Source organism: Lutra lutra, chromosome 7 (genome assembly GCF_902655055.1).
Source record: "Lutra lutra chromosome 7, mLutLut1.2, whole genome shotgun sequence".
Taxonomy (NCBI): Eukaryota; Metazoa; Chordata; class Mammalia; order Carnivora; family Mustelidae; genus Lutra; species Lutra lutra.
Window position 1 is genome coordinate 31,277,098 of NC_062284.1, and position 59,644 is coordinate 31,336,741.

The 59,644-nt window shown below is 53.3% G+C and overlaps 1 protein-coding gene across 3 annotated transcripts; it reads left to right on the plus strand.

Moving 5' to 3' along the window:
• The first annotated feature begins 35,219 nt into the window (after window positions 1-35,219).
• Window positions 35,220-47,207, plus strand: INSYN1 (inhibitory synaptic factor 1). 3 transcript variants are annotated; one of them, XM_047738815.1, is made up of 3 exons: window positions 35,220-35,953; window positions 36,381-37,108; window positions 46,378-47,207. In XM_047738815.1, exons 2-3 carry the CDS (start codon window positions 36,953-36,955, stop codon window positions 47,098-47,100), a joined length of 879 nt encoding a protein of 292 aa, XP_047594771.1. In that variant the 5' UTR covers window positions 35,220-35,953; window positions 36,381-36,952; the 3' UTR covers window positions 47,101-47,207. The 3 variants fall into 3 exon arrangements, with proteins under 3 accessions (XP_047594771.1, XP_047594773.1, XP_047594772.1); XM_047738817.1 differs by lacking the exon at window positions 35,220-35,953 and adding an exon at window positions 43,358-43,430 and having other exon boundaries at window positions 36,997-37,108; XM_047738816.1 differs by lacking the exons at window positions 35,220-35,953; window positions 36,381-37,108 and adding an exon at window positions 45,647-45,707.
• Window positions 47,208-59,644: the final 12,437 nt, after the last annotated feature.

Consider the following 59,644-nt stretch of genomic DNA (forward strand, 5'->3'; position numbering starts at 1 on the left):
TTCAACTTACATTTGGCTTTCTAACAGATCCTCTTAAAATTACGGTTTTGTATGTTTTATAATATACAGAGTATATTAGCACAGAAACATATGCATGTAATTTACAAGTGAATTAATATAGCTATATATTAGAGGGGTCCTTACATTTTTTTTACTGATAAGAGTGAGCTGTCAAAAATGTTTAGGGCTGGGGCGCCTGGGTGGTTCAGTTGGTGAAGCATCTGCCTTTGTCTCAGGTCATGATCTTGGGGTCCTAGGATCGAGCCCCCAAGTCTCAGGCTCTGGGCTGGGCTCAGCGGGGAGCCTGCTTCTTCCTCTCCCTCTGCCCCCCCCCCACTCCATCTCATGTGTGGGCTCTCTCTCTCTCTCAAATAAAGAAATAAAAATCTTCTTAAAAAATTGTCTAGGGTCTACTAGTGTGGATAGTAATAGCTTACAATAATGCAGAATCTGCCATCTTCTACGTCCTGCACCCAGCGCTCATTTATTCCTGGCAACAGCCCACTTTATAGATCAGGCAACTAGAGCACAGGGAAGTTAAGTAACTTGCTGAAGGCCACTCAGCCTGGAAGGTAGAGCACCAGCTAAAATTGCTCCCCAGGAGTCTGGATTGGAATCCATGATGCCTCCCTGATAAGAGAGGGGTCCTGGGGCTGAAAGTGGGGGGATCCAATGTTCCTGAGTTTATCCTTTGTTTCTGGCAGGATGGCTCCTTTCTGACCACGGTCCCAAAGGAATGCCCCAGCCCCAGCCCATTCCTGCCTCTCACAGCCCTCCGTTGCCATCTGTCTCATCCTTACCACCCCCATTGCCATTCGGCGCACTTGTCTCCTTTTCCCCTCTTGGAAAATGGAGAACAGATAATCAGGTTTGTTGGACGGGGCAGGGAAGGCTGGCTGGTGATTGGAATTTTGTCCTCTTCGAAGACATCCAAATGGAGGAGAGGGGAGGAAAGAGGAAGCCAAAGGGAATGAAAGACTCCTGGAGCATTGTACGGAGGGGCTGGGAAGTGGGGCACGGAGCTTCAGTGAGAGAGAAGGAAGGAGGCAGAATAGGACAGGTGGGAGCAAGCTCAGCAAACCGCCATCTGGAGGACTGGGGTCCTCACCTCAACGCTGGGACTGAAGGGCCAGGACGGCAGGGTTGATTTGTCCTGTAGAGAGCACAGGCAGCGGCCACGTAGAGTGTCAGAGACCTCTGAGAAAAGTCGCGGGTTGTCAAAGGGTTTAGACTCCTGTCCCCAAACCTTTTCTACCCCATGCCCTCCTACCTCCTGCTAAATCCCCGGGACCCAGGGGCTCTCTTGGCCATGAAGGAGCAGGGAAGCTGGTCCCTTTGTCCCTCTGAGCCTCCTCTGAATCAGGAGGGCATTGCTGGGGCCAGCTATAAAGCGGCGAGCCCCAGAGCCTGCAGAAACCTGAGGATGCGCAGGTGCAGGCGTGTGTGTAATGGAGGCTAATGTCTCCTGACACTCATAGTGTGTCAGCCTCAGAGCCCGCCGCTTGTCATCTCATTCAGCCTTCCCAGCCCACGAGGCACAGACGTCAAACTCGCTGAAACAGTCAGTGCAGATTTAGGGGTTCAGGACATTCCCCAGGGTGAGAGTTGGCAGGTGGGGAGTGGGATCTGCTTCCAGCACGGGACTGGGCTGTTCTCAGGATCTGGACTCTGCAGGCCCTTCTTTTTTTTTTTTTTTTTTTTTTTTTTTGAATATATTTTTTTTAAATTTTATTTTTTATAAACATATAATATATTTTTATCCCCAGGGGTACAGGTCTGTGAATCACCAGGTTTACACACTTCACAGCACTCACCATAGCACATACCCTCCCCAGTGTCCATAATCCCACCCCCCTCCCAACCCCCCTCCCCCCATCAACCCTCAGTTTGTTTTGTGAGATTAAGAGTCACTTATGGTTTGTCTCCCTCCCAATTCCATCTTGTTTCATTTACTCTTCTCCTACCCCCTTAACCCCCCATGTTGCATCTCCTCTCCCTCATATCAGGGAGATCCTATGATAGTTGTCTTTCTCCAATTGACTTATTTCGATAAGCATGATACCCTCTAGTTCCATCCACATCGTCGCAAATGGCAAGATTTCATTTCTTTTGATGGCTGCATAGTATTCCATTGTGTATATATACCACATCTTCTTTATCCATTCGTCTGTTGATGGACATCTAGGTTCTTTCCATAGTTTGGCTATTGTAGACATTGCTGCTATAAACATTCGGGTGCACGTGCCCCTTCGGATCACTACGTTTGTATCTTTAGGGTAAATACCCAGCAGTGCAATTGCTGGGTCATAGGGTAGTTCTATTTTCAACATTTTGAGGAACCTCCATGCTGTTTTCCAGAGTGGTTGCACCAGCTTGCATTCCCACCAACAGTGTAGGAGGGTTCCCCTTTCTCCGCGTCCTCGCCAGCATCTGTCATTTCCTGACTTGTTAATTTTAGCCATTCTGACTGGTGTGAGGTGATATCTCATTGTGGTTTTGATTTGTATTTCCCTGATGCCGAGTGATGTGGAGCACTTTTTCATGTGTCTGTTGGCCATCTGGATGTCTTCTTTGTAGAAATGTCTGTTCATGTCCTCTGCCCATTTCTTGATTGGATTATTTGTTCTTTGGGTGTTGAGTTTGCTAAGTTCTTTATAGATTTTGGACACTAGCCCTTTATCTGATATGTCATTTGCAAATATCTTCTCCCATTCTGTCAGTTGTCTTTTGGTTTTGTTAACTGTTTCCTTTGCTGTGCAAAAGCTTTTGATCTTGATAAAATCCCAATAGTTCATTTTTGCCCTTACTTCCCTTGCTTTTGGCGATGTTCCTAGGAAGATGTTGCTGCGGCTGAGGTCGAAGAGGTTGTTCTGCAGGCCCTTCTTAAGGATGACCTTCCACTGCTCCCAGCAGGCTGTCCCCGAGTCCCTGGAACCTTGCTTCAAGGAAAGTTCCTGGACACATGCACTTTTGACAGCAGCCCCAGGCTGAACTCTGAACACGGTCATGCAATGAGCCCTGACCCTGGTCACAGACTCACCGCAGACCGAGTTGTGCATGAGGGCCCAGATGGAGGTTTCATTCACTGCCATTTGTCAAGCAGATCGTCGACGCTGGACTCCTGGGAGCTGTGCTCGGATCACGGCCTCCTCAGTAAGGATCTGGGACCCGTAGGTCATGGGGGATGCTGATGAGGGGATGTTGGGGGTTTGGTTGGAGGCTTGGGATCCAGAAGAGGCTCTTCCAATGGTCAAGTGGACCTTGGAAGACAGGCCCCAGTGGGCACAGCATGTAGACATCCAGCCAGTAGCATGGCTGGGTTGGGTCAGAGCTGCCCAGAGTCTGAGGTTTCAGTGAGGGCAGTGGCAGGTCCCCCGATGCCTCAGATCCCCTTAGAGCTCTCTGGCCTCTGCTCGTTGGCATCAAGGACCCAGAGCTTCTTCAAAATGCCTTCCCTATCCCTCACCACGGGTCTGGCCTCCATTCCCCTCCCCTTCATTGTAGATAGAGATCAGGCTCCATCCCCAGCTGGAGGGGATGGGGTTGTGTGACCTTGAGCAAGTGGCTTGCCTGTCTGTGCAGTTGTCTCATGGGAAATTAGAACAGCATTAATGCTCACCTCACAGGCTTGCCACGAAAGGTACATCTGGCAGTGCATAGAAAGCAGCTTATATGGGAGTGGCAGCCGGCAAGGATCCTGGTACAGTGCCTGGCCTTACTAGAAGGTCAATTCAGCACACTTCCAGCCCCTACCCTCCGCCTACTGCCTTCTCTACACTCCAGTTGGTAAGAGGTGGGGTGGGGTGTCCTTGCCTGGCCAAGGGATCTCTAAACCCCAATCCCTTATGCCCCCTGAATCCTCAGGAACCCCCGCCCACCCCGCCAGCTCATTCCAACCATGTTTCCACTCTGCCTCCTCCCACCTCCCCACCCCCCGCCTTGGCTCCCATAGTTGTTAGTTTAATGTGCACAATACAATTAAGGCAAAATGGCTTTCCCATCAAATCCCCAACAACCCCCCCCCCACCCCAGCATCCCTGGGCCCCATTCCCTCCTTCCCTCAGGGACCGTGGAGTTTAATTTCAGGAAATAATTCCCTGAATAACTCTCCTCTACGGAGCTTCTCACACACCCCAGAGATCCTTCAGAAGCTAAGACGGGGTTTTGTTGGACAGGAAGCCTCAGGAATCAGGGTCAGAGCCAGTGAAAGAAGGAGTCTTCCGTCAAGAAATTTCTTCTGTGTAGCTCACTGTCTTCATAAAGGTTTTCTCCAAACCGAACCTAAGACCAGGACTTGAGAGCAGAAGAGCAAGCTGGGAAAGGGGGCCAGCTACCTACGGGGTAGCCTCAAGGTCCCTGTGCCTTGACCTCTGAGAAGCACACAGGATCCAGTTACTTGCAGGCTCCTGTTCCCCATTGGCTGAGGGGTATTATGAGGTGTTATCCCCTTGTGCTTTTAGCGTACAATTGTTCATGGGCAGAGCAGGCTTCCCTGGCCTTGGACAAGGCCCTGAGCCAGGAAGTACACTGTCTCAGGGATGGGCTTGAAGAAGGACACTGCCAGGACAAGCGTACCCAGAACCATGCATCGTAGCTCTGGTGGAAACCAGAAACAAGCAGAGAAGAGGTTGGGCTGGTTGTGGACAGACTCCCCGATACCGGGTATTGCCTGTTTGTTTAGGTTTAAGTGACTTCATTTTGTTAGAGATGCTCCAAGAATAGAGATCACAGGTTTTCTCAATCGGAACCATCCCACACAATCACTCATTCATTCTATAAACATTTCTGAAGACATACTGAGTGCCAGGCCCTGTGAGGGCTGCTGGAGTCATGGATGCGAATCAGGCACTGATCCTTCCTGCAGAGGCTTCCCAGGCTAGGGGAGGAGGTGGAACTACATCTAAGCAATGCCACAGAGGCTTGGGAAGTGGGAGCGCAAGTGAGGGAATTAGCTTGGAGGAGTCAGGGAGGGCTTCCCAGGGGAGGTGGTATTTGAATTGGGCCTTGAAGGATGAGTAGGAGTTTAGCAAGCTGAGAGGTAGGCAAAGGTTGTCTAAGTCTGGGGCCTGCCCACAGCTCCTCTTAAGCAGTCAGCTGATGACCTGACAAAAATCCATGTCAGCTCCTTTAAGAGCTCCTGCCTGATCCTGTCTGCTCCTCTACCCCAGTGTGGCCTGGGCTGGGAACTCAGATTCAGCCCTGGAGGAGGCCACTTGGACCCAAGCCACATCCCTGGGTCCCTCTCAGACACCTGGGTCCCGCCTATGCCTGGACCTCCCAGGACCTCCATCTCGGCCTATGTCAAACCCCACCCCCCTCACCTACCAGGCCTCCCTGGTGCCACCCTGCGTCTCACCGGGTCTGTAATGCCACCAGCTCCATGAACTTAGGACGGAGCCAAAAGGCCTAGGAGCTGGAGACCTGGGGTGCACACACCTGGACTTGGATCCTCATGGCAAGACTGCAGGGTCTGGGGCAAAATGTCACCCTCTGTGAGCCTCATTTCCACGGGTAGCGTGCTGAGGCTTACAGGAGTACCTTTGGCCCAGGAGGAGTGAGGCAGGTGTTACCATCAAGCAGATGTTACTTTCGGGGGGAGACTGGGAAGGGGCAGCTATCCAGCTCAACGGACCCTTGGGGCTGTGGGCCTACTCAGCCTGCCAGGAGACTTACCAGGACTGCTGGGTGTGGGACTGGAACCCAGCACTGGGTCCTAGGAGGTCAGCCTGGTAAGGACCCCAGATACCCTGTCCCTGTCACCAGGGCCCAGTCTGGGGGTAGATTTCTTACCATGGCAAATTCTTCTCCCAAACTCCCTGTGTGAGCACAAGAACAGACCTAGGATCAGGAGGGTCCAAAGGTATTTGTATTCTAAAGACCCCTCTCTATACACTTAAAGTCATTGCTATAGGAACTGGGAGGCTGGCCTGGGATCCAGAGGCCACTGAGGGGAAGGGTAAAGAGGTGACAGTCCTCTGTCCCCAGGCCCCTGCCAGGCTGGCCTCTCTCTCTGCTTGGCCAGAGGGCCCCACAAAATGCAGCCCAAACCATTCTTCTCTCCAGCCCCCCACAGTGAGCCTCAGTTGTGTGTACACGGGGTGGGGTGGGGGGTGCTCTTTGGTTTGGAAAAAGCATATTCCATATAATAAGCATTTGGATTTGTTTTTGGCCTTGACTTTGATTTCTTTTACATTTTAATCCTGTACCATTAAAGGGCTTTGTTTGAGGTCTATATTTTTATATTTTGTTTGAGGTCTATATTTTTATAGGTCTATATTTTTATATTGAGGTCTATATTTTTATCACAAGGGAGCCTGGAATTCTTTAAAGCTGAGAAACACCGCCCAAGGGGATTAATAATAATCTCCATAATAATGGCTGACAGTTGGGAGTGTTATGCTAAGCTGCTTACTGTACATTATTTTTTTAAACCTCATAACAACACTTTACTGTTACAACCCCCATTTCACAGATGAGACAACTAAAGGCAGAGAACAGGAAGGTGACTTGCCAAGGATCATAAAACTAGTCAGTGGCAGAAGGGACCACAGAACCCAAGCAGCCCCAACTCTCTGGAAAGGAGTAGCACTAAGAGGACACTGGGTGGTCGGGCACCAGAAGGCGGGTGAGCACTAGGTCAGGGGACCCATCAGGCTCCTCTCTGCTGATCCCAGCGCAGACGTGCCTGCTGCCAGAGAGGACTGTCTGGCATCAGGCTAATAGCACTCTCGGAGCCTGGTGGCTGGCGCTGGGGCTCAGAGCCTGTGGTTCGGGTCTCCACGCTGGGCTGAGCTTGATGACACTTCCTGGCAGAGGGCAGAGGAGTGCCCCCAACTCAAGGTACAACAAGGAAGAATCTTGGGTGCCAGGTCTGCCCTGGGAGGATGTTCTCTATCCATCTGCCCGGCTTCTTCTCCCTCTCCCCTGTGTTCCTGCTCAGACACTCTCGGTGCCTCCTCCTCTTCCTCCTCCCCTGCCCTCCTCCCTGCTGGATGAGAACCAAGAACACATGAGTGCCGGCTGGGGCCAACAGACAGTGGGGCCAACAGACAGACAGTGGGACAGTGGAAAGTGGCAGGCCCCTGCCAGGCACCCTGGGAGGCAGGGCCAGGACCCCCAGCTTCTCTGCGAAAGCTGTGCTTTGCTTCCCTCCCATTGGGGTTCGATCGTGCAAACTGGAAGTCTGCATGTCTGGCTTCGTCACTTCCTCATCCGAGGTGTCCCAGGATCCCAGTGTGGTCTAGGAGATCCTGACCACTCCTTCCATATCAGAGAGGAGCACCCGGGTGATCCCAACAGGAAGTGCTCACGGGGTCTATGCTCCCTACGAGGGTCATGGCTGCCAGAGTCCCACAGGGTACAAAGTCTTCACCTGAGCCCAGAAAGGCTGAGCTGGGGGGTGGGGGCAGGCTGGGTACTGGCAGGGAGGCGGTCTGGGGCAGGAGCAGACTTGCCAGGCTTTTCCTCTGCCAGAAAAGGTAATTAAGTCTTCCTCCCTTCCAAGGCTAAGGGCTGGGTTCATCCCAAGGTGAATCTCACATGGAAGGGTGATAATGAGTGCTCTCAGAAGCCCAGGGAGGGGGTAGGCTCCCGGCATAGTCTGTGTCCTCCCCACCATTACACACATTCAGGAGGCCAGTTTGAAGGTCCCCCATTAGTGCTCAGGGAACTGCCAGGGAAAGCCCAGCTCTTCTGATGGCCGAAAGTGGGAGCTGCCTTGTCTTGGGCAAAGGGGAGGTAACAGCAGGTCCTAGGAGTGATGGGGAGCCACTGAACATTAAGGAGCAGAAAGTGATGGGAATCCTGTCATGGGGTGGCGGGGGGCAGTGTCTGACAATGTCGGGACCTCCAAAGTCCACATTCCTGGTGGTTTCCTGGAGCCCAGCCTGTGGGCACTTCACCAGAGATGAGGCCTGTGTGCCACACTTTTGGCCATGCCACTGTCTACACTACCTGACCTCCGGCAGTAAGCTGCCTGACGCTCAGCATGGTACCATAGGAATCAGCCGCACCTCTCTGAGCTTGGGCTCCCCATCTGTGAAATGGAGTAAAGATCGTGCCCACCTCACAGGCTGCAGAGGGGTAAGGGACATCATGTGGGTGTCAGGACAGACCTGTTCAAGGATGCCATAGGCTTCTGCCAGCAATAGAAAGTCCAGAGGGGCTCCCTGCCTTTTGAGGGGCTCTCCAATCCTGGGGATGAGCATACTGAATGGGAAAGCATCGGGACAACCTTCAGCTTCCAAGTAGTAAATGCCTTGCCCAGAGCAGTCATTCAATTACCTTCAGTCTTCTCGATGATATGGAGTTGGGCCAGACATCGCAGAGCTCCAGACCAAGCCCCTGAGCCCCATCTCCTGGCTGTCCAACCCCAGGCCCCCTTCCTACACTCCCCAGGATTGGGCGGGGGCGTGGCTAGCGCAGGACAGCTTTTCCCTCTTGCCCCAAACTGCCTCCTTGAGCCAGTGGGTCAGCCTGGCGGGCTGCAAGAGAAAATCTTTTGGGTCGCAGAAACCTGGTTTGAAATTCCGCCATTAGCACTTGGCTCTGGGCCTGGAAGGCCCTTCTCAACCTGTCAGTCCCCTCTGGGCTCCCTTATTAGCCAAGAGCAGCTGCCTCTAGGAGCGGTTTTGTTCAATCCCTTCTAACCGGCACATCTCTGGATTGGAACAGGTTTGGAAGGCGGGGATCGCAGCCGAGGGGGTCGGTTTCATGGAGCGGGAAGGGAAGCTGAGAACCTGGAGCGCTGCCCCACCTGGGACAGGCCTCATCTCAAAAGCCAGACACCAGGGTCCTGCCTCACAGGGATCTGGGTTGAATCTGTGCCATTGCAAGTGCTCCAGGAGGAAATTCCTTAGGTGTGTGGCAACACACATGTGCATGCACGCATGTGCACACACATACACACCAAGCAGGGAACCCTGCCTGGCTACTTCTGGGCAAGATCCTGTGCGCATCAGAAAAGAGACAGAGAGTGGGAGCTGAGGCTGGTCACCCAAGCGGTAACCTCACTCGGCTATGGACTCACTTGCTCTTTCTGGAAAATGGGGAGATGTGCTGACTTCATGTGATCAGCCCATGGCCCTCACATCCTCCTCCCAGGTCTGATGCAAGTACCACACGGGAGAGCACTGAGACCTGCAACTCCAGACTTAGAGGACCGAGCTGGGACTGCTACCCTGGGGAAGTCAGCTCACTTCAGTGGGGCTAAGTCACATGACTGGCAGGATGGGAGACCGGGAAGGGCTGCGTCAGAGGCAAACAGAAGTCTGCCCTTCTGTTCTGAGGTGAGACAGGCCTAGAGGTGCCAGAAGGGACACAGGGGCAGGAAATACAGGGTTTTTTGGTGTTTTTATTTTTTCATCCAAGCACCGTGGTTTCAAGCAGATGCTGCCACAAGGTGTCACTAAAGGCCCAGAGAGGTTGACTGACTTGTCCAAGGTCACACAGGCCTTCTGATGCCCAGTCCTGGGCACTTCTCAGCATCCCCAAAATGGATCTGCTCTCCATCTGGAGGTCAGGAGGGGAGGCCAAGAGGATCTGCAGGCTTTAGCTGCTATAATGTCAGAAGGTAGCTTCTTGGGCTCAGGGCTACGAAGGGTTAGGGGTTGTCATCAAGGGGAAGAGGAAACCCTAGTGGGGGTGGTAGGGACAGGCCTGGGCTCTCTGGTGCTGTGAGAGGCTGACATGACTGGGAGATCAGTGACCTCCCTCATGTCACATTCCATTCATGGGTAACTCCGCTACCCTCACTTGTCTGCCAGCCTTCTCCCACCTCCAACAGAAACCACTTCGTAAGTGGTCAGATGAAGAGGCCAGATCCCCTCTACTGGGATTTTGAGGGTAGTCTCGTATAAATGCCTTTTAGGGGGCGCCTGGGTGGCTCAGTGAGTTAAGCTGCTGCCTTCGGCTCAGGTCATGATCTCAGGGTCCTGGGATCGAGCCCCGCATCGGGCTCTCTGCTCGGCAGGGAGCCTGCTTCCTCCTCTCTCTCTGCCTGCCTCTCTGCCTGCTTGTGATCTCTGTCTGTCAAATAAATAAATAAAATCTTTAAAAAAAAAATAAATAAATAAACGCCTTTTAGTCAAAGGCAAGACAGGGTTTTTACAGGCATACAACCTACTGATGTCCAGGGAGCAGGACCTCCCCGCTTCTCCTCCAGCACTTCCTTCCCTCCAGGAAGGGCTCTCTTCCATCTCTTGCCCTCCTTTCTGCCTGGCCTTGGATTGACGCTTATTCCCCACTGGGCTCCAGGGCTCAGCTGGGCACAGCTGGGGAATCATTAATGTCAGTTGAATGACTGCTCGAAGGAGGCCATTTCTAGCTTGGCTGTGCCCATGTCTGGGGGCTGAGGGCTATGTGTTCGGGTGTGAATGCCCACCTGTAGCAGACATTGCTGGCTGGTTGACCCAAGCCCCTTCATCACTGCTTTCTCCCCACACACCTTCAGTGACTGTGGTGGGGATAGCCTTGTGACCCATCTCTGGTCAAGGAGACACAAGTGAAGTACTGGGTGGGGCCTCAGGGTGCTCTTTTTAAAAGGCACAGAACTGGCATTCCTTTCCATCTTCTTTCTGCCTGGAATGTAGACAGACGTCTGGAGTTGCTGCAGCCATCTTGCTATCATGAGGCAAGAAACATGAAGACATAGGATTTCACACTAAGATGGCAGAGGAGAACTGGGGCCTGGAGCTTGCACACTAGCCATGGACTGCCTACTCCTGAACTGTTTGCTGTATGAAACAGATACCCACCTGCCCCCTTTTTGTGTTAGGACACTGTTTTGTAGATTGTCTCTTATAGCCATATGCATCCTTAATTGTTATACCACACACTCCCAGTTAGAAATGCTGAGCCTAGGTAGAAAAGGATTTCCTTCCCCTGACCTTGGTATTTGCAGGTGTCCAGACACCAAACTTCCAATGCGCTGTGAGTTGGGGTCCTCTTGGAGCAGCATATGCCCTGGAAATAAGGCCGAGTATTGAACATCGATAACTTCACTAACAGACTGAGATCAGAATGCTCACTCCCCTTTGGAGGCAGGTGTGTTTCTTATTCCGTCATCTTTCCCTGCTCTACCAGCCTCCCAGCAGACTCCTAGTTATCCTTCAAGACTCAGTCTATGCCACCTCTTCCAAGAAATCATTGCTTCCCCCTTCCCTGCAATCCTCCAGTGTGATTAGACCTTCCTCCTCTGTGTCCCCACTTCGAGCACAGTGTTTATAACCCAAAGGTATAATGCTGTGTGTGCGTGTCAGCCTCCCTCACCAGACTAGGCATTTTACCTTAATGTGCTCATATGTGTGGTACACGTGCATTGAATCGATTGATCACTTGCTCATTCATTCGTTGCAAGGATATTGAGCTCTCTGAAAGATCCCAGCGCTACGCGGAGCAGCTCTGCCATGTCTAGGTGTCATGGGGCCTAGAACATCCTTGCATAAAGGGTCCCTGGGAATAGTCCCCAAAGGCTGGACTCAGGGACGTGTACTCCCAGCCCAGGCCTAGCTCCTTCTAGCCTCACAGGATAGGGAGGGGATATAAGCATGGAGCCAACATAACAAAGTAGAATCTCCTTCTGGCCATTCAGCCCTGCTATTCAGGGAGAAAGGAGAGTCAAGGCCAAGTGTTGAGGTGAGTCAGATGCAGACCTCACATTGCCTAGGCGCTAGAGCTAGAGGACTGGCCATGGGGTTATCTTGGAGGGCTTGTGATTATAATCACCCCCTCCAGGACTCAGATTTGGAAGGTATGGGCAAAGGCATGGGCAAAGGACATCTCCTCTGACTGCACCCATCTAGTCCCGAAGCCTTACTGGAGAGGGAAGACCTTAAAGACCCATTGATGGGTTCCCCCCCCCCGCCATCAGTAGGCATTTTCTCCACTTCCTCCTCTCAACCAAGAAACATTTCCTCTGCACTGCCCCTGCTCCTGTTCCCTGGTTCCCTTTCTCTCTCTCTCTCCATAAGCAAGACCTGAGTACCAGCTGGGCACTCAGCATTTCAAAACCAGAGCTGCTGGGCCCATCGATGTGCAGGTCCCGTGTGCCCTGCTTTCACTGACCCTCCAAGTTGTCTTAGCCTTGGACAGCCCCTCTGGTCTCATGTGCCAACCTTTCAGGGACTTTCTTCCCTGGCCCAAGTCTTACCAGCATTTGAGAAAAAGCTCAGGCCCCATACCCAGAGATGGAGGCTTGGGTCCCATCTTGGCCCTCCTGCTCTGACAGAGGGTAGGGGGGACATCAGGATGCCCAAATGCAATGTCGGGAGACCTAGTGTGCTCCAGGTCTGGAGTAGGTCTGCCACTCTCTTACAACACACACATAAGTAAGCTCTGTCAATCTGCCAAATAACTCTGCCTGGCAGGAATTCCTACTACCCTCATACAGTTACAGCTGCAAAGTTGCCAAAACTGACACAGGAAGAAATAGAAACTCTCAAAAGATTTGAATGCTAAAACTCTCAAAGGACTTGAATGTATAATCAAAACTCTTTTCATAAAACTCCAGGCCCAGATGATTTTCCTGGTGAATTCTACCTAATATTTAATAAAAATAAATATACCTTATTACATGAAGTCTTCCCCAAAACAGGAAAAGTTGAATTTCTTTCTAAGTCATTTTTACCAGGTCATTTTACCATGTCAATTTCCACAACTGTCAAGTGGGGACAGGTAGCACCTATCTCAGACATAGGGAGCAGAATTAGGATTAAGGGACTTACACATATAGCCTTTGGCACAACCACTGGTACCTAGCACGTGCTCAATGTATGATAATTATTTCTATAAGGCCAAGCCAAGACTGAAGCCACGGCCTATATCTTACTTGTCCCATGATGAGTCCAGAACAACATCCCTTATACAAAGAAAGGAGATCACTTCACAACGACCATGAACAGGGCCACCATTAAACTTGACCTCATTCAACCCTCACAAAAATGCTTCAAGATAGGTGTATCAATCACATTTTATAGGCAGGACAGCTGAGGCTCAGAGAATCTACAGCACTGTGTGAAGTCAAAGCCAGGCCTGTCTGAAGATAAAGCTCAAGATTCTTTGAGCCTTGCAAGTTAGGCAGGTGTACTAACCAACCAAACCACAGCACTGGGGCGCTCTGACCTTGGGCTAAGCTGTCTATGGACTTAAGGGTACTCATCCAAAAAAATGGGTGAATGAGCTGCTTTCTTGTTTGTTTGAAAGACAGACAAAGCACATGAATTCTCCTGGCAAACTCCTTCCATGTCCAACTAAAAATTTCCCATGGACCAGTGCACCAGAGCCGTCAGACTTACCCTCGCCAAACTAGGTCCTTCCTCTGCCCCAAGTCCCTGCCTGTCCCAGCCCTCACATGGCACCACTCATGACGGGGGAGATAGGTCACTGTCTGGGATACAATGTTTTCATTGTGCAAGTAAAACGTGAATACTTTCTTCTCATGATAAAGTTAACCAGTTCAGAGATTCATCGCATCATAAGAGAACACGACCCCTCCACCCCATCTCCACTCTATTCTTCTATTCAGGGATGAGCACTGTCCCAGCAACAGGGCAGACCCCCTTCCAGATGTACTCCCAGAGTGCATTTAGGCTCGGATGCATTTCCATATGTACACGTATCGATTCCGGGTTGGTTTCTGCATGACTGCAATCATCCTGTCTATATTGTTCAGCAACTTGCTTCCCTCACTTCACAATCCCACATGCTATTTATATCTCTTCTGCTTCCCAAAGGATTTGAGGAGGTTTATCAGAGTTCCAGAGGGTGGGGTGCAGAGTGGTGGAGGGAATGTGGGCAGAAGGGTGATGCTGACCTGGATTGATGCCCTGGCTCTGCCACTGCGTCTGGGTGACCCGGGGCCAGTCCTTAAAGTCTCTAATTACGGTAGTTAACCCACAAGATGAGTGCGACTCTGCTATGAGCCCAACAAAGAAGGTGTTCAATTATTTCTGCTCCCCAGCCTCCCCGGCGCTTTGAGAACAAGGATCTGGAGGCCAGAGGTGGGCCAGATGGATCTTAGAACCTGGATTCCAGGGCCATGAGTCCTCCCTGCCCCTCCAGATGTTTCGGATGTTCTAGAGGTGGGGGAGGGGAGAAAGCAGCTTGTTTTTCTGTATCTTGCGCTCGGGTGGGCACAGAGCTGTGACACCAGCTTGGCCCTGTTTTCCCTAAGCAGGAAGAGAAGCAGGCTGAGCTTAATAAATACCTGGTCATGTTCTTTGAATAATTTCATGATCCGTTCCTTCACCTCTGAAATCTATCAGAACCTTCTTCTTCCTATTTGAAAAATGAGGAAACTGAGGACAGGGGAATTCAGGGCATCTGGGTCTCTAGATATCATCTGGCCCAGCCTCCTCATTGGACACAGGGAAACAGGCCCCAAAAGGAAGAAAATAACTGCCACGTGGACGGTTCTGGAATATGGTTAGCACAATAAACGTCTATAGGCCTGGCACCAGATACGTGCATTAATTCTCACCGAGCCCCGTGAGGTAGATACTGTGGTTTCCCATTTCTTGGGACAGAAAGCTCAGGACACCTTCTCAAGGGAACACCAAGAATAGGAGCCAGAGTTAGAGCTCTGTGTGTGTCTCCACGCCGGCTCCCGGGGCCATTCTGAGTGGAATGCCCACTCTGCCTCCTAGCCCACCTCCTGCAGCCTGCTTCATCCTCTTGGCACATTCCATGGCCGGCAGCTCCTGGAGGAAGCACTCCTGGCCCGCAGCTAGCTCTGCCCTCCCTGCTGTGGCTCTCCACCCCAGCCTGACCTGATGTTGAGTCTGTCTGCTCCTCCCAGAGTGCAGTCCTCAAGGAGAAGGGTCTGATTCCCATTCATCTCTGCACTCCCATGCCCCGCACAGGTCTTGCCCCGAGTCAGCAGATGTGAATGTCTGTGGAAGGAAGGGATGGAGGGAGGACTTCAGAGCTCATGCTTTCACCCATCCCACAGGTTCTTTTGGTAGAGTCAAGGTCAGGATACAGGGTTTTATACCAAATATGATCCCCGCCCCCATAGCAACTGCCCCTTCCCCTACTCCCCAGTCTCCCTCTCCCAGTGGCTAGTATCCCCCACTGCCAAGGGCTGCAGGCCCTCCCCACCTCCCCTGCCATATGGCCTATAGCTCTCAGCAACTGCCCTGCCAACCTCATTCCCATGAGGGCCCTCACAAAGGGCTCCCTCACTGGGCCACTTGCCTTGAACAGGTGACAAAGCCTTGACCACAGATCCACAGATGGGGGGTGGGGAGGGAGAAAGGGAAAAGGGAAGGGGTTGGAGGCTGGCCTTGCCTAGACCTTCAAAGCAACTGAGAAAGTGGCATGTCTTCCATCAAGCCATCCTCTTGATGGCTGGGAGTCCTCCTGACCCTCTCTCCCTCTCCAAAGTGGGTAGGGGGCTGGGGAGACTCCCAGAGATTGTGAGCCTGAGCACTGTAGTCGGGGAGGATTGCGTTTCCATGGATACCAGCCATGGGAGCTGCTGGGAGATGGGGCCATGGTGTACACAGACACAGATCCACACAGATCTGTAAGAAAAATAGCAACAGATTTGCTGAGTCATTGGCCCCACATATTTATAGTCTCTGGCAAAGGCAGGCCTGCCTATCAGAGGCTAATAATACTGCAGCGGCGTGTTAATTGCAAAGAGGGAGTCTTCAAGCATCCATTCAGACACCCGAGACTGCTCCTTGAATAAAGAGTGGGGCCCTCACAGTGAAAGCCAGCATGTGCGCGTGTTTAGGACTGTGTGTGTGTGTGTGTGTGTGTGTGTGTGTGTGTGTGCAGGTATGTGGAACTCAGCTCTGGCAGACTAAGAAAGCTCATATCACATCAACCAGTCTCAACCCACCCCATGGCAGTATTGCAAAGCAGTCTTCAATCACCTAAAGTTGTCTAGGACTCAGCCCACATGGAGAGGTGGACAGGAGAGGAGGCTGGAGTACATCACCCCTGCCTTCTGGGAGGTGAGCCCAGCGGGCCACTTAACTCACACAAGATCACACAGAGGCCCTAAGACAGGAAGCAGTCAAGGACAACGGCTGCTCAGGAACCTGGGTGCCATCTTGAATAAGCATCAAAGGACCAGGGCGCCTGGTGGCTCCGTCTTGATTTTGGCTCAGGTCATGATCTCAGGGTCCTGAGATAGAGCCCCGCATCAGGCTCTGTGCTGAGCCTGGAGCCTGTTTGAGGTTCTTTTCCTCCCCCTACCCTTCTCCCAGCTCTCGCACTCGCTCGCACTCTCTCTCTCTTTCAAAAAAAATTAAACAAACAAGCAAACAAACACAGAAGGGCCAAACTCCACTCCCGAAGAGTCTTTGCACTCTTGCTTCTGGGAGCCAGGAAACCCATCTCGCTCCCAATCAGGCAAATCAATCGTCTCCCACAAGTCCCATCAGAACTCCACGGCTCTACCCCCGAGTGCTCTCTGCCCAGCCTTAGTTACCTTACTGCCCACCGTCTCTGCCAGTCTGGGAGTCCCACAGAGACTGGGGCCACACACTCCCAGCACCTGGCAGAGGAGTCCTCGGTGAAGACGGGTGGTCGAGAAAACAAATCCCTCTAATTCCTTGAAGACAGTTCTCAGGTCCCCCTGGGTCTTCTGAACTCCCCCGGCACAGGTTCCAGGCTTTTCCCTGGCTCTGCTCCTCTCTGGACGTGCCCCTTCTGACACTGCACCCCCAGTGGCGCAGAAGGTGGAGGATGCGGCCTCAGAAGGGACCTTGGGCATCACTGATCCCTCATTCCTACTATGGCCCCCATCAGTGCTTAGACTCAATCCACAAAGATTGCTGGGTCCACATTTCCCTTTGCTTCTGCTGGAACACAGCCCCCTGCCTCTGTCCTAGGCTCAGCCTAAGAGCACAGAACCCATACTCTCTCTCCATGGACCCACAGAGGAATAGCTGAGCAAGGCTGTACAGGGAGAAAGGGTAATGGGTTCACTGCTGGGCCTCAATTCCTCCCACTCCAATCCCCCAAACAACACAATCATTTGCCACTGAGTTCCTAGTATTCTAAGGAGAGGAGGTAGGAGAGGAGGGGTGGGGGCAGGGGGAGAGAAGAGAGGGACATCCTTTCAGTTCCTGTTTCTGTTCAAGGGAAGGTTGACTCAAGAGCTATTATTAATAGTAAATTAAATAGTGTGGTTATTCTGAATAATAAAGAGCTCTCTTGTTCCAAGTTTTCACTCTCCTCTCTCCAGGGAAATACCTGCTGTGGCCTGAGATGTGGCATCCAGTGATGGGCATTTGTAGGGCGAAGCTGATGTTCCCATTACGCTCAGCCCAGCCCCAAGGGCTGCAAGGGTGCCTCCCCCAGCTGTGAGGGTGGGGCAGAACAGGCTTCGGATGCCCTGGGTACCTCCCGCCCCCAGCCCGGTCTGTGCTCACCTGAGGGTGGGAACCGGCTTGAGGGTATGTTCCTCCCACCTGCTAGCTGGACTGGTCAGTTTCCTCCTCCATAAAATGGGGATAATAATAGCAAAAAGTGAATATACATAAAGGGCTTGAACTCTACAGGGCACTTAGCACAGTGCAAAGGTTTGTTAAATTAGAGAGACCACCAAGATGTTCATAGCACCGAGGATCCGAGACCGCAGGTGCCAAGACCTTTGCGACGGAAACTGTGGATTCTTGCAAAGATCTCCTCCACAGACACAAGCCCAGGCTGAGGGGTTTGAGCAGCTTGCTGTCCTGCTCCTCTCTGGACCTCAGTTTCCTCCCCCACCTCCCACCACGGGAGACAAGGCTGTGTGAGGGGACAATTGTGCCCGGCCCCCTCTGACCTGCAAGGTCTAACATTGGCTGACATGAACTGATCTCCTCCTGTGTGTCAGATGCGGTGCTGAGCGCTTTGCTGTCAGTCAGTCACTTCACTTCGTCCTCAGTACAGCTCTGTAGGCAGGGACCATTCCACAGATAAAGAGATGGAGGCCCAGAGAGGTTAAGCGGTGTGCCCAAGATCACAGAGCGAGCCAGGTGCAAAGCCGGCATTTGAACCCAGGTCGGCCTGACTCCACGGCCTGACTCCAACGCCCTTTAGGCCACGTCACCTAATCTCTCATTTAGATGCTCGTCCAACAATGTGCTGTGTAGCTCAGGATTGCTGGGGCGGGGGGCCGGGGGGCAAAAGAGGGGGGCAGGTGTGAGCTATCCCTACCCTGCCCCAGGCTTAGCAGCCCTCCCTTTGACATCACCTTGTTGTTACCAGAGGTGAGAACTCTAACTGGCCACCTGATGGCCCAGGGAGTTGAAAATGGAGCCTCTCCAGAGGGGCTGAGGACACCCCAGGGGGAAGCAGGGATGAGCCTGGGGACCCCCGTGGAGAGGAAGAGGCAGGGCTGTTACCAAGACGCAGATCAGTGGCCAGCCTCTGGCCGTGCAGGGAACCCAGGGGGTGTGCAGCCCAACTGAGCCCCTCTTGCCTGCTCCCTCCCATCTATGCCCAGTCATCCAGTCCCCCATGGGCCCACTTGGCCTCCCCCTCCTTCGCCTCCAACAGCAGCAGCTTTGGGGGGGAACGAGGTCCCGTGGGGCCCTCCAGGGACGTTGTTTACTAAGTCGTTGTTTACTATGAGGAGGAAACAAGCCTGGCTGCATTTTTTAAAAAGGCTCCAGGGAGCTGCAGCGGCCCCTGAGCCTCTCCCCACACACAACTGTTGGAGTGGGAACCATGAGCCCTGGGGGGCTCGGGTGGGGTGAGGCGCTCCCGCAGGGCGCCTTCATGCATATGAACACCTGACGTTATTCATGGGTGTATCCAGAGTGTGCCTGGCAGAGGAACCCTTGTCATAGGGTGAGCCCTGGGCTGGGACAGGGACCCTTGCTTGGCCCCCTGGAGCTCCTGGGGACAAATGAGAACTCCCTTCTGCCTGGAAAGCACGGAACAGGTAGTGAACACCTTGACTGTGGCACCTGGGGAGGGACTCCTGATCCAGCAGGAGTCCCTTGAGCCCTCCCTCAAGGGAACAGCATGTGTAAAGGGCCCAGGGGCCCAGAAGTTGACCCAGGTTTGCCCCCTGCCAGGATTTCCACATGGTTAGAGGGGAGAGGGTGGGGAAATGGCAGGCAGCTGGGGTTGTGTTGGACAAAGGCCAATTATATGAGGCCTGGACAGTGTGCCTAGAAGCTGGGGATTTCTGCTGAAGGCAATGGGGAGCCAGTGAAGGGAGTCCTCTAAACCCACTGGTCTTTAAAAGATCACTCTGGGACCAACTGACACTCCCTCCAGATCTCGAGAGTCCCCCAGGAGACCCCTTAGATAACACAGGAGCCTGCCTGAGATTACATCCTGGATTAGGGATTGGGGATGGGGGCAAAGCACACTCACAGCTGTGGGACTCAGAGCATGATGCAGAGCTGCTATTCAACCAGACTCCTCTTGGGCAACAGATCTCCTCCCCATTTCACAGATGGCTATGTTAGCAATGCAGCGGGGTGAGGATGATTACATATCAGAAAATCAGGCTGTGTAATTAATCATGTCAATTACCAGAAAGGGAAAAGTTACGTGACAGTCTTAACAAAAACCAAAAATGCATTCGATGGAACTGAACATCCATTTGGATGAAAACTCTGAGTGAAATAAAAATCAAAGAACATTGCCTCAACATAATAAAAAATACCTATCCGTGACCAACAGCCAACAACATTCTTAGCAATAAAACACCAAGGAGAGGTGCTCATATTTTTGTCAGAGTGGGAACAGAATGCCTGCTATTACCACAATTAGTTTGCCTTGTTCTGGAAGTTGTAGCTAATGCAATAGCACATTAAAAATGCAAATAAAGAGACTCTTAATCTCACAAAACAAACTGAGGGTTGCTGGGGGGAGGGGGGCATGGAGAGGGTGGTGGGGTTATGGACATTGGGGAGGGTATGTGCTATGGTGAGTGCTGTGAAGTGTGTAAACCTGGTGATTCACAGACCTGTACCCCTGGGGCTAATAATACATTATATGTTAATTTAAAAATTTTTTAAAAATGCAAATAAAAAGAAGCATAATTTTCAGGAAGGAGGAGAAATTGCTATCATTATTTGTTCATGATATGATTGTTTATCCGGAACACTCCGGAGAACAAACTGAAAAACTACGGAGACACTATGAAGGAGATCAGTGAGATGGTCAGGATCAATAAACACTCTAGCGAAATCCACTAAGAAAACGTAAAAGAGAAAAGAAAAAAAAAATTCCCAACATAAGGTGTTCTTTTTTTCATTCGAGTGTAAGTAACATACAGTGTTATACTCGTTTCAATATAGCGATTGATGATATGGAGTCAACAGTTCCATGTTACTCAGTGCTCATCAAGTCAAGTGTACTCTTAATCCCCTTCACCTGTCTCACCCCCGCCTCCCCCACCCAGTATGACTTCTTTAGTGATTCCCCATGCCCTGAGCAAATGGAATGAGAAAGTAGCCCAAGGCCACTCCAAGTTCAAGAACAAGCTCCGAGCACCAGGGCCCCAGTGGGAGAGGAAGGGAAGATGGGGCACATGTTGGAGCTGGAGAGAGCAGAGAAAGGAAGGAGGAAGAGGTGTCATAGAGCACCCAGCGCTGGTAACTGTTGGGTCTGGGCTCGAAGCTGGCCTGTTTCGGATGACCCAGGCCTTTGCGCCCTATTCCTGACAGCCCTGGGCAGACAGCAACTCGGGACGATGAGACCCAGCTACTTCCCAATGCTGCAGCAAGCCTGGACTCACGGCGGGGCAGGACTTGCCCACTGGGAGATCCAGGCTGCCCCGGATACCAATGGAAAATCTACAGCTCCCACGGGCCCCAGACTCCCAGCAAGTGAGATTCTAGCTGAAAGAGTGTTTCTGAACATTTGATGGGCTGATTACAAATTGTTCTTCAGGATTCATTAAAGCTGACTTCCCAAGAGGACCTGTCAAGGCAAAGAGACATACCCAGCCAACCTCCCAGGTCCACTCTGAGGCCAGGGGCTCACTCCCCAGCTCTCTGCCTCCAGACTCCTAGCAACCGGGCTCTGTCTTGCTTGAGGTGGCATGATTCCACTGGAGGCACCCAGCAGAGCTGCAGCTCGGGCCTCTTGCCTCTAGGACCTACTCTTAGAAAGCAAAGCATATACATTTCTCTTCCATTTCTCACGGTGTGAGTATGGCATGATATCCATGTATAGCTCCTCTCAGATGTGGGGTGATCTCGGGGTTTTCTATCACTTGCCCTCAGAGAAATCCCACAGCCAAAGGCATGACTGCTGGCCAACATTTCAGGATAGCAAACTCTCTTGTTTGCTGTCTCTTTCTCTTTTGCCCTCATTCACAGGCTCCATCTGCACTTAAAAAAAAAAAAAGAAAAGAAAAGAAAAAAGCCCATTGTCTCCATCCCCTGCACCACTGCCCGTGTTCAGGGACCAAGAATAAGACAATCACCTCCCAGGTGAGATGTTGCCATTTACAGGGAGGTTTGGTGCAAAGCGGTGGAGCTTCTGTGGTGGAATTTTCGGCACCAGAACAACAGATAGGGGCTTTTTAGTCACTGCACTATGTAGAGATTGAATTATTCAGTGCCTGAAAGCAGGAAATTAATGAGGGGCAATGTGGTGCTTTGAACCCTTCAGGAAGCTGCAGTGGCCCCGTGGTTGGGAGGAAGGAAAGGACAGGATAGAGAAAATAAGTGTATATCAAGCACCTGCTAGGGGCTTTAACTGCGATAGCCCATGAAGTCTACAACTGTAGAGCATGGCTGTTATTTACAGCTGGATCACTTGGGCTCCACATCCGCAGCCAGTGTTCTTAGGCACTGAGCCCTGAACTGCTCCTTAGAAAACCAAGCTTTAGGGACACCTGGGTGGCTCAGTTGGTTGGACGACTGCCTTCGACTCGGGTCATGATCCCGGAGTCCCGGGATCGAGTCCCACATCGGGCTTCCAGCTCCATGGGGAGTCTGTTTCTCCCTCTGACCTTCTCCTCGCTCATGCTCTCTCACACTGTCTCTCTCTCTCAAATAAATAAATAAATAAATCTTAAAAAAAAAAAAGAAAACCAAGCTTTAGATGGCAAGCCCCCAGTTCCTCATCAGGTGCTCCCCTCCTTCTCCTTGCAAACACCCTGTTCTGCTCTCTTTCCTACCTCTCTCAAGTCACCTCCCTGCCTTGGTGCCCAGGATTACCTCATGAATGCTTCCTACACTTGGGATCAGAACTGCCTTCCTATGGGTGCTCTGTGACCACCCAGGGCTCGCTGTGAGGGGCCACACTCAGCACCAGGCTCTCCAGGAAGGGAGCTATTCAGGCAGGGGACGAGGGGAGGGGCACAGAAAGGGAAGGAGGACCCAGATTTCTTCCGCAAGCTCTGTCTTTGCACCCCACTCCACCACCACATCTTCTGCAATCTCATTGATTATCTAGAGTCCACTCCTGAAGCCCAGCATCAGGAATAAGATTCTGGGGGGCGGGGGGGTTTGTTTGGCCTAATTCACCATGTCCCCCTGGCTCCTTGGTCTTGTCACCATGGAAACCTTATGAGGTCACCAGTATCATTAAAAGGGGAAGCAAAAAATGTTTCTCTCTCTCCCAAAGAGAGCACCCCGGTGGCTCCAGGGGTTTCTGTATAGGATTGAGGAGGAGAACAGGCAGTGTGAGGGGAGAGAATGGACCCCATCCTCGGGGTGGATTAACCACTTGATCCCCAGAATGCTGGCTGCTCAGACACAAGGCTTCTGCCTCCCTGAGATTTTTCAGGTGTCCTTGCCCAGAAAGAAAGAATCCTGCAGCTGGGCACACAGGTCAAAGCAGGCTTCATGCTACGCCCGGAGAAGTGGGAAAGGTCTCTTTCCAGGCAATGCTACTGAGCAAACACTCCCCTGTTGGACTCAGGGTGAGTGTGGGGAGCTGCTGCGGGAGAAGAGAGGAGGAGCCAGAACCACTGTTCTAGATATTTCCCTCCCTTGACCACAGGTGAGAGTGGGAATTGCTGGCCGGGGCCGGCATAGGAGCAGCAGGGGTTGGGGGCCCTTCCCGCTTATGAGTTGGATCTGGCGCCACAGACCCTTCACCCCTTTCTCCTGCATGCTGCCAGCAAACCCGGGATGCTCACTGGCACTCCGGGGGACTCAGTCCACTGCTGTTCCCCTTCGAGGTCAGCAGTGGGGCTGACGGCTCAGCTCTTTGGATTCTCCTCTGGGTCTTGCAGGCAACTCAGCTCTGGCCCATCTTCCTCCCAGGATCCAAAAAGTTTCTCTGCTGCCCTCCTGGGGTCCAAATTTCTCTTGTCCCTTTCAAGACCCTCCCCAGCACCCAGCACCATGAGATTTCTCCCCATTCTTGCTCTCTGGTTCTCTTTATCCTTCAGGGAATCACTCATTCGTTGTCACGTTGTCACCAAAGCATCCCCAGGGGTTCTTTCTGCAGCACGTCAGGGCATAACTGAGACAAAGCTAGAGGAGGCAGTAAGACAAACTGCTGTTGGGACTGTAGATCAGCACAAACTTTCTGAAGAGTAGTTTGATGCTACGACAAAAGCCTTTGGAAAGTGCATTCTCAGAAATTTTTCTCTGAAGAACCTAACCTATGGAAATAATTAGATAAATGTGCAAGCATGATGTGTTACAATAGCAAAAACTGGAAACAGCCTGAATGTATAGGTAAAAAAAGGGGGGGGCATTTTTAAAAAATCACATGACTAATATGTAGCCATTAAACCAGCAAATATAGATTTATTGATGGGCACATAAAAATGCAGAGCCTGCATTGTTAATGAACAAAAAAGCAGGTTGATATCAGCATTTGTAGAATAACCTCCTCTTTCTAAAAAATATAAATGTGTTTGGGGCGCCTGGGTGTCTCAGGGGGTTAAGCCTCTGCCTTCGGCTCAGGTCATGATCCCAGGGTCCTGGGATCGAGCCCCACATCGGGCTCTCTGCTCAGCGGGGAGCCTGCTTCCCCCTCTCTCTCTGCCTGCCTCTCTGCCTACTTGTGATCTCTGTCTGTCAAATAAATAAATAAATAAAATCTAAAAAAAAATATATAAATGTGTTCATGAAACAAGGTGAAGATCTTTTATCTTCCCATTTGGTACCAGAAATTCTTCTTAGGAAATGGTCTTTGTTTAGGGAAAAAAAAAAATACCTTGGTCAACTGTTTGGTCATATGATGTTTGCAAACCACTCAGGATGAGACAAGGAGAAGAAGCCTTTTGGCTCCTGAGCAGGAGGCAGAGAGAGGCACCATGATCAGAGAAGAGAGGGAGACAGTTGGTCTGGAGGAGAGGCCGAGATGGGACGTGGAGGCCAGGAAAACTCTGCAACCGTGTGGGGGTAGAGAAAGATGTTCAGATGCTGGGAACCACCGTCTGTGCTTGCACACCTACGGTATGGGCCGTTTCCCCTCATCTCCCACATCCAATATAGAGTCCAGTCTTCCAAGTGATGAGACGTTTCTGAATGAATCCAGAAAGAACAGTTTTCCATTCATTCAGAATGAAACAGCCCGAAGTGGTTGTTTCTGCTGGGGTATATTATGGGCAGTATATGTATCTCAGTTTTGTTTATTTGTCTTTTCTGACTTTCTAAAATAAAGCTTAAAGGGGAAAGGTTAGTTTCAGGCACCACACCTGGGGAATATACCATAGAGCCAGGAACTAGATCATTTGAGTTAAAAAATATGGCCTGCCCCCTCCCTCTACAGAACCAGCACGTTGTGGGCATGGTCTCCACCTGCCCCAACCCGGGATCATCCATCCAGATGCTCAGCAGCTTGGAACTGGGTCTTGAGAGAACATTCACACAAGAGGCAGGAGGAACTCCTGTTCCGTGCCGAAGCTGAGGCCCATTTTCTCAGCCTGGTGTCTGCTCAGAGGACCCACATCTTCCTGCGTAGCTGACCATCGGAATGATTCCCTTTGACAGGGGAGGTCCTGCAACTCACTACAACTTCGGCATTTACAGGATAGTATCTTTTCTTAAAAAAGATTTTTAAAATTTATTTATTTGACACACACAGAGAGAGAGCACAAGCAGGGGGAGCAGCAGTGGGAAAGGGAGAAGCAGGCTTCCCACCGATTAGGGAGCCCAAGGCAGGACTCAATCCCAGGACTCCAGGATCATGACCTGAGCCAAAGACAGACGCTTCACCGACTGAGCCACCCAGGCGCCCCCACAGGATAGCATCTTAAGATAACAGCACACCAGTTTTAGTAATCACGCAAAGATGCAGACCCGCGGCCCAGGGTGGTTGTGTTTCCATATGTCACCACCAGCATCCTACCTTCACCACCCTCCCCACCATCGCTTCCAGCCTGTTTTTTATACAAGCAGTGTGCCTCCATCCAGTTCTGCCAACATCTGGGGTTAGCTTGAGGTGGGCCTGCAGGGCCACAAAGAAGAGGACCTGGGGGAAGGGCTGTCTGGCTCCCATCTCCTGATAGGTCCCTAATCCGTACAAACCCCGTGCGGTTCATTCACTTGGTACTCAATGGAATAATGTAGCTGGTAATGAATTTGTTTTGCATTCAGTTGGATAACACTGTTAGTTATGAATTTATAATTTGCAGAGGGATAAGTTTTTTTTTCCTTCGAGGCGTCAGAGAAGCTGTTGCTTACAAACTTGTAATTCACCGCTGCAAATCCATCTGTAAATGACACTATTGCAAACTGAAAATCTCTCAGGCACGAGGGATACGGTCTCGGAATTAAATTGTGTGTTTGACAAGAACCTGGTGCTCTGTCCTGCCTGGGCTCCGAAAACCCGCCCTTCCCCTCCCCTCCCACCCCAGGGGTTCCAGCTCAGCCCTACCAGCTTGCCTCATCACTCATCACTTGGGCCCCCAGTGCTCCTACCCTCTGGCAGTCCAGCACCAGCCCCTGCTTTGGGCCCAGGGTGTAGAGAACCGCTCAACCAGTGCAGGTGTCATCTGGGTCTAAGGCACGAACCCCAAAGCCCACTCTTCTCTCCCCCTGATTCGGTCTGGGCTTTTGTTTCCCCATCCCTGGAGACTCCAATCCCCTTAGAAGTGTTGCCCGCAGATTCATCAGCCAGTGTGTGGAGAGGAAGTGAGCGTGCCCGGGGACTGAGTCCAGACTATAGGATAAGTGTGGGAGGACTGGCCTAAGGACCAAGAGGGCAATGACCCATAGGAGCTCAGCCCATGCAGACTACACAGAGCCGAACGTCTTCGCCTCAGCTGCCTCTAGGCTCTTGTGTTTTATATTTTATATCTTGTGTTTTATATTTGTCTTATTTCCTTTTGCCCTTCTCTCAATGGTTACTTGCCGATTCATGATTTTTTTGTTGTTTTTTGTTTTGTTTTGTTTTGTTTTGGTAAAAGTTTCTGTTGAAGAGTTAACTTAGGATGGAAAGGAAAAGAAGGCTCGACCCATAGTCCCGCAGGAGAATGAAACTGGTGCTGGGGTAGGAAGGCAGCATCAGGAAAGCTCTCTGAAGGCTCATCAACAGGGAGTCAGCCATCAACGGCATGGCCAGACGCCCAGGGAGAGGACCAGGACACAGGGACGCACACGCAGGACAGCACAGCCTCTGCCTGGTGCTCCTGGCTCCGCCACTGGACAGGCAGCTCCGACAAGGTTGGCCACTGTTTGGATACAAAGAAATCGTGTGCTGTGGGGTTCCATGGCAGAGGCACCCTAACCAGTCTAAAGGGGACTAAGAGGAGACCTGCTACTCATCAGCTGTGTGACCTTAAGCAAGTTGCTGAACCACCCTGAACTTCCTCAGTTATCAGGATTTGCTGAGCCCTTGCATTGTAGTCACCCAAAGGGATGGCCAGTCTAGCAGGGAATGCAGATGTCCTAATATCACAAACAACTAGGGGCGGAGGCCACTCTGCGAAGGGTTCTGGGAAGGCTTGCCAAGCCTGGATCTCGAGGGTGAATGGAAGTTAGCTGGAAGAAGATGGGGGAAGAATGCCCATGGGGCAGAGGGGCCAGCAAGTACCACAGTCTAGATGCAAGACACACGTGCATCCCAGGCACTGAAAGAAGGTCAGTGTGGCTGAGGGGCAGGGGTCACCAATGGGAAGTGAGGACAGGGGACAGCAGAGAGAGCTGCAACGGACAGATCTCCTGGGGTCTCCTGTGAATTTGGGACTTCAGGAAAATGTGAAACACATGACCATTGTAAGCAGGGGAATGATATGTCCACCTCAGAGTTTTTTGAGATCCCTGTGGCTGCTGTGGGGCTAATGCCATGAAAGGACTGGTGAGCACATGGTAGGGGGTGGATTTCATTGTCTGGTGGAGAGATGATGGTGTCTCAGACACAGGGGGTGGCAGCAGAGAATGGAGACAGGGGAAATACTCAGGAGGCAGAACAAGAAGAGGTGGATTTGATGTGGGGTGGGGTGGGGGGGTGGGGAGAAGAAGGTATAAAGAAGATTCCCAGAGTTTCTGTGAGAATTGCCGAGATAGAAGATGGGGGTGGGGAGGGCTTGTTTCAGAAATATCCAGAGTTCAGTTTTGAATCTAAGCTCCCCAGGAGGCAGGGGATCCCACGAGTCTGGAACCTGGAGAGAATCTGGGCCGGAGATGTGCTATGGGGACGGGGAGCCATGTAGGAAGCATCAGTAACCATGAGACAGGTGGGGGTGAGGGTGGGGGAGGGGACGGAGAGGGAAGAGAGAGGGGTGAGCATGAACAGGACCTGGAGCAGAGCCCTGAGTAACTCCCGTGTTCCGACAGTGGAAAGCAGGAAGAGGAAGCTGGGAGCCAGTGGTGAATTCTCAGCCCGCAGGAATCCAGGAAGGTTCAGTGCCCCCTGAAACTGAGGGAAGAGAGGTAGCTGACAAGAGACTCAAATGCAGAGTTAAGTCCCAAAATGCAGAGGGACGACAAGTCAGGTCAGGAACTGGGGGGTGGAGCGCCTTGGAGGTCACTGGTGACTTTAGCATTTAACAGTTTGCTAGAGGATTGGTCAGGGCGGGTGCCAGATTGCCAAGGGAAGAGGAATGAGTGGGAGCTGGGGAAGAAGAGGCCGGGCGTGGGGACAACTCTTGGGGTAAGTCTGGCTGTGGAGAGAGGAAAGATGAGCCAATTCGTGGAGAGGGAGGTGGGATCCCACTTTTAAGACCAGAGAGTTTAGAAAGCAAGTTTAAACGCTGATGGAAAGGGACCCGGCAAAAGATGTGGTGGGGCGGTGGGGGTGGGGTAAGCTTTAACCGATAGGAGGGCAGAAAGTGAAGGGTAATGGACAGCCTAAGATTCTCCAGAAAGCAGGAGGTTGCTCCCTGGTACCTGGGAGCAACACAGTTTGCCCACGCTGTTGGCAGACTAATGCTGTTGGCGGGGTCTGAGGATCAGAGGTTCACGGGAGGGATGAGATGCTGGGGGAACCCCTGAGTTATGTGCCCTGCTACTTCCCTCCAGCTTTTTCCACCTTAAAGATATTTTGTTTAATCAAGATGTGAGACAAATAGGCATGTTAGAGATTCAGTATTCCAAAAATACAGCTTGGGAATTGACTACAGGAGACTCCGGGGGACATCAAGAACATGGAGGTATCTGCTGGCCAGCAGCTCATTGTGAGGGTCAAACTCGTAATGACCGTGTAATGTGACTATTGCCATACTTGCAGAGGACGTGGGAGCTGTGGTGGTGCAGAGGAGGGACCTTACACACGGAGAGACTATTTCAGGAAGTCCTGGCGGTTGGTCTCAAGGAAAAGGGAGAGCAGTGGAGCTTTCCAGGCAAAGAAGAGAGCAGGTATAAAGGGTATAAAGGGAGTCGTGTATGAGGACCTGCATCGAGCTTCCCCCGGCAGAAGGGAAGGAAGCAAGAGGCTGCAGAGAGGAGGTTGGCAGAGACAGACAAGGGCAAGCTCCCAAAAAGAGGTGAATGCCAAACTAGGGAGCTGGGGTTTGCCTTGTAGGGATGGGGAGCCATGGAGGGTCATAACAGGTAGACCAGAAAACTAATACCAGCAACAGTGGGCTCTGCAGAATAAGTCTGAAGGTTAGCAGGTCCATTAGTTGGCCATCAGCTAAGGCAGGGGCCAGTGGGTCCGAGACAGGGCCTGGTCATCAGGAGAGAGAAGACACTAGTGTACACAGTGTTAAAAGGGTAGAACGAACAGGACTTAGTGCCCAAAAGGATGTGGGAAACCCCGAGTCTAGGGGATCACAAGTTTTCAGCTTGCGTGGAGGGCTGGAGGGTGGGGCCATCCTCTGGGATGGGGATAATAAAAGGGGCTACATTGGGAGGGGAGCAGACAATGGGTCCTGACGTGGGCACACTGAGTTCGAGGTGACTACATGACATCCTCATGGAAACGTCCAGCAGGTAGGTAGCAATATAGTCTGAAGTTTTGGAACAGTCACTTCTGGAAATAGCAAATTGGAAATCAAGAACCTTTAGGGGATGTGGAAGACTTCTCTTGGGGGAGGTATATGGAGTGAGAAGAGAGTCCAAGTGAGAATCCCCATGGATCACCAACATCCTGGGGGCCAGAAGAAGAATCCTTGAGAAGCAGTACTCAGGTAGGAAGAGAACCAGGAGAAAATTAGCTATATTGTCATAGAGCAGGGGGCACCCCAACATCTCAGGGTCAGGACCATAAAGCGATCTCCTGGACAGGGGAGAAAAAGTGTCTGCAGGTCATAGCAAGGACACTGTCTTGCTCGGTGAGGGTGATTTCAAAAATGTAATGACAGCAGAAACCAGGTTATAAGGTTTGCAGAGTGATCCGAAGTGAGGAAGAAGAGGCAGCCACTGCACAAAATTCTTTTGAAAACCTTGCCTGAGCTGGGAAGATGACAGGGAGCAGGAAGATGACAGAAATGTTCCAAGACATGGCTTCTCCAGTAGGAGCCCCATCACTGTCCAGCTGCAGAAAAACACATGTCATCTCCTCCTCATTCTGGAATGGTCTGTCCTGGGAGATTCAGAGACAGACGGTCCTTTACTTGGGGATTTTCTCATGGAAAGTTTGCTGGTAACATTATCCACTGATCCTACCTTTGTGTTCAGATATTTCCCTAAGCAGCAAACATCAATAACAATAGGTAATATGTATGGAACACCTACTAAGCCCTGTGCCCTCAATCTTACATGGATTGAGTCCTCAAGATATCTATCAAGAAAGTATCGATGAAGAAGGGAAACTGAGGTTTGGGAAGATTTAGAGAGTCATGTGGTTAGCAGAAAAAACAGCATATGAGCCTTCCAACTCCACTGCCTCAGGGCTAGCTTCTCTGCTGTCTCTCTCCTTTCTCCAAACATGCTCTCTCTGACCCTGGTGCCACTTCCCTGGTACCAGGACCCACTCCTTCTGGGAATTCAGCTTGCAGATTGAATCCTGGTTCCCTCCCGACCAGCTTGCCAATCTCAGTCCTACACTATCAGCCACAATGGATTGATTGCTACCATTTTTCGAGCTCTTGTCTCCCATGTCCCTTCCTAGGGTACAGGGCTTGGTGCTATGTGTTCTTATTTCATTCCATTCTCAAGGCGACCCTATGCAGTCTCCATTACTTTGACCATTTTGCAGATAAGGAACCTCAAGTTCAAAGAGGGTACGTAATTTGCACGAGATCACACAGCTAGTAAATGGCAGACTTGGGACTGAAACCCAAGTCTGCCTGATGTAATAACTTCCCAAATATCCACTCTCCCTCCCATGGCCATAGGGCAGCAGCTCCCAACCCTCAGGTTTCAGGATCTTTGACACCCCACCCTATCCAGAATTCAACCATTTAGTCAGTCATCTGTTTGTTAATATTCCCTGAGCGTATTTGTCAGGTTCCCATTGGTTGTATGAGATAGAAACCCAGCCAAAGAAGTTGGAGCAAGAAAGGCGTTTATTGGCTCTTCGAGATGGGTAGGATGTGGTTGCTGCTCCCAGGACTGAAAGAAAGACTTCCAGGCCATAAGAGCCAAGACTGGGTCTCAGTGCCACTAGCATGCCTTCTAAACTCCCCTCCCCTCTGTTGCCCTGATTGGCTTCTCCAATTAGTGGGAGAGCTGACTGTCAGTAACATCTACAGCCCAGTAAGGAGGCTTCCCTCCCCGCAGTGTCCACATATCAATTTAAGGGAAAGATCCAGGTTTTGCTTGGGTAGTGTGCCCACGCCTTGGGCCAGTCACTGGTGCTAGACAGAGGATGAGATTCGATGATATGTGCATTTCAGGTCACTTGCTGGCAACACGGTAGGATAAGTCAGCACAGCAACGGACAACCCACTAGGTCTCTGTGACAAAAGGGGGAGTTTCCCAAAGGAAAGGGATGCCAGAAGTGGGATGATGGAAAACAGACTAAAGAGATAAAAGTCACTAACTGTCACAGTCCATTACATTGGTCCATGCAAGAGACAGGGGCAGATACGACACAGACACCATCTTGGGGAGGTCAGAGCCTCTCAAAGCCATTAATAAGAGCTGATAGCAACTATCATCCATGGATCATCTACCAGGTACCAGGCATTGGGCCAAGTGCTTCCAGATGCATTATTTTATTCCAAGCTCACAATGACCTACCTGGAAAGTAGGTACTGTTATCATCCCTATTTTTCTGAGTCAAAGAGACATTAGAAAATAACTCCCCTCCCCCCTTTTGGCAAGGCAGCCAATATAGGGGAAAATAAAAATGTTTATGGGCTAAGGATAAGGATATCCCGGCTCAGAGAGGTTAAGTGACTTGCCCAGGGTCACACAGCTAACATATTAAATGAACATCCTGGGAAACATTTGGTTAAGGGCCAAAAGAGTTCTTCTGTTTCTCTCTGCCAACCAAGGACTAGGGAAGTCTGTCTAGAGGTGGAGAGGGTGGGAATATGGATCTAAGCAGGACATCTGGGCAAGTAGGTTGAAGGGAAGAGAGAATGGGTCAGTCTCTAAGCACTAAGGAAGGCAGGCCTGAGGACCACCCAGAACCTAGTTATTCCCTCTCACCTGTGGTAGCCCTTTGGAGATGTATAATCAGAGATATCTTCTGACAAGCCTCTTCTCTAGTCTGTTCTGATCAGCCTACCCCTTCTTCAGAAGACATATAATATACACCAGTCCCTCTGCTTTTCCATTCTGGATGCCCTCTTGGGTGTCCACCCAGTGGGTGGGGGTCCCGGACTTTTGATCCACACAGGTAGCAGAAGAAATATCACCTCCCTTTTCCTACATAACTCACTTCTATGAATGAGACCCCAAATCAAGTAAGTATTAAGCAGTCCCATCTTAGCCTCTGAAACCAAGTTCACTGTCGCTTAACAACTCCCACGTTCAAACACATCTCCCCCATCCTGCATGTGCACAGATGGTCCCGTGGACCCAAGGATAGGGTCCTAAGTCCCTAAGTTCAATTTCCTCAGGTTTAGCCCGTTTTTGATGTTGGCTAGCCTTAGCATCAGACCTTCTGTGAAATGGTTGGTGGGACTATAGGAATCCACTTATCTGAAGTGCCTAGAGTAGTGACATTCACGGACACAGAAAACAGAATGATGCTTGCCAAGGGCTGGGGGAGACAAAGAATGGACAGCTATCACTGGCTGGATTCAGAGTTTCAGTTCCTCAAGATGGAGAGAGTTCTGGAGATGGATGGTGTTGGTGATTACCTGACACTATGAATGTACTTAATACCACAGAACTGCACACTTAAAAATGGTGAAGAAGGTAAATTTTATGTGCATCTTACCACAATTTTTTTTAAAAATGACGATAGGTGGGGCCTCTGGTTTCACCACATCCCCAGGAGAATATCTCCCCCCCCCCACCCAAGGCAAACTGGACCCCCACCCTTACGGCTTCTGGAGGACCCGGGGCCTCTGGAAGACCCCTGTACACACCCTTCTGAGAGAGACTGGAGAATTGATGAAGCCATTACTGGCCGCAGCACACCGCTGGCCCCAGAATTCAGTCCCCCCACGCGGGCCAGGCTCAAAACCGCCATCTAGCTCCATCTCTCTTGATCCTTCCTCCGCCTCTAGTTCCAGATCTCTACCTCCCTGCCAACTGAATTTTTCATAGTGTCAGTTAGACTCACTTCTATTCCTCACTAACATTCAGCACCCAATGCCCCATGATATGGCTCCTGCCACCTTCCTTCTCCTCCCTCCCCCAAAAAGCCCATCACCTGTGGCCTCCTAAGTCCCAAGGCCAGTGGGCTCCTTGCATTCCATTTCTCCCAGCAGCTCTGCACAGCCTTTGACATGGCTGAGCATGCCTTCCTTCAAACCCTGTCCTCCTGGGCCCGCAAGACGCCCCGTTCTCTTGGTTCTTCTCCTACCTCCCTGACCGTTCCTGCTCCATCTCACTCATGGACTCTTTTCCAAAATTCCAGCCTCGACTTCCGGCTTTGGGTGCTAGTCTACATAATCATCCTGCTTAATCTCATCCTCCCGAATGACAATTCAATTTAAAATACAACACAACACACCTCCCAAGGCCAGCCATAGAACCATATAATCAGTTGTCCTCAGAGTACCTCCCCCTGTCCCAAACTGGACCCTTCATCTTCACCCCAGACCCATTCTTCCCCATGGTTCTCCAGCAAAACTGTGCACATAACCATGCGCGCAGCCTCCCAAGCTATAAGCCATAAGCTCAAAGGGGCATCTTGGACTCTCCCTCTCTCTCAAAGTTCAGCCCTAAATCCTGTCCTATTTTCCTAAATTTTTTCTTAAAGCTTCCCCTCCTCTCCGTCTCTGCTCCCACTCCGCCCCGCCCCCTCAGCTGGATTCTTACAACAGCCTCCTAACTGGTCTCCCTGTGGCCTAGCCCTCAGCTCCCCCATCTGCAAGGCCACAGAGGAATCTCTTGAGAAGGCAAGCAAGTCCAAGTTCCCCTCTGACATCATCCCACCCCTCTGCCCCAGGAGAAAATCCTAGCACCTAACTGTGGCCTCCAAGCCCCTCAGAGATCTGGTCTCCCTCTAATCCACTTTCCACAGAGCTGTCAAATAGGTATCCCTTTAAAGCGCACAGTTGGTTCAGACTCCCTCTCCCCTCACTTCTGCCTCTGAGCCGCTGCTCTAACCCTTCCCCCCCTCCCCAGGAGTGCTCATCCTCACCTCCCCCACACTGACAGTCACCTGGGTAACTCCTACTTCTCCTTCCAGAAGCAGCTCAGGGGTTGCCTCCTGGGAGAGCCTGCCAGCCCCTGACCTGGGTTGCTCCCCGCCCTCCCCAATCCCTTAGCGTTTCTTAAAGAACTTGCCTTTGTCCTGCAATTTACCGCCCCAACTTCTCCAGGAGCTGTGAGCTTCCTGAAATGCTGTCTTCCTATCTAGGACCCCAGAGTCTAGCATGGTGTCTGGTACACAGAAGGTGCTGAATAAATGTTGAGTAAATGGACGAGTAACTGAAGAAAAAATCTATGTCTAACGCACACCTGTCACCAGGGCCTCCAACTCCCAGCTCCACCTACCTTAGAGCTTGGCACACAGTAGGTGCTCAGTAAAGATTGTATTCTATTTTCTGAATTAATCTGCTTCAAAGCAAGGTCTGGGGGAGGTTGAGATATGATGAGGGGAAATGGGGAAGATCTGGGCGAGGAAAACTTCGCCAGAAGAGAGGTTTGGGGTGCACCGCAGTGGGTGAAGGGGCAATAGGGGTGCCTGGAAAGGCGGGAAGAACTAAGTCCCCAGACCGCTGTCCCTCCGCGCCGGAGGTCGGACGGAGTCCCCGCCCGGCTAGTGTGCCTCCAGTCCCGCAGGCGTAGGACCCTCGAGGTCCCCCCCCCCGCAGCCAAACCCCCGGCTCGCGCGCTCAGCGCTCGGCGGCGTGTGTGTCGCTTTAAAAGCTCCCTCCCGGCGCGCAGGGCCGGCCCCTTCTCTGACAGCGCCGAGCGAGCCGAGCCGAGCGAGCCGGGCGGCCTTTGAGGGAGCCAGCGCCCGGCCGGGCGGCCAGTCCGGCGGGGGGCGGCGGGGCGGGCCGGGGGGCGGCCGGGGCGCGGGGGGCTTGGCGGCGCGGCGCTCCGGGAGCGGGCCCAGGCCCGCGGAGCCCCGGCGGGGCAGGGCAGGGCGAGGCAGCGGAGGGAGGCCCAGCCTCGACCCCGCGCCGGTCTGCCCCACCGGCAGCGACCCGGCGCCGGGTGGCTGGCGAGGCGGCGAGCGGAGCGGGAGCGGGCCGGGGGGGCGGCGGGAGCGGAGCCGAGGCTGCGAGCCCCGTGCGCCCGGGCCCGGCCCGGGCCCGCCGCGCGCGCCCCCTCCCCTCCCTTCCCTGCGCCTCGCCTCCTCCTCCTCTCGCTCTCCTCGCCTCCTCTGCTCCGCCCGGCGCCGCTCCCGCCCGCGCCCGGGCCGCCGAACCCAGCCCCGCTGGGCCCCCTGCCTCTCGCGCTCTCTGCCCGGCCCCGCGGGGACCCGGTCCCCGCGGCCGCCGCCGCCCCTCCCCCGGGCCCGGCGGCTTCCGGACCTTTCCGACCGCAGACTGAGCGGTGGGAGCCTTCTCGCCCCCGGCGGACAGCGGTGCCGGGCTGAGCGGACTCTCGGGGCCGCTCCGGAGCCGCGGGTGCCGGAGTGCGGACCTTCTGGGTCCGGGTTGAGCGCGCCCCGGGCGCCCAGTGGTGCCCGCTCACTCCCAGCAGGGCAGGCAGACCCCGGCGGAGCCCGGAGCCGGCCGATCTGGACTGGACAGAGCAAATCCCGGACTGTGCGGAGCCCGAGGGATCCCGGGCGTGGGCTGAGGGGATCCCGGCGCCCTCCGATCCCTCCGACTTTGGCTCACACGCTGGGACCGGCCCGGCGTCGCCTCGGTCGCCCGGCGCCCGGGTCACCTGTGGCCTCGGAGCCCCGAGCCCGCCGGACCCTCTCTGGTTCCCGACCCGGAGCCCGGCGGGGGTTGGGGGAGATTTTTCCTGCCCCCTTCCTTGGAGCGCGGAGGCCCCGCCCCCTCCCACCGTCCAGATGTCTCCCAAGGCGGCTCTGAGGAACTCCCTGTGGCCGGGGGCCGAAGGGTCCAGAGAGAGAAGCCCGCCCTAGGGAGCCTTGGGGGCCCCCCAACCTCCTCTTGGGGCTTGGCCCCCGACGCTGCTGGGAAGGAAGGCCGGTGCCCCCACCATTGGTGAGTCCGGGAGCAGAGCGGGGGTTCAGAGGGAAGGCGGGGCTGGGGAAGGGAGGGTCCGCTGGGAGTGAGGGCACCCTGGGGGCACTGGGAGGGAGGACGGAGGACGGAGGACTGGAGAGGCCCTCTCGTGAACGAGCGGGACCGGGCCTGGTTGAGGGGTGGAGGCACGGGGGACTGGGGGAGCTGGGGCAGGGTGCCCCGTAGCAGGCTGAGGACTTCTGCCTTTAAAGCAGGGACTCCTTCATTTCCTTCCAGAGGAAGGGCTATGCTGTAGATAATCTGCCTCCATTACCCCTCCCCACAAAGGAAAAAAAATCCCCAGCGACGAAGGGTGCAGGCTGGCGAGAGGAGGGAGGCAGCGGCATTGCTTGCCCGCTGGTGGTGCAGCCTGGGAGGGCTGACGCCAGGCTTGCTCTTTCTGCAGGGGGCTGCCCTTCTCCAACCAGCTCCCTTTTCAGAGCTGCCCACATCTGGAGCCCCCACCACAACCACATCTGGAAGACCCCAGCCACCGTCCCTCTGCAGGTGTCAGTTGCACCCGGAGACCTCTGCCTTTGCAACCTCCTAGGAGTTGTGAGGGATTCCTGCTGCCTTCCCCCATCCCAAGGGCATCTCTTACCCTTAGTCCCTGCAGAGTCATCCCCCTGCCTCGGTGTCCAGGCTCAGCCAGAGATCAGCCCAGCCCAGGCACAGGCACTCCAAGTCCTGGCTGCCACTCCTGAGACCCAAGGCCCCTCCCCCTGTCCTCCTGTGTCCTCACCTTGACCCCCTCCGTCCGACTCTGTCTTCCTCTGGGTGTCCCATTCCCCACCCAGAGGCAGAGGAGGGGGGGGTGGCAGGGGGCAGGGACTGGGTGGGGGCCACCCAGGGCCAGGGTGGGTTGGGGGGCCGTTAAGATGTGGAGCTCTGCCTGGCCGAGGGGGGCTCCGTGGTGGCAGACGCAGCGTGTGCCCGGCTGGGGGGAATATGGGCAGGCCTGCAGCAACGTGGTAAAGGATGAACATTCGGGGCGCCCCGGACCTCGGGCAGCCCAGTGACGACCCCAGCAGTGGTGGCCAGCGGGAGCGGATCCGACAGCGCATGAAGATGGTCATTGGGCAGCTTGAGGGCATCCTGCAGGAACTCAAGGAGGTGGCCAAGGAGCTAAGGGAGGTGAGTGAGGGGCCAGACAGCCCCCCAGACCAGTTTTCCTGGGCCTGGCACAAAAACACACATATGTGTTTCCGTTTGTGTGTGTGTGTACTCAAAGCTGCATGCACACGTGTCACTTTGCTGGGTACTTCCTTTTCCTTGTTCTCCTTTCCCCCAAATCTGCTTTGCTAGGGACCTCAGCATACTCCAGGACTAGCAGGGCCCTGAGGTGGCAGAGCCAGTTTGGGCAACATGTCATGGGCCCAGGGTTCTGTGGTTAGCACTCGGGGCTGCCGGGGTGATAAATATAGACTAAATCCCACCGTAGCCTCTTAGTGGGAGACACTCTCCTGGGGCCCAAGCTGGCTTCTGACCCCGCCATCTGCCTCCCAGACTCTGACCTGCTCAGAAACGGTTCTGGGAGAGTGTTGATGGCCCTACTGAGAAGGCCTAGCTCAGAGCATTCTCCAGAAGTCACACTCAGGCTACTCAGAACCCTTGATCCTGGAAAAATTGAAGCAGCTATGTGCTCCCTGCCCTGAGATGGGAATGCATCCAAGGGGCTACTAGTGGGTACCAGGGTTCCTGTGTACTTTGGCTGGGGGTTGGGGGCAGGAATCTTATCTACATGCGTGCATCCCTGTCCAGAGTTCTGAATGTTTCTGCCAAGGCTGAAAAGTCACTGAGAGATCCTGAGATGTGTGTCCCTCTCTGTCTCTCTAAGTGGAGCCCGGTTTAATTACTGCTTCCCACATCGCTGGGGTAATGAGGTACACATGTCCTCAGCCCTGCCCCCTGGGCTGTGTTCAAGCCCAAAATGCATGACCAGCATTCTGAGCCACTGGCCTGAATTTGCCCACTGGGTGCCATTATGCCAGCCAGGTGGGCTTTAGGCAAATTTCACCTCCCTATAACCAGGGCCCCTGCAGAGATGGCAGAAAGAGTGATTTAACGGGAGTTATGGGTTCCTGCTTTCCCCAGCCAGCTGTGTGGGAGGATGGGGGCTCTAGGAGGGTTGAGAAGAAGGGGTGATGGCAGGTGCCAGCTGCAGCCTGGCCTGAGGGCCAAGGAGCAGGAGATGTTTGCAGGGAGCTGTATCCAGAGCAGAGGGCTTGTGGAGAGGCTGGGATATGACCTGAGGTGGAGCAGGGCAGCCACTCAGCCCAGAATCAGCCTTGTGGTGAAAGTCAGATGCCCCCAAGCGACCCCTCCTCTCCCTACCTCACTGGTCCAAAGAACAAAACACCTCTTTGTCCCTCCCTAGCCCATCTTTTTCTAGACCTTCTGTGGGTCCATCAGGGCCATGGGAACCATCCAGAGTCTCGGTCTTGGGCAAGGGTATGGGACCTATGCCAGGAAAGAGCCCACCCAGAAAAGAGCCAGGACTGACTCTAAGCCTGGAAATCAGACAGCACAGAACCTACTCTCAATGGAGCATATTCCCAGATCCACCTCCTCTGTCCCCCCAGGCATAGTCCTCCAGGTCATCCATACCAGCCCTGTCCATTTTCTGTTTGAAGAAACTGAGGCCCAGAGAGGGCTAGGGCCTTATCCAAGCTCACACAGCCTACCAGGGACAGAACTAACTAGAACTCAGGTTCCTGTTGCCTCTTCTGAGGCTAGAGCAGGTGGGCCAGCCAGCGACCTTTTTGCATTTTGACCGGATCTTCTAGAGATGCTATCTTATGCTCATGCCATGATGCCCTGAGGGGGGCGCCCTTCTGGGGACGAGGCAGGGACACCAGAAGTACTAGGATTTATTTGCAGATTTTTAGATGTTTCCTCTCTCTCTTCTCAGCACATACACTCACCCACCCCCACGTCTCGAACAGCAGAGCCTCAGGTCCACAGGCTGTGCAGCCCAAAGGCCTCAGCCAGGACAGAGAGAGATGCATTCCCTCCCCCTATATACCCCGGAGGCCATGTGCCTCCACCCAAGACTTTGGCAGGTTGCTACGGCAACCAGCATCTACCCCGTATGCCACTGCCTGCCTGCTGCCAATGGCACCCATCTGGGAGGGGGGCAGGCCTCAGACTCCCCCACCCCCCAGGCAGGGTCTGGACACGGGGTGATGGGCCAAAGGGAGTGTTGAGGAAGGCAGATGAGGCTCCGGGAGGCCCAGGCAGAAGAGGAGACACCCTAGCTGACTTCCCGTGGGATGGGATTTGTCAGGAATGGGGCTACTCAATGGGGATGCCATGCCTTGGTTTGGCGTATGGGGTTACAGCCCTTTGTTCCCTGGAACCTGTGATCTTGGTTCTTGATCCTCCAAGGGGGCTTCTAAAGCGGGATCTACCTGGCTCTTCTCAGTCCCTTTGGGTCTACCCATACCCATCCGGGGCATGGGTAGACCCAAGGTCCAGAGGGTGGAGGCAGGTGCTTGTTTGTTCATTATACCCCCTTCCCCAGACACGACCAGCTCAGGGCTCACTGAGCTGAGTTCCCATCTCAGGACAGCAACACACTTAGATATAAAGGCAAGATTCGCATGCAAGACTGCTGGGGGAGACCACAGGATGCTTGATTGAAGGAGCAGGTCCATCCTCTTCGTCCTGCTGCTCTACTTCAGACACCACTGATCAGGGCAAACTCTCCTTGTCCCCTGGACCATACAGCCTGAAATTCACAGAAAGACGACAGACACTAAAGCACTTCCTCCCCCAGACCCTGAGCCTCTGTCTCCTCATCTCTGAAATGGGGATGCCAATCTTCCCCATCTCAGGATGCTCTTACAAGGATTTCTCTGGGGCTTGGTATGTGGTAAGGGGGTTTTGGAGTTCCTAAAGGTTTTGGAGTTCCCTCTCCCAAAGCTCCCCCACCCTCCCAGACCCTTGCTCCAGCTCTCCCTGGGCTCCCCCATGTATAGGAAGCGAGGTCCGTCCCATGGGTGGGTAAAGTTCCTTAATGGACTAAGAGAGGTGAGGAATGCAAAAGTGCTTTGAAAGCTGAAACTGCCGCAGAGGGATGTGACAGTCGATCATTAATTAGCCCTCATTCTCCTAGGTTCCCCAATACTCCAGGATGCCAGGCCAATCCCAGCAGGCTCTCGAAGCTACACAAAATTCCATGCATCTTAACTCAGAGATGCAGCGCGGTCCAGAGGCTAAGAGCACGGGCTCTTGGAGCCAGAGGTCTCTGGTTCAAATCCAAGCTCCGCTCCCTTCCTAGCTGTGTGGACTTGGTCAAGTTACTTCACCTTTCTGGGCTTCTGTTTTCTGGCAAACGAGGATACTGAATGTTATGCCTCCGCGACCAGCCCCAGGCTGTTGTAAGAATTAATTCTGCTACCGTGTATAAAGTACTTAGCACAGAGATGGACACAAAACTAGCTCCACATCCTTTCGATATTATTAATGAGACATTCTGGCACTCGCCGGCTCCTTACTCCATGTGTGGCCTTGTTCTTTTGGAGTCCTATGAGCTTCTTAGCCATGATCGGAGTGGTCCGAGCCAGGCACCTGGCCTCCTGGCTGGTACCCTTCAGCCTCTCCTGCGATAGACAGTGCCACCCTCTTCCAGTATGGAAAGGGGTACAGAGTGACAGTGATGGGGGAACGGGGTCTCCAATGAGATGCCTTTGGAAGAGAGACCCAAAGGGTACAAGACGGATAGATATCCAGAAGAGCCTTCCTGGCAGTGGGTGCAGCTCATACAAAGGTCCTGAGGAGGAAGTGTGGAAGTGTACTTGGCATGTTCGAGATCAGCAAGAAGGAAGCCAGGACAGCTGGAGTGGGGTGAACCAGGAGGAGAAAAGCAGGAAGAAAGAAAGGTCAAAGAGAGAGCAGGGAGTCCAATTACACAGAACCTTGTAGACCATGGTATGAAATTCAGATATACCCTCCATGAGAACACCACATGCTCTCCAGCAACCTCCTACTTGTGGTTCTGGATGGGAATCTGCCTCCCCACTGCTCTCCTGGTTCCCCACCAGCTGCGGGGCCCCGAAGGTCAGGGTCAAATGCCCTCATCCTTGCTCTCCAGATGCTGAGTTCCTCCCCTTCCTCCTGCTCAAGATGTCACTCAGCATAGGGGCTCATAAATGAACCTCAGGTTCACCATGGGGGGACATAACTTGGCATGCCTGCCCACCTGGGGTGGCCATGGAGGATCCCACACACACCTGATTTTCACAGGAACAGGCCTGCTAGCAGTTGTGCAGTCCCCTGGGCAAGGGGCTGCCTCTGGGGTGGCATGGAGAGCCAGGGGCTCTGCAGGCACGAGATGGTTGTGGCCTGGCCAGGAAGCAGCTGGGGCAGGAAAGGCTGAGGACCACGGAGCTGTGCCAAAGTGGGTCAGCTCCATCACCCGCAGCTCAGCAAGAATTGTGCGGAGTTTTTCTTCTTATTTATTTATTTATTTATTTATTTTTTCCTCACCTTCCTTTCCTCTCTTTTCCCTTTGCATTCTCTTCCTTCAGACAGATTCATGAAGCTCTCTGGCCAATTAGGCCAAATTGCCGGATGAGAGTCATGAATCATAGTCAACTCACTCCCCCCTCCCCAGCTCTACAGGACACCCCCCCCCCGCAAGACAATAAATAACATAATCACAGAATTAAAAAATAATCAGTGGTCATAAATAATGCAGATCTCCAGTTATGTAACCAGCTGCCTGAGGAGCTGGGAGGGAGGGGAGGAGGTAGCAGTTTGCTGAGGGAGGTGAAGGGGCCAGAGGTGAGGGAGATACTGGAGGCGCTGGGAGTCCTGAGTCCTCAGCCCTGACTCTGGGGCCTTAGGGAACACAGATGTGCTTTCCTTGGCATGGAGGCTCAGCCAGGACTGGAGGGAGGGCTGGGCAGGCGAGATAAAACTGTAGAACTCCTTCTCAGAAGAGCAGCCCCCAGCAAATTTTTTGTTTATTTGTTTTTGGTTTTGTTTTTGTTTTTTTCCCCCAGCAATTTCTTTAAGCCCTCTGTCTCACCTCGTCCACTCATCAATGGCTGTATTTGCCAACAGTGTGCCAATCTCTGAGCCAAACTGGGATTTCCATGGTGGGCAGGACGTTCCCAGTCCCACCCCTTGGGGGGCTTACTGTCTCGGGGGCAGGGGGACATCAATCATATAACATACATGCACATAAAAGTATAGCAGTGATAAATATCAGAAAATATTTTTAGGAAAAGCACAGGGTGCCTTGAGAGCCTGTCATAGGGAAACTGTCCTCAATGGAGCATCAGAGAAGACTTCCTTCTGGAAGTGAGATGGATGAGTAGCAAAGGAGGGAGCATTCCAGGTGAGGCCCAGAGGCAGAAGCGGGCTCGGGGGAGTGTGTAGAGCCGGTGAGGAGGCAAGCCTGGCAGACTGGTAGCACCTGCTGGAGGACAAAGACCCTCCAGGCCAGAGTTGGTGGGGGTTTGCGTTTGAGAGACTCAGGAGTCTGGGGAGCAGGGAAGTGCTGGAAGCAGAGGGGTGACATGGTCCCATTGGCTGATTACTAAGTGCCTTAAATGTAGCAGGAGTGGGGCAGGAAGCTGCCACCAGACAGGGACAGTCGTTCAGGTGAGCGAGCTGAGGCTGTGAGCAGGACAGCAGTTGGGGACACCCTGCCCTCGGGGTGGGACCTAGAAACCCCAGCAGGTTTGTCATGGCTCTCAGCCCTGCCCTTCCCCTCCAGATCAGGTAAGTCTTGTTCTTAAGGTACCAGGACTCCTGATTTGTGGTCTCCGCTCCGCTCCTTCCAGTGTCTGGGCCTTACCTTAGTGTCCCCATCAGCAAGCACAGTGAGGGGCTGAAGTCAGCAGAGTTTCCAGTCCCTCTGGCTTTGAGGTTCCATGATGCTCTGATTTTTATGTTGTCATTTCTCTCTCCATTCTTTCTTCTCCCCCTCTCCATCCTTCTGTATATATAATTATTTCCCTGCACTCCAAGACAATCCCAAATTACATGCAGGCAAAATGATCATTAAATCTCAGAGAGAAATCACAGATTTCAAGGCATCTGAAGCAGACAGGCAGGTAAGGTGGGGATTGCCTGCCCTCTGCCATCCCCAGGGACCCCATGAAGTGAGGTAGAGGGGCCCTGCCTACCGTTTGGGTACACTGGGCACATGACTCCCCTTTCTGATCCTCACTTATGTCATTCAGCAAGTAGCTCTGCCTGTCCCTCAGGCTCGGGGCCAGATTTGCCTTTGAGCTTCATTACCTTTTGGCCATAAGACTCTCTTCTGCTTCTTTCTGCTCTGTCTGGAGACAGACCTACTTGAGGGAACATAGGTACCCCCCCATGTGCTAGGATTTGAAATGCCCAACACATCCCATTATTCTGCCACAGGCACTGGAAACTCCCACCTGCTCTTGGGCCTGGTGCAGGCGCCTGGTCCCATAGGAGCACCGATGGGCGCACGGTGGGTACTGATCTAGTCTGTGTTGTTCTACCTGCTTCCCGTGCATCATGTCATTAAATCCTCCCGATAGCCCTATCAAATAGGTACAACTCAAATTCCCCTTCATGAAGACACTTAGGCACAGGGACTCTGGGTAACTTGGCTAAGGTCACACAGCCTGTCAGCAGTGAGGCCAGGGTCAAACCCTAAGTCTGACTCCAGAGCCCAGGTTCTTAAGTGCTTGGTGGTGCCAATTCTGTGTTTTAAACCACACCCATATCTAGTAAGGCCCCGTCACCCTGGTGAGGAGAGGAATTTCATCCCATTTTCCAGTGAGGATACGGAGACTGGAGAGGGAAAATCACGTGCTTCAAGTTCCTTAGCTGAGACGTGGCCTCCTTGTCATGACTGCTAGTCCCCCTCTGTCCCATCCCTCCACACCATGGGGATGAAACCAGAGAAGGGTATTCTGATGGAGAAGGGGAAGGGGCTGAATGGGAAGGCTGCCTGAGCAGGTGGCCAGCAGGGACTTCTTGGGTGGGAAGGAGAGTGTCCAGGCCTGACAGCTTTAGAGATCCTGCCCCTTTAGAGATCCCTGACCTGTGTGGTCTTCCTCACAGGGCATTAGGAGCTCTGCTTCTGGGCCCAGCCTGGCCTCAGCCGACCCTGTGTGGTCACAGCCTGTCACTCAACCAGATTCCTATTAGCTGTGTCCCCACCCTGTGCAACAGCGGACTCAGGCTCAACTTGGTCAGGGTCTCATTTGAGGGTGTGGCTGTCCCAGAGACACAGGGCCTCCCCTCAGGCTGGTAGCACTCTGAGGTTCTGTGTCTTTGCCATCCCAGGCGCCAGGCCAGTGGTTCTCAAAGTATGCCCCTGGATTAGCCCCTGGAAGGTTGGGTATGTGCCTTCTCAAGTCCCCCTCCCCAACCCCAGGACCTACTGAATTAGAAACTCTAGGGGGTGGGCTGGAGCACACTCCAGTGTTCGAGCCCCTTGCTCTGGGCCGGGGCTCCCAGCCCTCAAGTGGGGCTCGGGCTGAGCAATGGCTTCTAGGGGATGTGAGCTTCTCTGAGGGAGAGGGAGTCACTTGGGGGTGGGGGGCGTAAGACGGGGTGGCCAGATTGGAGAATGGGGCCCTGTCCCCATTGCCCAAGCCCAGAAATCACAGCAGCACCTCACAGTGGTGTGCAACCTTGCAGGGGAGCAGCAGGAGGGGCTGGGAATTGCAGCCCCCCCTCCCCCCAGTTACTTGTGCCTGTGGTGTATCTTCTAGAAGCTCAGGAGAGGATGATCTCATGGGTGGAAGTCTTACACTTAGTAGGTGCTCAGAGATGGGAGATGATGACACTGTTCTAATCAGTGCCCCAGGGAGACTTTTCACAGCCCTCCTCATTGCTAAACATGAAGCCCTGGTGAGGATGGCAGGGCTGGGGTCATCACACTTGAATGGTTGAGGTCCAGAGAGGTTATGTGACTTACCCAAAGACACACAGAACAATGTCCAAGTTAAATCTGAAATCCAAGTGTCCTAACTCCCCTAGTCTGAAGGTTTCAGCCAAGTGTCCCTGCCACCCCTGGGGCCTGGGGCCATGAGGAGTGGATATCCCTAGGCATGGACACCCCAAAACAGCTTCTCAAGTCATCCCTATAAACACAGAGTTCTAGAATGTCAGGGATGGAAGGGACCTTGGAAATAAACCATTCACCCAACCTCCCCATTTGCAGATTGAGAAACTGAGCCTCAGAGGGAAAATGATGGACCAGGTCACCATCAGAAACCACTCCCCCGCCCCAACTCCTGACCAAGTCAACTTCCCGCTGCCCCAAACACCTCAGCCCATGATTTTTGGCTTTGTTTTCATCTTGCACATTGGGGGACTCCCTACCCCACCCCTCACCAACCACTTAGCACATCCCTGGGCAGCAGTCATCCTCATAAACATCCGTTAGACTAGGGATTTCCTTAGTTCGTTCAGTAACAGACTGCTCTGACCCTGGGAAAAGGCCCCAGGGAGGTGCCTGGGACTGGACCCTGGGCTCAGTGACTCACTGTGTATGTCCTGTCCTTGGGTCATTTGGGTCTCTTGGTCTCTACTTGGCTATTATTGTTTGGCTGTTTTCAGTTTTGGTCAGAATCATTTCTCCTTCTCTTACTCGGTCCTCTTCCGACATCTCTGATGGGGTCTCCTTTTTCCTCTCACTGTCTTCATCCCAGTTTCTGTGCTGCAGGGCCTAGGCGAGGGGACGTCCTGAGGCAGGCCACCCAGATAGAGGCAGGGTGTCCCTTCACATGGGGTGAGTTGGATGCCATGAGCTTGGCAGCCAAGCTGCCCCCTGAGTGCTTGTAACAAGCATTTCTGGTCCTGAGAGGGGGGTTTCCTTACTGCTTACCAAATGGTGCTTGTGTTATTCCTTCCCCAGCAGGCAGGGTTGATCTCCACTCATCAGGGCGCAGGGCGGGGGAAGGAGGGAGGAGGCTCCGGGGTTTGTGGGGGTGCGATGGAGGAGACCCACGGGGACAGTCACTGACCAGCAGCACAGGCTGGTCCAGGAGAGTTTGGAAAACGGGGGCAGAGTCTTCCTCATAGTTACCCCATATCATTTCTTTTCCAAAGGTGCGTGGTCTGCTCATCTCTCCACTGAGTGGCCTTGCTGGAGGGTCAGCCCTGTGTGAACAGCTACCTCTCGATCTAAGGAAAATGAGCTCTGAGCACCAGGGCTGTGCCTAGAGCAGCAGCTGGTTTTAGGGGAGAAGGGTGTGAGGGTGCAGGGCCGGAAGGAGGGACTGAGGAGTAGGAAATGGCCCAAACCTGCTCACCCTGGTCCAACATGGGCCCTCAACAGGTGGACAAACCCGTGACCATCCTCTGGGGTCATCAGCCAGGCATCTAGCAGGGTGGGATGGGGACATGCTTGCACCCATGTGATGCTAGGCCCCCTCACCCCTCTCTCCTTCCCCGGCCAGGTGGTGAGCCAGATTGATAAGCTAACCTCAGACTTCGACTTTGAACTGGAGCCAGATGACTGGACCACGGCCACTGTGAGCAGCACCTCCAGCAGCGACAAGGCGGGCGTGGGCGGCCCCTTCGACCTGGGGCACCTGGACTTCATGACGGCGGACATCCTTTCAGACAGCTGGGAGTTCTGCTCCTTCCTGGACGCATCCACGCCCTCGGACTCCGTGGACGGCCCTGAGTTGACCCGGCCTGGGGCTGGCCCTGACTACCGGCTCATGAATGGCGGCACGCCCATCCCCAATGGGCCTCGGGTGGAGACCCCGGACTCCTCCAGCGAGGAGGCCTTCGGTGCTGGCCCTGCAAAGGGCCAGCTGCCCCAGCGGACCCCGGGCACGCGCGAGAGGGTGCGGTTCAGTGACAAAGTGCTCTACCACGCTCTGTGCTGTGATGACGAGGAAGGGGACGGCGAGGAGGCGGTGGCGGAGGAGGAGGTGGGCCTGTCCCCAGAGCCGCCCCGTCCAGAGTCCCATGTGGGCCCCCTCAAGCCCTCTCCCGCTCCCTATAAGCCAAGGCGCTCTCCATTGACTGGCCGCCGCCCAGGCCCCACCTTGGCCCCCGAGCAGACCCGAAGGGTCACAAGGAACAGCAGCACCCAGACGGTGTCAGACAAGAGCACTCAGACATTGCTGCCCTACACGGCTGCCAAACAGAAAGCCAAGGGGAAAAACTAGGGTCTGGGGAGGGGCCCGGGGGCGGTGGGTACATAGAGCTATAAATATATATATATATATACATATATATATATTTAAACAAACGCAGTCATAATAAAATTTTAAAATGCTAAGTATCTAGCCCCAAAGGCCCCAGAGCTTTCTCGGAGCTCATCTTAGACACAGAGGTGCCTCCTCACCATCTAGGTCCCAGAAGGTGTGGCCAGAAGCACCTTCCCTTCCTTCTCATCACAGGGCTCCTGGAAGGGGTGTTCTAAAGTACGTAAATTCGGTGGAATTCCTCTCACAGGTTCCTGAGCATACTGGCTCTGGCTGCTGGCTCTGGCCCTGGCGCTGGCCCTGTCCTGGAGGGGATTTATCAGCAGGTGGCAAGCTTGCAAGGAGCAGAGTCCAAGGTCAGGGTTAACCATTGGTCTGATGGCAGGACTGAGGGCCTAGCAGCGGGGTCACCCCAGCCAGGCTCAAGATCATTTACATCCACCTCCCCCCATGTTTTCTGCTCCAGGGCAGACTTTTGCCTCTCCTTTCCGAAGGCAAACTTACCTGGAGATCCATAACCCTACCCCACCCCCTTCCATCTCAGGGTTACCGAGGACACAGAGCAGGAGCAAGCTGCTCACATGGGCTGGCCTCCATGCTGGGGAGCTTGAGCTTCCCCAGACCCTGGAGGACCAGGCTAGGTTAGGTGGAGGCTTGTTTGGGGAGACTCGACCACCCCCAATCCTTCTAGCCCCCATCCTTAGCTTTGTCCTCTAGGGACAGAAGACTCAGGGCAGAGCCCCAGCCAGTGCCTAGTGTGGCCTGAGTAGGCCCAGTGTAGACCTGAGGCCCATGTGAGAAAGCAGGCAGCAGCCACTGGGGGGCTGTGAACGAGGGCTCATGGCAGGCACCTGAACTTCTCCAAGGAGGCAGACCCAGAGAGGAATCCAAAGGCCTTACGAGGCCCCTGCTTCTTCACACAAGGACCTGAACCCACTTTAACGGGTCTCGAGGGCCACCAGCAGAGACAAGATGGGAACCTACATCTGGGGCTTCATCTAAGGCGCGGTCTCCACAGAGACAGCACCTGCCTATCCTTGAGCCAATAATCACAATCCCTGCTCACCGTTATTGGGCAGGTCTTTGCTGCTGCTATACTGAGTTATCTGAACATTATCTCATTTGATCTTCCCAATAACCTGATAAGAGAGGAACTCTTACTGTCCCCAGTTTTCAGATGAAAAGACTGAGGTTCAGAGATGTTAAGTAACTGGCCCGAAGTCACAGAGCCTGTGCCACCCCGCCTCCCGTGAGTGTGTGGTTTCCAGGCTGACCCTGGCTTTGCTCTCTTGCAGCTTTGTGACCTTGAGCAAGTCCATTTGCCACTCTGAGCCTATCTACCTGGTCTAGAAAATGGGGCTGCTAGTCTTTACCTACCTCACTGGCTGCCGTGGGCCTTTGACAAGATAAGAAATAGGACTGGACATGCACTGTGATCAATGTGACTCCCAACCTGGTTTCCAGTGTTTTCCAGGGAGAGGAACATTGAGGGGTGTGAGGAAAGGAGCCACACACACCCCCAACTGGGAGCTGTCCCTGGGCCACTCCTTTGCCTTGCCCCCCGCCTCCCCCTCAAGGCAGCTTGAGGCCGGGATGGCTGCAGCTCCATCCACCGACCCTCCCTCGGAGCAGGGAAGTGTTGGTCGAGGCACAGCAAGGATGTCATTCCTCGGAGGGCCTCCCTGCTGCCCATTTCAGTTAAGACAGAGTTACAGCCCACCAGGACCCATTGGGAGGGGTCTCTGGGGAGACTGCCCCTGCCTGAGCCTAGCAGAGGGGAGACAGAAAGATGGTGCAGACCAGTCTGGAACAGAGGCCGAGGGTGCTATTACCATGACACGGGCTGGGCCAAGGATGTGTTGGACTGCAGGGTGGGGATCTCCCTTCAGGCCTGGGCTGAGGTCAGGAGTCAGAGCCCTGAAGAGCTAGCCACGGTGCAGCTTCTGGGGTGGAAATCCATGGGTGGGCTGGGGAGGGTGCGTGCTAACTGCCGGGACCAGCCTGAGAGTTAGGGGTCTGAGCCCCTCTGTCAGTCCAAGGCCACTCTTGGGGGGTTCAGTGATGGGACGTGGCTCAGAGGATGGATGCTAGGGGCTCCCCTGAGGAAGGAGCCAGCTGGGGCCTGCCCTGTCTGACCATGGGGACGGGGCAGGCCAGGCAGTCCCTTCCCAGGTCTGGACTCACCTAGCTCTGAGGGAAGACATCCACTTCTACCTCCAGACTTGTTTTTCCTCTCTGATGGCCAGATTGTTTCTGGTCTTAACAACAGTCAGGGTAAAGAAACCTACAGAATGGTCCCCATTTCACTGAGGAAGAAATGGAGGCCCAGAGCCAGAGATCTCCGAGAGAGCCCTGGACAAGAAATTGGCCTCTCCCAGAAGCCCGCCCCCCTCCCCACCGCTACATACGCAGCCATCCACTCTGGCTCTGGGAGTCCATGTGGGCATGGCTGACATCTGTCAGCTGTTCCCTGCCCCGCTGCCCGGCTACTTGCCTCAAATGGGCCAAAAGTACAAGGGGGCCCTGGAAGAGGAAAATGGGTAGAGGTTCTGGAAGGCCAAAGAAGTCATTGACTCCTCTTGTAATTATGCTATACCCGCGTGGGCCTCCCTTAGAGTGGCATGGTCTCCTCATGGCTTGCTTGTGACTTGAAACACAGAATGTGGTCACCCAAGGAGAGAACTGTGGCCGTCAGAGCTGTGGAGCTGTGGAAGACATGAGCCACAAGCTCCCTGTCCTTCAGACAGAAACAGCTGTCCCCGAGATCCTTCACCAGACCTGTCTGCTCCTCCATGGGCAAATCCCTCTCCCTCTACAAACCTCTGGCAGTTTCTGGCTCTCCTCACCCAGTATGTCCATCAGATCTCCCTATTTCTGGGAAATCTTGTTTTACCGACCACCGACTGTGTGCTCAGGCTTGTGGCAGAGGGGGAGGGAAGCGGGCTTGTGAGCAGGAGGAGTCCTAACTGTCATAAATAGCTCACGTTCACTGAGCATGTACTATGTGCCCGGCCAGTGTTCTAAGCATATGCCTTATCTCATTTATTCCCCACAGCAAACATGAGATAAGCAATTTGATGCATGCCTATTTTCCAGATGAGAGCCATGAAACTCTGAGAAGTTAAATGACTTGCCTGAAGGCACGGGGTGAGTGATGGCACCAGGCTTTGACCCCAAAGTCAGTGACTTGTCATTCCAACATGTGCAGCAACCAAAATCCATGGTGGGGGACCTCTGGAGGTGAGGGAGGGGGCTGGAGGTCTGAGAGACAGGTGGCCTGGTGAGGACAGGGAGGTGCTGAGAGTGTGAATGATGTTCAGTCTTTAGAGAGCTTGGCAATTAGTGACACCGATGCTGTGGCCCTTGACACAGAGCTTGGCACCAAATGGATCATGAATGAGCCCCACTTGCAAAGGGGGCATTCATCGCAGGTTCGTTCAATCCAATTTTATTGTAGATCTCACATGTGTCCAGTCTCACGCTGCTTATGCACACGCATACACAGAAGCCCCCGTGGGGATCTGGTATGGTGTGGCTGGGGGCTGGGCAAAGGCAAAAGGGAAGGGTGTGAGGCCTCAGGATGAAGGAGCCAGGGGTGATGTTGTGTCCAGACTCTGGTCCCTGGGAGAGGAGCCAGGAGCATGAAGCTGCAGAAAAGCTTGGTGAGGAGACCACTCTGAATGAGGTGGACATTGTGGCAGTGCCCCCAGTGTCTGAGAATAAAGAGGTATCACTATCTCCATTTTATAGGCAACGGACAGGTGATCCAGTTTATACATGCACTCTGATGGGACCAAGAGGCAGAAAGGACAGAAAACGATTTAGAGATCCCAGCACCATCCACCACCCCACCCCCACAGAGGCAAAGTGAGGCTGTACTGACAGAAGAGAGAAAGGATAGGAAGGAAGCTGGGAAAGTGAGGCAGGCCTAGCCTTCCACCCTTCCCCTCCTGAGTCCCCTTCCTCTGCGCCAACCCTTCTATCTCCCACTGCCAAGCTGTGACTTATATAAGAAAACTGACAGTTATTGACTACCTAGGATGAACTACCAGTAAATGACAGGTTTAGTAATGCCCAGCACATCGTAAGTTGCTCCATAATTATTTATTGAATCCTTGGATGAAATACAATCTTCACTTCATAGATGACAGTACAAATGAAGACACAAGGAATTTGTTCAAAGTTGCACAGTCAGAAATTGAGGGGGCCGGGAACTTGACATTGCTAGTATTATTTACTCTATATGTTTATGGAGTACCTCCTCTTTGGTATTGTGTTAGACACCTTGTGTCAATGATCTCACCTACTCTACAACACCCGTCCAAGTAACTGAGACCGTTACCATTTTACAGACGAGAAAACTGAGACACAGGTAGAGTATCCTGCCCCAAATAACCAGCTCTTAAGTACAGAAACAGGATCTGGATCGAGACTCTCACACGTTCCCAATCCAAAGTAAGCGTTCCCCTTCTCGAATCTCCAGCAGAGCCTGGAAGACAAGGGCTTCAGCCACATCTATGCCCACCCTTTTCTGGCCCGGGCTGAACTGGCATTTGTTAGGAGTTACAGGGTGTGGGAAAGACTTCTGAGAAGATGAGGGACTTGGAATGGAATGCATTTGCCATGGAGTAGAATTTGGGCACCTGGAAGAGGGTGCCAAGGGTATCTGGGGCCGGCGGAACCTTATACAGATGGCTGGGACGGCCGTCCGGCGGAGAGTAGAGAGAACTCGCTACAGCAAAGGGTTGGCACCATTTGGGAAAGATGGGAGCACCAGCAGCAAGGGACTTAAGAGTCTCACCGCCCTCCTCAGAGCCGCTGCATGCCCCTGACTGCGGGGGAAGGAATCTAGCTTTCCTGTCTAGTCCGGGACTGGGAAAATAGATTAAGAGAGATCAGTAAAGCATTAGCCAGGAGAAGTGCTCATGACAGGGACCAACTTTAATGAATGGATAAGAACAGCACATGATTAGCACATTGCTAAGTAAAATAGCACATTGCTAAAGCCCTCCAAAGTCATTATATCTTAACAGGTTAAGCAGTGCTCCAGCAATGCATTCTCACAGAACCTTCCTTTCTCATCAGGGTGGGGGTTGGGATGCGGGGGCCACATTGCCCCCCTCCAGGCAGACTAGCCAGAGACCCTGATGAGACCTGACTCTGCCCACGTGCCGGGCCTGAAAGCCAGCTGCATGGAGGAGCACACCACTGTCAACACCCACCTCTCCCACTTCACCTGGCCCCAGCCGTGCCAGCCGAGGAGACCGAGGTGGGTGACCTCAGGCCAACCCTGTCCACACCCAGGCACCATGGCTGATCAGATCTGACTCCCTGCCAGGAACATTCAAGCTCACACACCCGCCTGAGGCTCTCAGTTCCCTGTGCAGGCTGCTCCCTCTCTCTCCTATCCCTGCTGGAACTTGCAGAGGGCAGGAGCTTCTCTCTGCAGGCAACCACACAGGGCTGCAGACCCTGCAGGGCATCCTCCCTGCCACCTGCCACATTACAAATCCCAGTCTCCAGGACCAACTCACCTGCCATTTGCTCTACCCCACCCATCCTCCGCCCTCAAGAAGGCAACACAGGGTGGGGGTCACTATAGGTCATAGCCTGCAGAGGAACAGTGGAAAAAGGCCGGGGGACCCTGGCTTCTGTGGGGTTCTCTAGGATCAGTGGTAGGGCCTTCCTAGGAGACCTTGTAGGGAGGCAGCCAAGCCATATACTGATTATGGGAAAGATTCCAAAGGAGGTTGGGATGCTAAGTCCGCTTTGGAGAGATGGGGAAGAGAAGTTCACTGGTAAGCCAGGAGTGCAGGGGGCAGGAGAGAATACTGGCACCATCTCTCCCCTTTGGCCCCACCACTGACCACTCCCTCCAGAGACAATGGGAGGAGGTAAATCTCACCCAGGGTGAGAGTGGAGAGTTAAATCCATCAAACAAACAAGAAAGGATGATTCCCAGGAGTGATGAGCCCAGCGTTTGGCCTGTGTGGGGTGAAGAGGGTTCAGTGTAGCCTGTGATCCCAGAGGCATGGAGGGGGGCGGCGGGCGACAGGCGGTTTCTGGGAAAGGAGCCAGGACCGTGAAGCCAGAGATCAGCCTGGTGAGGAGACGGCTCTAGGACAGGGCCCAGGGGTGCTCAGCCTAACACTCCTTTCATGGGTGGCACACTGCACTGTCCCTGGTACCTGAATGAGGGGCTGCACCTCTCAGGATTGGCTTCACCCCAGATCCTGCGTAGACAAGAGGAGGGATCTTTCAGGGTAATCACCAGACAGGGAATACCGTCTTGCACATTCAGTGGATGGGTCTTCCTTGGGTTCCTGCCTCCTCAAAGGAAAACCCAGTTCAGGCCCGCCTTCTGGCTTCTTCATACAAGAAGTGTTCCTTCGGCTCTGGCTGGGGGCTGGGCGGTCAGGGAGGCTGCAGGAGGACCTCCTGCCCTGAAGGGGGCGCTCTGAGAACTTCTCTAGCCCAGAGGCACCCGCCTCGAGCCCCACCGACCCTACTCACTCTCCAATTTCCCTGGGCATTTCTCTGCCTCTCCTGCAGAGGTTGGAAATTGGTGGACTGAACACCTGCTTTGCTCCCCACACAGAATTCGAAGAGGATTTTACATAAAAATACAGATTTCAGGTTTCTTGAGGAAAAAAAAAATCCCCCTCACTTTTGCTCTAAAAAAATTGTCTTAAAAAAAAAAGATCTGACATTACTGGGCGAGTGTCCCCCCCCCCCCCCGAAGTGGGGCAGGCACTCCCCAGTCCTCACACTCCGCCCCTCCCACAAACTCCCCTGGAGGCTCTCAGTCATCTACAGTGACTCCTTTGGGTATGCAAGTCTGATTCCTCTGTGGCTCCCACCTGCCCTCAGCTCATCTTTTATCAGGCCCCTTCCAGAACATACCTTAGATCCACCCTCACTACTGCACTGGCCTGTGTTTTCCCCATGCAGCCGTCTGCTCCTGCGTACTGCAAGCCCCTTGAAGGCAGGAATAATTCGCCCACTCCGGGGAGCTGGCACAGGTTCTCAGTGAATACGCACTGAATGGATAGGTCTCTCACCCTTGCTCAGGCCCTCAATAGCCCTCCTTTGCCCTCATGGTTCAAACCTCTTTCCAGATCCAGAGTGGGGGCCAAGACACCTAAAATCTTTCCAAGAGGAGGGGGTGTCATGCCTGGTCTTGGGGGGGGGGGCGGGCAAAGGGAAAAGAAAGGCGCTTTGCCTGACGTTCCTGCTCTTTGAGGTGTCCGACCTCTGCTGGCAGTGCCAAGGCACTCTCCCAGTTTTGTTTTGATTTGTTTGTTTTCTAATTCAGAGCATCATTACAGGGCTGAAGGATGATTTCCTACTTCTTAATAAAGGAATCTTCAAATCAAATAGGGCTTGTGTTTATTCCACCAATCCACTAGTTCTGGAAGGAGCCTCCTCCAACTTCCAGCCTCCTGCCTCCCCCAGCCGCAGTGTTGCCTGTGCCCTGCCTGCGGGTACCGGTGAAACCTGGGCTGGGCTGGCCCTGCTCACCTGGTATCCTCAGACCTCTTCTCATTAAGAGCCCGCCTGGCTGTGGCTGGGGGAGGGCCAAGGGGCTGAGCCTTCTCTGAGAGGCCCCACAGAGCACAGCGAGCTCCCAGTTGTCACTCTGCTCTCCCCACCCCCCCACCCCCTCTGGTTATCAGGGAGCTCCGGGTTTGTAATGAGAGCTCCCTTCATTATAGAAAAAGCAGCTTAATGTTCTAGAAACTCACTTTCCTCTTCCCCTGCCTCTTCCTGTCCCTGTTTCTCCTCAATTCATCAGGTACAAAGCAAGCTTTGTCTAGTCATCCTTCACCAAGAAGATGACACTTCTCTGCTTTTTAAAGATGTGAGCTCTGGGCCATGGACACAGCAGTAGAGAATGGCTGTACTGAGTGAACCGTTCTTTGATGAGAGCGCCCCAGTGATCAGGGGCATTCCTGGTATAATTGGATGAGATAAGGACTCAGCTGCTGGACAGGCTCAGTCTACATTCAGAATTAGGGCTCAGGAAGAGGTCAGGGATAGGACTCAGTCTAGTCTAAAGGTAGGGTTCAGAGTGTGACAGGGTCGGGGTTCAGTGTGTGACCAGGATCAGGGTTCAGTGTGTGACCAGGGTCAGAACTCCGTGTGTGACAAGGGTTGGGGCTCTGTGTGGGACCAGGGTTGGAGCTCCATGTATGACCAAGATCGGGGCTCAGTGTGTGACCGGGATCGAGACTCCATGTGTGACCAGAATCGGGGCTCAGTGTATTCTCTGAGTCAGCTCCCTAATCTCTAGTATAAGCCATTCTTTACATATAAAATGCGAAACAACTTATCACCTTCCTGCTTTATAAGCTCCTGTGAAAGGAAGGAGAAGGAAGAGGAAGAAGAAACTTCAGTGGCTCCTGGTGGCCTTTAAGATTACACAGCAGGACATTGAGTCCCTCCATGGGCTGGTCCCTGCCGGCTCTCCTTCCCTCTCCCACCTACCATCCTTCATGCGAGGGCAGACAAGCGGTGTACTGTTCCTCCAATACCCAATTCCATCGTGCCTCTGTGTTCTTTGGGGCCATTCCCCCTCGAGGACTGACCCTGCTTCTCCTCTGTCCTGTGCAGTTGTTAAAATTCAGGCTCTAAAGTAGAGCACAGCTGGGTTCAGAGCCTGCCCTTAGCACATGCTTGCTGTGGGGCTTTGGGCAAAGAGCTTATCTTTGTCAGATTATGGGGGACAATTCAATGACACCCATGCATGGGCCAGGGGGAGGCTTTCAGAGTGCACCCACAAACAGGTGTTGAGGCATATTACTCATTGTCATCATTCATTATTCCCCACTGGCTGGCATGTTTGCGCAACACCCGGCATCCCGTTCCTACCCCCTCCTAGTGGCCTTGCTGGACGTCTGTGGCTGGAAAGCTAAAAATGACACTTTCGGGCCCCCTTGCAGCTGAGGCTCTGTGTGTGAGCTAGGTTCCAGCAATTAGAGGCACTTTGGCAAGACTCGGAAGGCAGATTAGGAGACTGTATATGGCTGCTCTGGGCTGTTTTCGGCCAGCAGCCCAGTTGTGCAAATGCAGTAGCATTTGAGCATCAAGTCTTTGGACTCAGGAGTGTGGGGAGGCAGGAGCACGGTCCTTGATCCCTGGACCCGGCTACGGCAGCATTGAACCCACCGGTTCCAAGGATTCCTTCCCCACACCCCACATTCTTCTGTTGCTATAACTGATTACCGCGGTTCAGAGGCTTAACATGACAATTCTCTTACAGCTGTGGAGGTCAGGATCCAAAATCAATCTCACTGGGTCAGAATCAAGGTCGGCAGGCCTGCGTTCCTTCTGGAGCCATGGACAAGAACCCATTTCTAGGCTGTTTGCATTCCTTGGCCGCTGGCCCCTTCCTCCATCTTCAAGCCAGCTTCTGTTTCTGACCTTCCGTTCCTCTTCTGACTTTGCTTCCTGCCTCCCTCTTACATAAGGACCCTTGTGATTATACTGGGCCCACCTGGATTATCCAGGATAACCTTTCCATCTCAAGATTCTTCACTTAATAACAACTACAATGTGTCCCTTTGCCATACAAAATAACACTCACAGGTTCCAGGAATCTGATGGGATAGTCAGCCTACCACAGTGCCTTTCCGATTGTCACCATGTGCCGGCTGGTCAGTTCTGCGGTATTCTTTTTTTTTTTTTTTTCTTTTTGATATTTTATTTATTTATTTAACAGAGAGAGTGAGAGAGCACAAGCAGGGGAACAGTGGGGAGAAAGAGAGGTAGAAGCAGACTCCCCGCCAAGCCGGGAGCCCGATGCAGGGCTTGATCCCAGGACCCTGGGATCATGACCTGTGCTGAAGGCAGACGGCTAACCATCTGAGCCACTCGGGCCCCCCAGTTCTGCGGTGTTTTTGCAGTCATTCCTGGAGACCCAGCCTCAAGCCTGCTCCTCCACCCCTTCCAATGATTTTGTAAATACCCGGTACCCTGTATTCAACCTCTTTCTGCCTAAAATACAGTCACTTCTGTTTCCTGCACCCAACCATGACTCAAATACCACGTAAACTCCAAGACTCAGTTCACACATCACCCTCTCTGGGAAGCCTTCTGTTATTCCTCTGGGGCCCACAGCTCCTCCTACTTCAAGCTTGTATAAATGTTATCTCTCCTAGTGGATCATGACCTCTCCATCCCATCCTGGGATCTAACAGAAAGGAAGGCTGTGTAAAGAAACCAACCAGAGGCCACTGGCTGAGAGCAGCTTCCTGAATGGCAGACTTGGAGATGCAGGCAGAGGCAGGCATGGCGTGGGAGGACGGGGATCAGCCAGGGTGGGGCCGGGCTTCCCCGGGGCAGCCAGCAACTCAAGGAGAAGAGCCAGGGATGGGAACACAGTCTCGACCTCACAAGCCCCCTGGGCTCAGAGGAGCAACAGACGGTGTTTTCAGCTACAGAAGCAAGTCAGCAGGTAGACACACGTGAAATGGTACATTTGTCAACTCTAGGCCTGCTGCCCGGGCTGGGACTTTGGGGCTCTGAATCCAGAAATGCAGAAACGATGATGTGTGATAGGAGTATCAGGCCTTGAGGGTGGGGAGGTCAGATCTAGAAGATCACTGGTGAGCAGAGGCTCAGGCTTCCTTCCCTGGGGGCAGAGGAGACAATAGGCCAGATGACGTCCCAGGTCCCCCGCAGGCCCTGACTCTACCTTCCCCGGAACAGGACCAGCAGTCCAGCCCCAGATCCCAGAAGGTTATGCCCATGCCTGGGTGTAAATGGAGCCAGAAAATGGTCCTTGAAGGTGGCAGGTGCAGACAACAAATCAAAGGGAAGTCAGTGCATCGGCACAGATATGGTAAGTAGGAAGATAAGCCACCAAAGGATGAACAGCCTGGCGGAAGGCCACCTCCGCTGGCAGGCAAGAACTCAAGAGCTCCAGTTGGAAAAGCCAAAGTCTCTGCCCTGCCTGGGGCTGCTGGGAGCTGTGACCTGGGGCAGTGCCTCTCCCCCCACCACCCCCCTCCTCGGTGTCCTCCATCTGTATGGCGGGAACTGTAGACTCCATGAGGAGGGACTCTGTCAACAAGGAAAACCGGAAAGAGCTGCGCCAAGAAGGGGGTCAGAAAGGGCAGAGGCATGGGAGATGCAGGCCCTGGGCCATGGCAGGAAAGAGGCTCCGGCCAGGCAGAGATGCCTGGAAGGCCTGAGGTGTCCCTAATGAGGTCCCAACAGACGGAGCCAGGCATGAGTGAGCTGAAGGAATCGGGCCTCCTCCATCCCCATACTCAGCACACTTCAAATTAATAATTAAAATGCTTCCTGTCAGATTCCAGCCCGACACGTAATTAGAGCAGCTCCAGGCTTTAGGCAATGGTGATGAAAACAGTTCTTGTTAGAAAGAGACTTTTCTGGGCGTGAACAGGGCGACGATAGAACCCTTCTCTCCACATTTCTCTGCCAGGGCCTCCCCTCCATTCCAGATAGATAAGGATAGAGGTTTTCCTTTTAGTTTGGGGAAGGGCAGGGGCGTAGGGAGGGGCATCTATGTCCTATCTGTACTGGGGGAGGTTGGACAGGGTGACATCCTAGCTGACATGAGAAGGCAGCATAGGGCTTTGTGCAAGAAAGGAGGGTAGGTAGGGGCCCCTTGGAGTTTCGAAGGCCAGACAGAAATATCTGGAGGCCAGCTGCTGAATCCCATCTCCAGCATGTCCAAACAAGGTGCTGATATCCTATCTTCCCCCCACCCTGGGGCTGCTGGAGAGTCCCTGAGTTCAGCCACCAAATGTTTGGGGCCCAAGGCGCCCCTGACCCCACCCCGCCAACCCATGGCATCCGTCACTTCCTTCTAGAGCACAGCCCTTCCCCATTCCTATCAACAAAGTGGGGCACAGATCCAGGAGTGCTAGCTGTCAGCTTCGGGGCTTTTCAGACACCCCAGGAGCACAGCCCAGCGGTGCTGTCCATGGTCCCAAAGAAACTGAGGTTTCAGGTTTCTCCCTTGTCAGTTCTCCCAAGAGCCTCTGCCAGTCTGCTCCCTCCCTTAACCCATTCCTCCATACTCCACGTTCCGGTCCCTGAGCCCTGTCAAACTGTCACAGCTCCACACCTGCCACAAGGTCAGGTCCCCCAAGAGAGGGAAGGGATCCCCACTGCTTAGCTCATTAAAGGAAAGCCTTTTACCCTGATGGGCCTCCCCTCCAGAACTTGGGAATTGCCAAAGCTACCTATTAGAAGAAAGTTATTTTATTTTATTTTATTTTATTTTTTTAGAAGAAAGTAATTTTAAAACAACATTGTGTTTCTTCACTGAAGTTGCCTTCATAAATATTTTAAAGGTGTTTATTAAGAAAACTACAGGAGTGGAAGGGAGGCTGCTGAGGCCGGGAAGAGAAATGCCCCCAAAAGTCTAGGCTTCTGCCGCCATCACCACCAATGAAACACATACTCCTTTGGAGGGGCTGGGCTGTGGGGGCTGCAAAGAAAATTGCTTTCTGTTGGGCAGCCCTACCCATTG

Bases quoted from the DNA above. Each gene is read 5' to 3' on its own strand.
- INSYN1 (XM_047738815.1), top strand. From the start codon at position 36,953: ATGAACATTCGGGGCGCCCCGGACCTCGGGCAGCCCAGTGACGACCCC. The intron at 37,109-46,377 runs GTGAGTGAGGGG...TTCCCCGGCCAG, and splicing joins TGGCCAAGGAGCTAAGGGAG to GTGGTGAGCCAGATTGATAA.